This window comes from Phaseolus vulgaris, chromosome 4 (assembly GCF_051622355.1).
Source record: "Phaseolus vulgaris cultivar YP4 chromosome 4, ASM5162235v1, whole genome shotgun sequence".
Lineage (NCBI taxonomy): Eukaryota > Viridiplantae > Streptophyta > Magnoliopsida > Fabales > Fabaceae > Phaseolus > Phaseolus vulgaris.
Window position 1 is genome coordinate 4069548 of NC_143501.1, and position 72089 is coordinate 4141636.

The 72089-nt window shown below is 30.5% G+C and overlaps 6 protein-coding genes across 10 annotated transcripts; 3 read left to right on the forward strand and 3 right to left on the reverse strand.

Annotated features, from left to right (window-relative positions):
- The first annotated feature begins 1995 nt into the window (after positions 1 to 1995).
- Positions 1996 to 3348, forward strand: LOC137836834 (uncharacterized). Of its 2 annotated transcripts, XM_068645591.2 has the most exons (3): positions 1996 to 2118; positions 2298 to 2419; positions 2735 to 3348. In XM_068645591.2, exons 2-3 carry the CDS (start codon positions 2311 to 2313, stop codon positions 2941 to 2943), a joined length of 318 nt encoding a protein of 105 aa, XP_068501692.1. In that variant the 5' UTR covers positions 1996 to 2118; positions 2298 to 2310; the 3' UTR covers positions 2944 to 3348. The 2 variants fall into 2 exon arrangements, with proteins under 2 accessions (XP_068501692.1, XP_068501693.1); XM_068645592.2 differs by lacking the exon at positions 1996 to 2118 and having other exon boundaries at positions 2172 to 2419.
- An 8597-nt stretch (positions 3349 to 11945) lies between these two features.
- On the reverse strand, positions 11946 to 15179 carry LOC137836597 (GDSL esterase/lipase At3g27950). Its single transcript, XM_090301526.1, is given in 6 exon segments — positions 11946 to 12208; positions 12872 to 13142; positions 13287 to 13517; positions 14090 to 14094; positions 14162 to 14362; positions 14918 to 15179. Coding segments are annotated over 6 exon segments (1224 nt in total). The 3' UTR covers positions 11946 to 11954.
- Positions 15180 to 17579: 2400 nt separating this feature from the next.
- Positions 17580 to 29717, reverse strand: LOC137836835 (Major facilitator superfamily protein). Its single transcript, XM_068645593.2, has 5 exons — positions 29510 to 29717; positions 21661 to 22288; positions 20956 to 21173; positions 18903 to 19420; positions 17580 to 18520 (listed from the first exon to the last, which is right to left on the reverse strand). Exons 2-5 carry the CDS (start codon positions 21713 to 21715, stop codon positions 17686 to 17688), a joined length of 1626 nt encoding a protein of 541 aa, XP_068501694.2. The 5' UTR covers positions 21716 to 22288; positions 29510 to 29717; the 3' UTR covers positions 17580 to 17685.
- A 4384-nt stretch (positions 29718 to 34101) lies between these two features.
- On the forward strand, positions 34102 to 39360 carry LOC137836836 (uncharacterized). Of its 3 annotated transcripts, none has more exons than XM_068645594.2 (15): positions 34102 to 34525; positions 34635 to 34732; positions 35392 to 35492; positions 35594 to 35672; positions 35782 to 35842; positions 35921 to 35967; positions 36183 to 36275; positions 36424 to 36514; positions 36939 to 36987; positions 37280 to 37396; positions 37486 to 37633; positions 38222 to 38314; positions 38387 to 38455; positions 38643 to 38685; positions 38968 to 39360. In XM_068645594.2, the coding sequence occupies exons 1-15, from the start codon at positions 34471 to 34473 to the stop codon at positions 39066 to 39068; spliced, it is 1245 nt and encodes a 414-aa protein (XP_068501695.1). In that variant the 5' UTR covers positions 34102 to 34470; the 3' UTR covers positions 39069 to 39360. The 3 variants fall into 3 exon arrangements, 2 of the variants coding, with proteins under 2 accessions (XP_068501695.1, XP_090157367.1); XR_016520382.1 differs by having other exon boundaries at positions 34130 to 34525; positions 36891 to 36987; XM_090301241.1 differs by having other exon boundaries at positions 34183 to 34525; positions 35392 to 35487.
- Positions 39361 to 41517: 2157 nt separating this feature from the next.
- GMII (golgi alpha-mannosidase II) lies at positions 41518 to 48230 on the reverse strand. 2 transcript variants are annotated; one of them, XM_068645596.2, is made up of 4 exons: positions 47316 to 48230; positions 46015 to 46164; positions 45648 to 45680; positions 41518 to 44709 (listed from the first exon to the last, which is right to left on the reverse strand). In XM_068645596.2, the coding sequence occupies exons 1-4, from the start codon at positions 47856 to 47858 to the stop codon at positions 41977 to 41979; spliced, it is 3459 nt and encodes a 1152-aa protein (XP_068501697.2). In that variant the 5' UTR covers positions 47859 to 48230; the 3' UTR covers positions 41518 to 41976. The 2 variants fall into 2 exon arrangements, with proteins under 2 accessions (XP_068501697.2, XP_090157368.1); XM_090301242.1 differs by lacking the exon at positions 47316 to 48230 and adding an exon at positions 46241 to 46369.
- An 8416-nt stretch (positions 48231 to 56646) lies between these two features.
- Positions 56647 to 60617, forward strand: LOC137836840 (seed maturation-like protein). The gene is made up of 5 exons (XM_068645599.2): positions 56647 to 57269; positions 58474 to 58744; positions 59504 to 59602; positions 59754 to 59968; positions 60408 to 60617. Exons 1-5 carry the CDS (start codon positions 56863 to 56865, stop codon positions 60481 to 60483), a joined length of 1068 nt encoding a protein of 355 aa, XP_068501700.1. The 5' UTR covers positions 56647 to 56862; the 3' UTR covers positions 60484 to 60617.
- Positions 60618 to 72089: the final 11472 nt, after the last annotated feature.

Consider the following 72089-nt stretch of genomic DNA (forward strand, 5'->3'; position numbering starts at 1 on the left):
TGACTTCTCAATGGGTTTCTTTTTTATCTTTTTATTTTAAAGTATTTAATTTTAAAATTAATCACTAGTGTATTTGTATTTAGAAAAAAATAAAAATTTAAATTAAATAATTAATAAAAAATTAAAAAATAAGTTTGTTTGTAGTAAAAGTTGGTGACTTAAGTAATTATTTTTTGTATTTTATTTAGAATTATTGAAGACTTAATTTTTTTTAACCTATTTGTTATTCGTAGCATTTATGTCAACGAATTTAAGGAAATTATTTTCATGTTCATAATTTTTTCAGAAAATCTTATAATTAGTATGTGAAAATTGGAAAAAGACAAAGTTTATAGCAAAATTTGATTACTTATTGGATTTTTTTTTTAAATTATAGAAGATTCGAGGGTTTATATATTATTTATTTTCTAGTATTTATGTCATCAAATTTAATAGAACTTATAAATAATAGTAATATGTTATAATTTTCATTTGTAATAGATAATAGTAATTATATATTTAAGAATTATATTTTATTTTATTTTAATAACGATAATTGGATGGTATGATAATAAAAATAATTTTGTTGTTCATTATATTTATTATTATTAGTATTACTCTTATTATTATTTTACTATTGTTTTCTGAAAAAAAAAAGTTATCTACAGACATTTATAAGAGAGAAAAAAATAAAAAATGGAATCAGTTTCTCTGAAAACTAAAATTAATTTTTATATGTATAAAATTTCATATTATTTTCTTAAAAATTTATTTTTAACTTATACTTAGGATATTTTTATTTATAAATAAATCTCTAATTTTTTTATATTTATTTATCAAAACAATTATCCAAACTTACTCAAAGTAACTGACTTATATAAAAGCAAGTTTGTTAATTAGCTTATTTAAAATATCTCATCTCAATGTACACAAAAAGACAAAATGTCACGTAGTTGTTTATGAAAGAAGTTTTATCAAAAAAAGTATTATTATCTTACTTTCTATTAATTTACGTTCATTTATTATATATATATATATATATATATATATATATATATAATATAGTAGTTCCATATTTCATTATCTATCTCTCTTTTCCTTCCATTCAAATTAGAATGTATATTCAACTTTTACTCTTCATTAAACATACAATTTTCTTAATAAAAGTGAATTGTTCATATATTAATTTTTTTTAGTAAAATTTATGTTTCAAATATTAAACCATCTATGACTATAATATGAAAATATTATAATAAATATGTATGCAGAATTGATTAGAAGTAGTTATAATAAACATATACTATAAAAAAAACTCGAAAAAATTATCAATTTTTTAAAACTATTCCAATACAAAAAAATTCATTTCTATACAACAAATATTTAGATAATCTAAAATTTAAAACAGAAACAAAATATATTAAAAAGATAAATATTTAAAAAAAAAATGAAAACAAAAATCTTCAAATAAGATATTCATGTTAAATTTGAATCTAACTTTTCTCCATTCATTTTGTTTGAATCTCTTTTGGATGAAACATTTTGTAACGGATAGCAAATGTTTGGTTTGGTTGATTTGTTTATTCATCCGTTGGACCCAAAAATCACAGAATAAAAATCTCAAAGTGCTGGGACCATCAACATTCACCACATTTAACAGATTCAAAATAATATTCTTATGTATCATAATTTTTTTTATGAATTTTTTTATAGTTACTAAATAAATATAAAAATTAAAAAATGTTCTAAAATCTATATTTCTTTTTAATCTTATTGCTTTTTATTAATACAAAAATCAGGTGTTTTTCATAACACGCGAATGCTTCATTTATGGCAAGAAAAAATCTGTGGGTGGGGCCCGGTCGGAATAATATCGTCACATGGCTGTTCTAAACAAAGGAAACAACCACCAATAGCCGCTCTCCACACACACAAATGTCGCAATCCCAACGAAACACCTCACAGATCAGCAACGGTTCCGGGTCCGCCACGTGGCACACCCACGATGGTTCTGTCGGTTGCAACAGTCGTTGAAAACAGCAGTTTATGAACACAACAAACCGCGTTCGCTTCCTCACAACCTCGTCGCGTTGTCCCTCACCTTCGCCGAGGAACCAAAGACACCACCTCGAAAATTTCTCAGTTAGTGTTTTGTTCCTCTCTGTTTTAACAGATTTCGTGTTCCGTTAATTTTCTTTATCCCTTTGTCAAATGCCACCCTTCTGATCCACAATTCACTTTCCTCCTTTTCGTTTAAAAGGGTAAAGGAATTCACAATCTTTTCCATTTTCATTTTATTTTATTTCTCTTGAATTATATAGCATTGTGAAGATAATGGAGGAGATGAAGGTTTCTCGGCGGGTGAAGTGGTGGCAGAACATGATGTACCCCGTTCGACGGGTTTGGTTTAGCGTCGCCACTCGTCTCAGAATTCGAAAAAATGGTAAAGCTCTCTCATAATTCTAATTTCTTTTCATCAATGTCTGTTTTTGAGGTTTGAATGTGTTGTAATGGTCATATGGTTTTACTTGCTCTGTTTTGGTTGTTTGGTGAGTTTGGTATGAGAAGTATGAATTTTTGTTGGTAGGGAGGAGAAATGGAGGTAGAAATTTTGAGGAATGTGATGTAGGAGAGCAATGTTGTTGTTTTTGTTCATTGATAATTTTAGGGTAAAATGTGTTTTATGGGAAATTGGAGTTGTCAAAAAAACCTGGAAAAGTTGCTTAACTAGATGAATGTTTGGGAAACAAATTTGCAGGGTTACTGAAGCTAAGGCATGATGTGAGGGCATGTGAGTATGAGGACATTCAAGTGATGTGGGAGATGCTGAACAGAAATGAATCTGAGTTTGGTAATTCTTCCAAGAAATCCAACAAAAACAACACCAACAAAAAGAACAAGGGACAATGTTGGAAGTTGCTGAAGTGGGCAAGGTGTGCTCCATATTACTACATGTGCCGTGCCTGATCATGATTGCTGTGTCAGTGTTTTTCTCTTGACAGAAAAATCCAACCTGCGTGTTGGTGTGGCTTTGCCTTCAATCATGAATAAAGGGGGTTGTGCAGAACACACGGTGGTTCTCCACTTCTCTGAATCAACCACCTCAATGAACAACCATTTGTGTGTGTATATATGTAGCAACTGCGTTCACCAAGTCGATGTGACCACCAAAATATCTGTATGTGTAGGTTTGTGTTGTGTTTCATCATGATCTTGGAATGTTTAGCAAGACGTTCATGTATTCCTTTTAGAGAAGATCCATGAATCGTGTGTCTCAGGCTTTCAGCTAGCTTGATTTTGTATCAGAAAAAAAAAACTATCTGCATTCTGCAGAAGGAGGTATAAATATTAATATATAACTTATATTATACATCTCATTAGTAAAATATCATGTAAAGGGTTCTATTAACAAGATGAATTTGTATAAGACATCCAAAGAGGGTTGTTGAAAGCAAGGTGTTAGAAACTTGTTCATATAGAAATTTAAATCAAATGTTAAGTCACATAGATGTAGTTGAAACTATAGAAAGTGCAAGAGATCCCATGATATAAAAAATTGCATCATAGGTGTGGTTATCAAACATTGTTTATCAAGAAGATAATGACTACACATACAAAGGTGTGGGAAACACATTTTAGATTATATTTCATTTTTTTTTCATAGATTTTGAATAGAAAAAGTGGTCAACAATAACATTAAAATAATTATAAACTTTCTACGATTTCAATTTGTTGAAATTTATAAAGGATATAAGTATTTGTGGAAGTTGTATTAGAATGATTGATATGATTAAACATTTACACATTGTTTAGATTAGGGAGTAAAAAATGAAAAATATATAATAAATAAAATTAAAATTATTTAAATTAAAGAAAGAAGAAGAATTGAATGAAAAAGTTATAAATAATTTAACTAGTATAATAAATAAAAAATATGTGATAATTTGATAATTTAAACAATTACTAAAATGCCTTTAAAAAGTAAATTCATCTCAACCATGAATATAAGGGTACATAAGTATACATAAGGGTGCATGCCTTTAACTTACTTCCATTGCAAATAAGAATGGATCCCACGTACATTTCCTTGTTTTTCAACTTCATTGAATATAAGCAAACCTAGATGAAGATGGATTGTAGTAACATGTCCACTTCCTTCATAGTCAATAGTAACCTAAGTTTTGAAAATGGGATGAGCTAAATTAAGTGATTAATGTGATATTAATTATTAGGGTAGTCCTACTTTGTGTAAGTGTTAGCTTCACTAGCAACAACCCAAAAATATACATGAATATATTATCTAATGAATAATTTATGAAAATAATTATTCTTGAAAAAAAAAATTGTATGAATTTATTTTAGTTTCATGTTTGTTTATATTTTTTTTCATTTTTATTCTTTTTCATGTGATAGCATGTGGAGTTTTATATAAAAAAAAATAGAAACTTATAAAAGATTTACACTAACACTTTTTAAAATGGTTGTCTTGATTTTATATGTAAATTACTATATATACTTTAATTATGAATCAAAATATTAGTTTTACATGAACATATTCAATATTTATCTTCTAGAATATTGTTATGGCTTTTCTTATTTATGTGGAAATGAATCTTTAATAAGGTAAGAACTATACATGTAGGACTTTAATAAAACATAAATGTATAATTGTTGTGACCTAGATATATCATGAAATTATTTTTTGTTGTTATAAATTTTAAAAATTATATATTTACATTTGAATGAGTTTTTTTATTAACTTTGTGTTTAGTATATTGTTTTGAAACTGCTAAATCATATTTCCACTCAGAAAAAAAAAATAGTAGTAGAAGTGCAAGACAATTCTCAAGTTTTTGAGTTGTTGTACTTCTATAATTGGATCTTTTTATGTTTTAAAAATATTCTTATGGTTATGTATAAACACAATAGAATTGGCACCAGAGTTCTAGGAAAGAATATTGTATATAGAAACTAAAATTCTGATTGTGAGTTAAACACATTTATATCCAAATTTCTTAAATATTTTTTTTATATAAAAATAGGTTTTTATATAAATAACGTGGGTAATATCGCCTTTATTTAAATTTTTCTAAAAAAATTTAGCTTCTTCAATGAATTTTGTAAGAGAATAAATACTGGTGATAATTTTACAACTTTATAGTTGTATATAATTGTATTTGTGGATAGCAGTTGTCAGTTGAACAATTGATATGATTTTCGTCTATTGATTTTTTTCTTCTCGTATCATATTTGTTTTTTAATTTTCGGTTGAGAGTAAATTCATAAAAAATTCTCCGACCATCAAATAAGTAATTTGTATAAAAATAGATAATATATTGATAAAAATATATTTTATTCTTATATAATCGTACTTATTTATTGTGTTTGTAATTAAGTTATATCGTTTATGAATCATATTTTAATGTGTATCTTTGCTGATATTACCTAATTTATCGTGTATTTTCTTTTATCTTGACGTATTAATTCTAGATGATCAAACGACCTTCAATACTGAATGACATGGTTCGCTTGGTTCCTACCGATATAATAATAATAATGACAAACTAACTTATATCAGTTTTAATAAAACACTAAGAAATAAAAAAAAAATTATATAAATATATAATTATATTTTTAAGTAAAATAAATTGTCGTATTGGTATGCTATTTTTTTTTAAATAAAGTTGTCATATTCTCAAATAATATCGTACTTAATGATCGTATCAATGTACCTACAACATAATCTGGAATCCATTAATTAATAAGTTAGGTTTTATCTCAAATCAAATCTTTGAATGTTAGTTCATGCATAAACTCTTATAACATCTAAACTGGCTTTTGAATAATCTCTTCCACCCCATGATGTTTGTTGCTACATTTAAGTAAAGTTTGTATGACTTCCTAAGAAATTCTGAGAAAAAATATTAAAAACTTATTTTGTTTATTAATTAAAATCAATTTATATATTAGTTAATTTATGAAAATTCTTTTATATATTTTTCCTAATTTTTATTAAAATAATTACATAAATTAATTATTTTTTTTAAAAAAAAATTAATAATAAAAGATAATAAATAAAAACCACTTTAAAAATGATTCAAACTCTTCGTCCGATTTTACCACCGACTAATTAAAAAGTAATTAGTTAGATGTTTGAAAACATTGAGTATGCAGACATCATTGGTGTTAAAAATTAATAATTAGGTGCTTGATGGACCCACAAGGAATTGAAGAAAACAAAGTAAAACCATCAAAGATTGACTTCATTTGGAGAAGATAAAGTTACACGTGATTCATTGTTGCATAATTGAGATTTAAATTTCTAGGTTGTTCAAAACATTAAAGTAATTTTAGTGTCGGCAACAAAGTTACTTTAACTTTTTTTCTTATGTCCACATTTTTGTCTCTTTCCTTTCATTATGAATTTGTTTTGTACCTTATTTCAGTTTTAGGTTAGGGACAATAATTAATACGTTACTACTTTTATATTACAGAAAATAGGTTACTTTACTTTATAGCCAAAGGACTGAAATAGCGACTATAAATTGAAATAAACACTTATTTTAGTAACTTTAATACGAATTTTTATGAAAATACTTCAATCTAGAGGACATGAAAAGTTTATAAAAATAAAATAAACAGTCATTTTAAATAATAATGTGATGATGATATTTTTGTTGGTGTTTTCCTGTTACGACAGAGGAATTTTATAATTTCAAGAAATTTGATATTTGAATTGTTTTAGCATAAATGATCTCTTTCTTAGATATTTTGTTTGAATAAAATGATTTTAAGTTTAATGTAGATGAGGTAATTTAATTTTTATTATATTTATAGTATATTAAAAATTAATATCAAATATTAGTTGAATATTTAATATGAAAGAAGAATCAAATGAGAGAAAATATGAATAATATTAATTTTTTACTTTGTAGATAAAATTTTATAATTTTAAATAATAAAATTATTCTCTTAAAAAAGATTTCTAAGAAAAAAAAAAAGAAACAGTGAGATTTGTTGTAGCACAGTGTTACCATTCCTTTCACGTGTGTAAAAGAGGAAACATGTAAGATATTTATGAGTAGTCATTGAATTGATGGTTGAAAATTAGGTTAACATATTTACAATAATGTCACCTTTTCTATTTGACTTTCTCATTACCTCACTTCTCTTGTCTGTAACGCCTTCTCTCTCCTCACTAGTTAATCTAAACATTTTTTATTAAATAAAACTAATTATTTTTCTCTCATATCTATAAAGTATGGATATTATTATTTGATTAAAAATATATATTATTATTATGAGAAAATTATTAAATAAAAAATAATTTTAAAAATAAAAAATAATTAGTCATTATATTGACTAAATACTAAAAAAAAAAAAATCATTGAATAGAAACTAATTTTAAAGATAAAAATAATTAGTTGTTATAGTGACTAAATTAAAAAACATTTTAGAAACTAAAAAAATTATTGATTTTTAAATTAGTTTCTATTATTGATAAATAGTTTTTACATTGGTATCTAATGGTAGCTAAAATCTAATTGGCAACGACTCTTGCTCGACCGAATCTCGAGTTCCCAGTGGTCTCCCTTTAAGCTCTAGTGATTCAACCTTCGAGAAACGAGAGCGCTCCTTCTGCAATGACACTCTGACGTTCAAGTCACTAAGAACATAAAATATATAATGAGTATAAGATAAAATATGAGTTGAGAGTACTCTTTGTATTATGTATTAAATGATTTTTTCTATCATTTATGTAGAACATAAACTAGTATATATATACACTGAATTGTAACGTTGGATACATAGGTCGAAAAATGACCATAAATAACCAACTATTGGGCAAATCCATAACGTTTGGATAACTAAATAGATATAAATTTAGAAATTTTATTAATAATAGATACTACTTTAGATATTAATAATTTTTTTAATTTTTAAAATAGTATGTAATTTAATTAATACAGTAATTAATTATTTTTGTCTTTAAAATTAAATTTTATTTATTATTTTTGGTCTGTGTCAATTAGTTGGTTGAAGTGATGAGAGGAGGAAAGACATGAAAAAGGACAGATAAGTAAAAACATTCTAACATGGGTGAAGCTAAAAAGTAGGGTTCATTAAGAATGGGGTGAAATTATTGTTGGGGGTTAGGGATAGTAGATGCAAACAAATTACCAAAGTTTAATGTTTCACCAATTCGTCAAGTGTATTCATTGCATTTAAATGGTAGAACTATGTAATTGTGGTGGAGAAAAAAAATATTTAAAATTCTATATAGATTAGAAATATGATTACATATACAAGGAAATCTAAATTTTATCTCATAAATTAATTTTATATAATTAGATTGGGTTCAATATTCAATTTTTAAGTATTACAATGTAAAAGTATATGTTTTATTATATATAATAAAAATGTAATTAATTTATTTTTAGAATTACTCATGACTTTTATGATAATAAATAATTTTAATCGTTTAAAAATGTTACATTTTAGATAATAAATAGCTTATATATATAATTATATTCATATATAAGTTTTAAATGTATTATAAAAAAAAGTTACTCTCATGTAAATGTTAAATAATACAAGATAATAGACCAACATAAATCGATAAAGTTTGAAGACACGTCAAACTTCAAAAAAGTAAAAACAAGTTATACCAAAACTCTCAATGCAACAACATATAAAGATTAAACAAAGTCTCACAAAAGCACTAAATGCAAGTATAAAGAACAAGTGAATTTAAAAAAAATGTTAGATGCAAGCTACTATATCAAGACAATCTTGAATTCATTAGTCGACATACACATGCGCACTTCACTAGATGCTTTTGTCAAAATGCATGGTTGTTTAATCTTAAAAATACCTAAAGAAGATTCTGACACACAATCATACCTAATTTCGAGTTTATATATATGTCAATATTGTGTTTAATATTTTGTTTAACAATGAAATCTCACATAGTGAATGTATTAATTTCTTGTTAGCATTGACGTGCTCACTCAACGGATGCATTGATTTCGCTTAGTAGATAAAATTTCACTCAACGAATCTTAATCCTAAAGAAATTAGGTATTTTTCTAATTACATTCACTCATAAACTACATCTTACTTAACACATCTCTTTAAATGTGATGAGCTGTGTATGCTTGAAAGTATTTATGCATATGATATATATATTATTGAATTAATGTATGTTATATTGGATTGAATTATTTGAAGTCACATACTTCACTGATATGTTTAACTAATATATGATTTGTAATATTAATTACATTGTTGAAAAGAGGTACTCTTGTTTCACTAATGGTTCAAATCATATATATTAAACATTAGATATTATAAAATTAGATGTTACATCATTATTACATATATTTAGTTGTACGATTATTTATACAATAAACTTGATTTATGAATCTGAATTTCTTATCCGTACCAAAAATGTTTATAATTGAATATGAAAACTTTATGTTATGGGACAAAGTTGTAAAATTGAAAATAAATTTATTATTTATTAAGTTTGATAGTAGAAAACGTTAATTGATCTAAAATATATATTTTATTTAATATAATTTATTAATATTTTAAATTAAAAGTAAGTGGTAATATTTGAAAGAAATAAAAATTACAAATTAAATGCTCGATGTTTACTAAAAGACATAAATTTCTTGTTCAAGAAAATGCACTCCTTAAAACAATTATTTTTTAAGACTACATGTTTATGACAAATAACAGAATTTAAAATGATTATAGTTATAAAAAAATTATTGGCTAATAGCTTTTCTTTTTATCTCTTTTTCCAAAAAAATATTTATTCATTCCCCACATATATGTGATGATCTTAATTTTCTTTTTGAAGTTGTTGCTCTGATAATTAGTGAAACACATCAAATTATTTCTTCATGTGCATTTGTTTGAGTTGTTACATCCTCTTTTAAAACATATATGTCCCATTATTTCTTCATCTGCACATGGCTGAGTTGTTGAGCACCCATATTTATTAAACGACACACCATTCTTAGCTAATATTTGTTTGTTGGTACAAAAGTTTTTAGTTTTAAGGTTGTGTACAAGGTTGCATTCACAAATTTTAAGAATCATAAATAATTAAAAAATGAACTTTGGTTTGATTTGAATATTCATGCATGCATAAATATATTGTTGGGTTGATTTGATGTATTTTTATGATTTAGATTGATTGATTTTTTTTTGAAATAGTTGTTTTGGATGAAACATTATATCTACAAAAAAATATCATTATTAAATATTTTAACATAAGATTAAGTTTAATGAATGAAATTTTAGACTGCTAACAAACATATCTAAATAAAAACTAGTCTACCAAACACTTTATAAAGTTAAATAGACCATTTTTTTCATGTTTCCTAAATAATTTAATACAATGAATTAAGTTTTATGTATTGATTTGTTTAATATAGGTGAAATTTATAAATAAAAGCAAATTAAAAAGAATGGCAAATATTTTCACTGTTAATTATAAGTGCTTTATTTTATTAGGTAAAATAAACTAAAGAGATTTTTTTTTTAATTTAGAAGAAAATAATAGAAATAAATTATTTTTGTCATCTATAAACGATGTAAAGTATTTAAAATATTTGTGAATATTATAGTATACCTGTGAATATTTACAATATTCTAGGAATATTTTCACTCACCAATAGTTTTAGACAAATATCCAGTGTTTCAGAGTTAAAGTTATTAAGGAAATTTGTTTATTCCAGTAGCTGATGATTTCTTCTTACATCCAGTATTTTAAAATTATTGAAATTATCTACTTTGAAATCCAGAATATAAATTTTTATTTTGAAATTTTTTATTTTACAATCCAAAATATAAATTTATATTTTAAATTATATAATTCTAATATAAATTTTGTATTTTGAAATGTAAAATATAAAATAAAAAAATTGTATTTTAGAAAATATGCAATTTAGAATATAAATTTTTTATTTTAAATTATATAATTCAAAATATATAGATTATATTTGTATTTTAGATTATAAATTTCAAAAATATAAAAAAATAGGCTTTTGAATTTTATGATCCAAAATGTTGTCTTATTATACATTTAAAATTTAAAAAAACATTCAATAAAATTTTAAGAATAATTTGAGTTTTTTTTTAAAATATGGGAGTGTAGGAAGAAATCTCCGTTACTATTGTGACCCAACCTAGTCCAAAAATTGATGGGCTCAAATAAAAAAATGGACTTGCTTGACAAAAAAAACTAACATTTTTAACCAAGCATTTAATATGTATCAAAGTTATAGTTAAAAAAAATTGTTATGTATTGACTATGGGTTTTCATTATCGTATACTTACAATCTGTAATGTACGTATATAATACAGGTGATAAATTTTTCAATTTTTTTTTTACAATAACTGCGTAATATTTTAACAATATATAACTATTAAATTCAACATAAAATTAGAAATGAATCGATAATCTTTCATCTCAAAAGTAGTGCAATCACCTCAATTTAATACTTCTTAAAAGGTTTTAATGTGTGAGAACTAAACAAAATTCAGAAGAGTTGAAAAATGAAAAATGTTAATTTCAAAATTACATAATTAAAGATACTAGTTACACTTTTTTTTTTTAAAAAAAATCAATTTTCTTATATAGATCTATATTTTAGTAAATTATTTTATTTTATTTTATTTTTTTTAAGTAAGAAACGAATAAATTAAATTTGGTTATTTTATGAATACCTCAACTTTTATATAAAGTCAACCATAATCAATCTTAAAAATCCGAGTGACCATAACACCTAAAACTGAAAATCATAAATGATAAACATAAACAATACACAAATCAACATAAATTCCTACCTTTTTTTAATAAATCTCTTGTATACCAAAAGTTAAGACACTAATCCAAATATTTTTAACCGTAGAACAATTCAATGTTAGATTATCAACTAATCAAAACTCTTCCAAATCATTGTTTAGTTCTGTTTTTGAGCTTTAGAAGCAAGCATCCCTATAGAAAGTGGTGGATGAGAGAAAGAAGCATTCAAAATGAGAGTGGAAAGCCATCGATTTGCTGCTTGAGAGTAGTGCACACCATCCCAACTAATGTACTTTGATGGATGCTTACATTTGTAGTATTCTTCTCTTCCATTTTTCATCTTCTTTTTTCAACAGTCAACATGGATTCCACTGCTTGTTCCACAGCAGAACTTCTTTGGATTAACAAAACCTGCCTCATACAACCACACAATTCAAAGCTACAAGGTTAATACACACTCTTTGCTACACATTATTTACTACAAAAACTTTACTCATTTCAAACTTAGTCTTTTTTTATCAAAAATAATGTTGGAGATCTCACATCAACTAAAGATTAGAGTCTTTCATAGTACATAAGTGGGTGCAAACTAAGTCACCCGCTATCGGACCACCCATATCATATATCTCCACGCACGAGTTGGTAGCATCGACGTGATGGGTGTGTGTTGGAGATCCCACATCGACTAGAGATTATAGTCTTTCATAGTATATAAGTGGGTGCAAACCTCACCTCATTGAGTCGGTTTTATGAGATTGAGTTAGACTTAAAACTCACTTCTTAACAAATAATGAATAAATAAATATGAAACCATTCATAGATGAACCAACCCTTATGGAACTTATAAAAAACAGTTTGTTAACAAAAATCAACTAAAAAACTTTAAAGCCTACTAAACTATACTCTAACAATAATCTCCATAACCATAAACCAAACAAGCTAAAATCAAAACTAAATTGAATTTAGGCAAACTAAATATCAAGACACCAATTTGAATAAGAAAAACAAGCAGATCAAATTTTAGAGGAAATCCAAAACCAAACATTTCAAACTAATTCTCACTGAAATCTTCACCTTGGTTCCTTGCATTTTTTATCAGTTCATATTTGGCTGAGTAGACATCAACATAGGTGAAGATGGCATTGGCTAACTTTGTCCTTAGCTCAAACACAGTGTCCTTAAGTTGCTTGTTAAACTCCTGAGCAATCTCATTCTCATTTTTTCTACATCCAGCAGAATCCAACTCTTCAGGTCTGAGCTTGTTCATCAAGTTCATTCGTGGCAAACACCCAATTGGGCCTGTGTTATGTATCCAGAAGTACCTGGCACCTTCATTGAAAAGTTGCTGAAGCAAAACCAGCACAAGAGTTGGATCAAATTGTGTATTTTGTTTCAGCAAAAAGAGAAGCTAGAATTGTTAAGTTAGGTGTGACAATGTTGAATCAAGAATCTTCATTCAGGCAATGAATTTTGTGCAATAACACATTACCTGCAATCCAAGAGAGAATTGGCTCAGTATATCTGGGATTGCTGATCTGATTGAATTTATATCTGAGCTCATGAAACCAAAGCTTAGATCATTCTGACCAATATCTATGGTGTATAGGGCATTGGAGAAGTTCATGGACTTGGGTAACCTACTTTTGAAAGGTGCATCTACTCCTATTATACAAAATACATCATATACATGCACCAATATGATTAAAAAATGGATGGTTTTCTTCTTACAAAATCAAAAACTAAAATCAATGTGGACTAACTTAGATACACTTTTTAGATTTGTATAAAGAGAGGAAGGATTACTAACTGCACCTCCCTAGTTTCTTCCAACACTCCTACTTCTTAAAATACCAAAATTACACTTTATTTTATTAGTGTATTTTTTTTATTATAAAAATACTTTTCAGATTCTATAATCTCCAACTCATTTCTTTAAAGAAATACATTCTATATTGTAGAATCTGTAATATTTTTTTCTAAATTACATTTCAGATTATAGAATTTGAAATATGTTTCTTAAAAAAATACATCAAGAATTTTAGAATTAAAAAGTATTCCTAAATCTGAAAATACCTTTCAAATTTTATAATCCGTTATGTATTTTTTTTTAAATAATTACATTTCGATTATAGAATTTGAAAGATATTTTCATACATATCTTTTGGATTCTATAATCTAAATTATGTTTCTTAAAAAAATTAATTGTATAATCCAAAATCTATTTCCAATCTAGAAATATCTTCCGGATTCAGACAAAAATATATTTTCTAAGAGTTAAATGAACTTTTTTGCCTGACCTAAGGGATGTCAGAAGAAATTATGGAGTTGCAAAAAGAAAAGTCCAATAGAGGGAGGATTACTAACTGGTGTGAGAGGTTTGATTGTAGAGGGCCATTGTCCTGGACTTGAACTGCATGAATTGAGAAATTTGAAGCCCAAAAGTAATTGAGCTAAAGCCCGTCTGTTTTATGGATGAACCACCCGCTGCAAAGTTTGCACCATAACTGAAATTTGACCCAATGGAGTCCAAATATGCACTCAAGTATGGCATCTTCAACTCTTCACCTAAATATGCACACATTATAAAAGAACATGAATGAAGAGATAAATGGAGAAACCAACCTTTCTTATCAAATTAATCATCACCAGAAAATTTGTGAAACTATGACACACCATGAATCTAATTAGAATGCCAAAACCTAAAAATATTTTGAAGTTTTTATTTCGATATCGTCAATATAGTTTCACATCGCTCAAGAGTCGAAACCAATGACAATTTATATACAGTTTTCTCCTCTAATCTATTGAAGTGTCTTTTAAAAACAAAATCGTGACAGAACACCGACCTCCAAAACATACAATACTTCGAATGCGATAATTTACTATAACGATCGATACTATCTTACTAAATTTACGTCACAACAGTTTCCAAACTGTTTTATACCTATTCATTATATAGAGAAGATCATCAAAATTTTGTGATTTGCTGTCGATCTTATTCCAATTCAATAAAAATTCTCAATATTATATCTTGAAGAGGACTCGATTTTCCACGCTCATTTTTAACTGATAAATATTGTTTTGGAAAAAGATAAAACAGAAAATTTGGTTTGTGCTTACAGATGAAATCAATGATGAGTCGGCCATCACAGTTTCTTGTGGGGAGTTTTTGTGGAAAGTTTTCACCATTGGGAGGAAAAACCAATGCAAATGCTGCAGAAAATGTTCCTGTGTCTGAATTTGAGTCCCCAAAGTTGTAAATTGCTGAGTATTCTTTCCCTCTGTACACAACATCATCACTGTCATCATCTTCTCCCTTTGTTGCTATAATCAATAAACCTACCAAACCAAAAACAAAACATCTCACTCTCTTCAAACCCATGCTTCATCAGACACCAAAAACCACTCAAACAAGTTATTCAATGTTCACATATAAACCGTTCCTTTTTAACTCTCACGTTTCAAAAATTATAAAATATTTGTTACTTTCATCAAATGCATGTTACATTTGTAGATTCTTCATTTCTTTTAGGCTTAAGTGATTAGTTTCTAAGTAACTAACTCACACATTTCATTACCTTTAATGAAGCAAGTTTTAAAATTTTGTGTAATATTAAGTGTTTAAATTTTGTTTATCTTTGTATAAATGTATTTTGCTGTCAACTAAATAGTGTAATTGTTAATTCTATCTTTTAGCTAAAATCTAAAGTAATTAATAATTTATAATTTTTATAAATAATAAAAATTATTTTAGATACTAATAATTTTTTTTATCTAAAAGGTTGGAATACTCCAGTCCCATTAATTTCATTAATTCATTGCTGATAAAAAAAAATTAATATAATTTTTTATCAACAATAAAGATTTAATAAATAGTGGTTCAACAAATCCTAAACCTTAAACCCTATGAAACCCTAAAATCCTAAATTAATTTTATTTTAATTAATACAGTAATTTTTAAAATTAGTTTTTATTTATGATTTTTTAAAAGAAATATTTATTTATTTGTGAAATAGAGAAAGTATGAATATTTTTCTATTAAAGATAAACACAAAATATGCATTTACTTTAATATTTAATATTAAGAGAGTAATAAGAAAAGTGATAGAATCCAAAATTTAAAGGCTTTAAATAATTAATTGTGGAAGCTTTGAAGGAATCCACAACAAAAGAACATGGTCAAACATCCTTGATCAGAGGACATGTGTACTTAAGGAACCTTCCTTTGAATGAATAGTTTATATTATATGCAAATCTTTAGGAACATTGACCAATAAAGAGAATCCTAACTTTGGCCATTATGGACATTGGACAATCCACATTAGGACATTGTGGGGTACATGTCCTCCCACCCACTTACCATTTTTATAATAATAATAATAATATATTATTATTATTATTATTATTATTTTACTTTCAAAACATATCCACACACTATAGTTGTTTCAATCTTGCATGAAATCTAATACAGTAATGGAGAGGTTTGGTAGAGTTTACATGGATCTTAAATTTTAACTTCACATAGTTATTGTACTTAAAAAATCTATGGTAATTTGTAATTTGTTGATAGTAATAATTGGAGACTCTTCTAAAGTAAGAAAAAAAAATACACTAAAATAGGTTTTTTTTTTCATATAAAATCTTTTATGACATATTTTTTTAAAAAATATAATTAAAATATCAATATATTTTTTATTTTTGTTATTAAAGGTGTCATGATATCAATTATGTAATTGTAGTTATGAATGAGTTAACTCTCACAAAATTAAAAAATAAGTGTCAGTAAAAAATTGGCAATTGAATGAATCAGTTAGGTTTCCTCTCTTTTAAAACTTTAATTGTTTTTACTTTTTTATGTTTCAAAGCTTTGTTTTAGAATTTCATTTTTTTAATTATATTATTTTATGTAGTTAAGTAATTGAGAGACTGTATTTTTTTTTTTACTTTGTTAAGAAACTTTTAGTTTAATACTAATGTTATTTTCTAGTGAAAGAATTACCGAAGATTATTCAATAAGAATATAAATGAAGTAGTTGTAAATGGTCTAGAAAATTATGAATAAGAAATATGAATAATGTAGTCCAAATTTGTAAAAAATGAAACATTTTTTTAATTTATGTGAAAAACTTTAAATGATGAAAAAGATAAAATGGTGAAAGTATTATGAAGTGCAAAACTTTTGATAAGTTGATCCACATCTAATGATGAAGTTGTTGCATTTACTATGTCAATAATTATTGATGCGACAAACCATCATAGTTATCAATGACTTCACTTGAGTTTGTCAAAATAAGAACATGCATGTAAATATCATAATTTGGCATTGCATCAAGTTATAATACACATCCATGGTTTATGTTCATGGTCAATAGTTTTTGTACTATTTATCTTGGGTGTTGGACTTCTTGATCATGTAGAACATGATCAATCCAGGTAATTAGGAAGTAAAACCAGATTACACATTAAAATTATAATTAGACGAATATTGGAATTTCGTTAATCCTTTTGCATAAAAAAAATCAAGGTAAAAGGTAATTACTATTTTAGTTTTGAACTTGTAATCCGAATATAATTGTATCTGACTTGAGCGTCAAAGTGTATTAGCAGATATCTTAACCATACGAGAGGACGACAAACCGAAACAAAGGACTGAGTGACCTGAAAATCGAAGAGTTTGATTGGGGATTTTGTAAGGAGAGTTTCTACTTTTCACATTCAAAACTTCAAAAGTTCAGCAAATTTTTTTTATCTTTTTCACTCTTGGTAACAGAAAACACACAGGGATCATAACATTACTGTTATTCAATATGAGGTGAAGTAGTTCAACAAACTATAGCTGAAAAGGAAGATAAGACCTGAAAAGTAAAGAGGAAGGAAAAAAGACCCCCTCAATATTCACTATCTGAATCACTCTTCCTATGGTAATATTTACACAAGAGTAGATACAATAGAAGACTCACTGCACTTAACCATGCTAGAAGCCAATAGTAACTGTCCAAGCGTGCTTCAACCATGTCATCACAGAACCAGCTTGGTATTCCCTTTGAACTTGTATACACTTCTACTGTTGTAATCAACAGTGCACTCACAAAGCTTCCAACCCCAAAAACACTGGTGTACAAGGCAATTCCCATTGTTCTCATTGTCCTGGGAACTTCACCATAAAAGAACTCTTGCATGCCAACAACAGTGAAAATGTCTGAGATGCCAAGAAGAATGTACTGTGGTAGCAGCCAGAAAATGCTTAGAGGCACTGTCTCTGAATGTAATCCTGCACTTCTCATTTGCCTTCCAATCTCAAGCCTTTTCGTCTCAACTACAGCTGCAATAATCATGGCTATGATTGAGAGAACCATTCCAATTCCCATCCTTTGCAACACACTTATACCCTTGTCCTGCCTAGTAATCACCTGAGTCATTGGTATGAATATTTTGTCGTACAATGGCATCAGTAATATTATGGACAATGTTATAGCACTTTGGAGTGTGGCTGGTGGGATCTTGAAATCTGCACCAATGTTCCTCTTCATTGTCATGCCTTGTTTTGTGAAAAATGTTGCAGGCTGCTGGAAAATCACTGCAAACATGAGCAGCATTGTCCATATGGGCAAAAGCCTCACCATAACCTTGGCATTTTTGAGCAAATACATGCCACTTTGAGGACCATTATTCAAATCCTTAAGGCTTTCCAAGTTTTCAGGACAAAGGGGTTTCTCTTGAAGCCTAACACAAGAAAAATAAGTATTCATGTGTAAGCACATTGAGTATGCCACAGTAGTAAATGTAAAGCTTGATTGTACTTCTGCTACTCCTATTATTAATGAAATTCAATTTTTGTCCTTTAGTTCTGCAATTTTAATTCATCAATTAATGTCTAATATTTAGTATAAATGTGCATTGCCACGTCTACATTTCTATAAAATATTGGATCAACCAAAATTGTACCATTAAAAAAGTTAAAGGATGAACCAAAATAGTACCACTAAAACAGTAGATGACCAAATTTGCATCATGAAATAGGTAGATCAAATTGAATTTCAGTGATAACAAGGAACTAACAGTGCAATTAAGTCTAAATGTGACTTTCTGTGAAAGTGGAACTTACTCTAGCTCCACCACTTCAGACTTGTCATTTGGTAGGGTAATTCCACAATGGAAACATCTCAATGCAGAAGCTTTTATGGTTTGAAAAATGCTCATGAGGGGCTTCTTAGCTTGAAGGACGACATCATGATGTTTATATAGATATATAGGGCTTCCACCAGAGAAAATCAAAATGGACATAATCATTGAAATAGCAGGGATGGCAAATCCTAGCACCCATCCAAAGGTGTCTTGGATGTAGGACATGATTGTAACACCCAAAAGGCTTCCAGTGCAAATACCAAAATACCACCACTGGAAGAATAGAGTCTTTTTGTTGTAACTTTTATCATCTTTGCTACAAGGCAATTCTTCCTCATCACCAAGTTGATCTGCTCCAAAGGCTTGCAGAGATGGGTTATATCCACCTTGGCCTAATGAAATTAAGTAGAGAGACAGAGAGAGAAATGAAGAAGACATTGTCCTGTTTCTGTGATGCCATGACCTTGCTAATGCTGTTGTTGTCAATGCTAAAAGTCCCTAAGAAGACAACACAAACCAAAATATAATTAACATAAAGAAGCAAACATTGAAAATTCAAATTTACTAGCAGAAGCATCCACAAAATGCTTCCTATTTCACTATACATGTATATAATAATATAACAAAACCAAACAACACACTAATAATATGAAAAATTGTCAAGCCCTTCAAAATTCACTGTTTACTCTGGTCTTACTTATGCTTTCTGATGAATAAATTACCCTACTGATATGAATTCAAGACATCAAATCAATTCTCCATGGCACTATAATTGGTAAATAACTTTTAAGTTATTTTACCGAGGATTTTTTTCAATAATGATCTCCTTTTAGCTAGTGGTGCTAAAATTCTTAATTTAATAACTTAAAAAAGGAGTAGTGGTATGCTTTTCTCTAAAGCTAAAGTAAGACAAAAATCAGTTATAATAATATAATTATCGTTGCCTTGTGTTAATTGTGTAGTGGAAATTTGGTGACAACTTCACTTAGTTACTTCCATGAAGTTGCATGTCATTGATTCCTATTAGAACAGAAATGAAGGTAGTCCAAAAATGAATAATTATTTTAATTATGGAGATGTCCTCATAAGTCAATAGAGGACATAAAAATGATAACCTTCTAAATAAGAACATACTGTATCAACTTTGAGTTACTACAGTGAAGGTAACATGAATATTATATTTATTTCCCAACAGTGGATGCACACAAAACAAGATTCTGCACGTATACCATTGTTTTGAATTACTATAAATGGACATTTATCAACCACATGTGGCTAAACATATCAAATTCAGTACTTAAGATTGTATGCTGTAGCTTGCAGAGATATACAATTTTGTTCAAGCTAAGGCTTGGAATTTTCCATCAGACATTTTTAGTGTTTGATAATTTATGTCAGGTGTGAATTTTGTTCTACATCAGTTTTCTTTTTTAATCAAAGTTTGAAAAGATATTTTGGTGGGGTGTAGAGAATCAGATTTCAAAGGTAGCAAAAGGTGTGGCACTAAGGTTCACATAGGGTGAAATGTTTATTACTTGAGAAGGGTCCAAAACACTGATAACTTTTCTCAGGCTAATGAACTCTCTAATTGGTCCACAAAACACTGAAGTCATTAGTCTCAAATATCCTTGTGTGACAAGAGTGCTAGTGACTCAGAATCCAATTTACATACTCAATGGATATCCAAATCACATGTTACACAAAGTAGGTCCTCTAAATTACCAGCCACATACATGTTTCATATTTAAATTCCGAAGTGGCCAATAAAGTTAGGAGGCAAAAGAATAAAAAACTAAGGACAAAATAATATGCACACTGTTCTCTACTCAGAATTAAAATTGCACCTCAGTGACTTGTGTTGTTCTTTAATTCAAAACCTTTATTATGCAAACTTTTAAAGTGAAAGTTTAACTGTAATTATAAAACAAACATAAAAGCACCTAGATAATTGCATTTAAGGTTTGTCCTCCTACTAATTTAACAAATGCATAAAAATGTGAAAGGGTGAAGCAAATTTGTGGAGGGTGACTCACCACAAAGTACAGGAAAGATGAGACCATTATGGTGGAATATTTGTGCCAATATGCGTCTGCAATGGGTGCCACCAGCAATGGCATTATGGAAGTAAAGCCTACCCAACTGTTAACCATCTTTGCTGCAGATGAGTTGCTCAAGTTCACAACATCAGTTAGATATGTCACAAGATTGGATGCCACCCCCTTGAATGCAAACCTCTCTATTCCTGCAATGGCTGTCAAAGTGCACCAACAAACATGTCAAAGTTAAATTTTAATCCCAAACAAAAATGGTCTGATAGAAGGTCAGAAAGGGCAAGAACACAAGAGTTATAATATTTGCTGGATTCTTGACTCTGTCTTCTTTCTGATATTTTATAAGATGCTAGAACACAACTCCTTTCCTATGCTTCTAAGTTTTCAAGGGACGTTTTCCCTTTTCACATACCCTTTTATGGGAGAATATAGTATCCCAAGACAAGAATCACAAACCAATCCCTTTAAGTATTAAGGTCCATCTCAGGAAGTTATTCTCAAAAGATGGTAAATAAGACACATTTATTTAGAACAAGAGACAAAGTCATTAGTGGAATTAGGATACTCCCCTCTTCTCATCCAAGCATGATTCTCAACAGCAACTACCATACTTAATCATCTTAAGCAAATTCAAGTGCAATAAGATGGTTGAAAACACCAAAGCAGACACACAAAAAAAGTGCTTACCTATGAGAAGAATGCATGACCTACTGAGCCTCTGCTGTCTCTGTGCACCCGCCATGAGAAAGAGATACACCAAATAATGCACCAACCAACCAAACCTGCTCTCTGAACTTCACCAAAAGAGCCTAAGAGAGCAACAAGAGCACCACAAACCAAAGTGCGTTGTGCTTCCTCATGATCATGTTTTGGCACTCAGTCACAAATCACTGTGCACTCAGCTCAAACCCCCACCACCACACAGCTTTAAACTCCTTTGGAGATTGTATCACACATATTTATACATATATATATAGCAGATGGAGATGGATCATTGTTGTCTTTAGCTCCTTGTAATGGGACACTAGGCTTTTCACTTTGCAGCTACACCTAGCATGCCACACCAAAACGCATGCCACATCAAAACGTTACTTCTTTGTTGATTTGTTCCATGTAGCTGGTTTTTTTAACCGTCATGTACACAGCAGATAAGAAAAAGTTAAAGTTTTTTCAGTTTTGAGAATATGGCGTTATGATTGCTTTAAAGGGTTTGAACCAATCGTGCTTATAATCAGGTGGATTCTTCCAAACACACACTCTTCTCTTCTCTGACACGTGACTGCTGCATGCTTCAACACGTCCAAACCCACTCTTCCTAATCCACGTAACCAAACAATGAAATAGTGTGAAATATTTTATGTTATAACATGTAACAACCTATGATGGTGTCTATTCCACGTGGGAAATGACTTAGAATTAACCATAGTAATCTCTTTGGAATCTATTTTTGTCATCTTCCACAGAATAGTATACTTTTATTTTTCAAGTATTCTAACTACTAATGCAGAATTGTTCAGAATGAGTTTTCGATTTTGATGGCCAAATAAATCTTATATATATGTAGGCATGGAAACAATGAAGAGATGATGGATAATAGATTTAACTTATTTGCTAAATATATAAGACAGCATTTGCTTAGAAAGAATTTTCATATTCATTTTCATTTTGATCTGATTTAGCTTTTATGAGGAATGTAAATTTAAAAGGATTTGTGAAATGCAAAATTTTAGTTAAATATGTTCTTAACAAAACATATTTTTCAAATCGGGTAAAACATACGTGAAAGAACATTTTATTCTTCTTTAGTTTTTATCCTGAATCCAATCAATGTTTGGCCTACCTTTTTTTCTTTATATTTGCTACAATTACATCACTTGAACAAGTATACATATTCAAGGAATGTTAGAGAAATGGCAATGCATGAAAGCATATATTATATTCCGTGTAAACATGCATGTCTCAATCATCACAATCTTATATTAAACAAAAAGAAAGAAAGATTCCTAAATGGTGTGCCTACTTTTTGTGGTATCTAAATTTTCACACTGGATGTCTAATATCGACTAAAAATAAGAACATCTCATAGTATAAATGGATACAAATTGATCTCGTAAAATTGAGTTAGACTTATGATGCATTTCTTAATATGGTATCAGAATTGATCTTGAAGAGAGTTTGTTAGTATTATAAGATGAATCGTTATTGAATCAGAATTTGAATTAAACTTAAAATTCACTTATTAATATTTTTTTTATTTTAATTTTTTTTTTTTTTGAAGTAAATTGCATTCCAAATTATGGTAAGTATCAATTGTGGTTTTTCATTGATTGAATGAATTGTCATTAAACTCATAATTATTGCATTACATTAATTTCTAAAATTTTGAAATACCAGCCAATTCAATTCTATTAAAATTAGAAACAGCACTTCACTTACTAAAATTATTAAATGATGATCATTTTGCTTATTAAAACAAGAACAGAAAACAAAGACTTACTATGATATATAATTTTTTTATAATTTAAGAAAATAAATTCATTTATTCAGATAATACTCATAAATATAAATACTAAGTTTATTTATTATTCATACCAGACCCTAATAAAAATAATCCAACCAATCTTCATTTAATATGTCATTAATACTTTTATCTAATTAATATATATATATATATATATAATGTTATATATAAAAAGTGATTGAATCAGAAAGTTCTAAATTATGTAATAATTACCCTTTATCAAGTAAAAAAATGTTAAGATATCCACACACAATATTCATGAGGGACCAAACAGTACAGGCACCATGATCATATAAGGGGTATTTTCTTATTCCAATATTGCTAGGAAATATTTGACGTAAACATACATTATATTGTTGTGTCTCTTTTTATATTTATCAGTTTCTTAAATTATTAAAGCATTCTTGATTTATTTATTTATTATTTTATTTTTAAAACTTATAATTAAATTTTATTATTATTATTTAAGATCTGTGCAAGAAAAGATATTTTTTAATATTAAATTATTTATAATATCATATTTTTTGTTTGTATTTATATTTGTTTAAAAAAAGTAGGTTAGTGAGAAGTATATCCAAAAGATTTATACATTTAAATAACTAGGCTTTGAAACAGACAGAAGATATAACATGGTCATGCATTCTATCTCTCTTCGTGTCTTTAACGTTGGTGCTTTAGTGAGATGGACACCACTTTGTTTAATTATGATACGAAACTGTAGTGGGGATTGGGCACACACTGTGTGTTTATACCTTCCACCTTCACATGATGCAAGCAAAATGTTTGGTCCAACCAAACTTTGCAAATTAATTCAGTTTTTGAAAAAAAAAACCATAAATCTAAGAGTTAAAGTTTTCATAACTATATTATAAGATATAATTAGTAGTTAAAACTTTTTAAAATTTTAAAATTAGAGAATAACTGTTAAAGATCCCCATAGAGATAAAAAAAATCATAATATATAATTGGATGATAATCTTACTTTATAAACAAATTTTACAAGGTTGAATTATGTTTAAAATTCACTTCTTAATATCAGAGTCATTTTATGTAGGTTGACCTTGACCACTTTCTGTATAAAGGTTTAGACACTCCTGAAGTGTCTCATTTTATTTTATTTATTCTTTACAGATCAAAAAAATATTAGAGGCTTTTAGAGTGTACCCTAGTAAAAGTTTTTTGGACTTATCATGTCACTTTATCGAATCATCCATATAGTCTCACACACAAGTTAGCAGGTTTCGGTCATTTAAAATCTATCCTAGTAAGAGTTTGTTGGGTTTATTAGATCACCGGTTATTGGGTCACTATAAGATCATCCATAATATATAGTGCGTAGGTTTCGGTGTGAAGAAGTATGTTGGGGATTCTACATCGACTAGAGATAATAACTTTTTTATAATATATAAATAGGTGAGAACGTCAATTTAAATAATTTTATAAGGTTGGATTAGTATTAAAGTTTATTTTTTAATAATAATTATTAAAAATTTAAATTTTGTTCTCTCCTTTTTTTTCCTTTTCAAAAATCAATTCTATCAGACTCATACGAAATGAATTTCCATTAAAGGTAAAGTAAGGTTTCTTTTAGTACATCATTGTCTTCACAAGTTGAAAGATTATTGATTGATTTCTACATAACCTTCAAGTCGTTATCCATCTTGTTATGCCAAATTCACCATACTTCAATGAATATATGGACTATAGAAACACACTTTGGGAACTCAGAATTTAGATTATTCTATAGTACTAAGAATATTTCTAACCAAAGTTTATTACTTCAAGGATTCTCAAACTTAAGAACTAATTCTTACAAAATCACAATTTTTCTTTAATTTCTTGTGAAACATATTAAAAAAAATTGTGGAGTATCTTAGTTGTGAAACTCGTGTGAGGATCATAAAGAATTGTTCTAAAGTGAAAAGAAAAACTAAAATTCTTAAAATTGATTTAACATAACTAAACTCGTCAAAAGAAGCTAAACAAAAAACATTAGATGCTCCTAGGGTATTTTAGTGCTATTTGGAGCTTTTATTAATTAAGTTCATTATTTTCCTTGCTAAATTCTATTGCATTAGGATTTTTCTTTAACACCCTAACTAAGTTTTTGCTTTTTTTAGACTTTTTAGATATTTTTTCAAGCTTCAATTTTTTAGAGTTAACCCTTAATCTAGAACTAGCCACATTTAATGCTTGCTATATATCCTTTTCATAGGACATGTTGTATAAAAATCAAAACTTATATTATTTCCATAAACTTAGGGTGTGGTAATCAACTCAGACAAATTGAGTTGGATAAGACAAAATTATAATAATTTCTAAAGCAAAAAAAAGAACAATATATATATATATATATATATGAAATTAATTATACTATTAATCAATTAGTTATTTTGTATAATTGTAGATAGTCTTTATCAAAGTTAATAAATTTATTTTACTCACATATAAGAGTGTATTTAGATATTATTTTTCATAGGAATGACAAGATGGGTTAGGTCAGTATGTTAAATACATTATAAAAAAATTATGAAATAAAAATTAAATTTAAAATTTAAATAATTTGTAGTTAAAATTTTAGTAGTTAATTATATATTAATTTAAAAACTATTTAATAATAATAGAACCTAATTTAAAAAAAAAATTAAAATAGTCTCTAATTTAGTCAATAAAGTAACTAAATATTTTTCATCTCTAAAAATAGTTTCTATCTATTGATTTTCTTACAGTGATAAGTCGAACCAAATGAGAATAACATGTTTAAAAAATTAATCCGTTACGTTGTCAATTTTATTTTTCATAAATATTTTTAAAAATGAAAAATAAATAAATAAAATTTCTGTTTCAACTAAAGTTAGATTAGACGTATATATAAATTAAAATAAAATTGATATGATAGAATTTTTACTCAAAATTTAGAAACCAAATTTTGTTTGACCATGGCACCATGTTTCTGCTACTGTTGTTTGAGCAGAAATTTCTTAGTTGACACCTAGGAAATAAACACTATGTTGCCATGAGTGCGCTTACCCATTTTTTTCCTTCACCAAACTGAAGGCAACAAGATAAAAAAATGCCATTTCTTTTTCTTGCCCAATCAATGATGAGTCTCATTCTTATGTCACTTTATATATCAAAGTTTTAATTTATTGATGAAATTGAGGTTGCAAATTGTGAATATTATACCAAACCATATGCTTCTGCAACTATAGAATTCAAACCACCACTCAGTTTCCCTTTGCTTGTAATGTTTCAGCATATTTTATAATTTTTTAAACACATCACGAGTATATCTTATGAATGTGCCAAGGAATGTTCCTTGAGATTGGTAATGGATAGGATTTATATGTATCAAAAGTACACAAGTTTGAATAGCTTACCTTATGTATATATTTTTTTTTATATAATGAATAAATATGAGTTATTTGAAGAATACTGTAGACCTATTATATATTTGTGTAACTAAAAAAAACAAGAGAATTCTAAAAAACATGTCATAATCATTGTTCTAACTAAAGGTTTGATTATGAGTGAATTACAAAACCTGCAGGTAAGTTTTTCGTATTTTGATTGGTGTCTTGAGTTTTTGATATGCATGAGATCTGTCAGAAAATGTTAGGTGATTTTTCTGATATGTGATGGGGTTTTATAAGGATTCTTTAATGTTATCGGTTTTACTCCTCTATTTTATGTGTTTTGATTTATGTAAAAAGTTAAGGATAAGATTTAGGCTGACTTTGTATAATCACTACAAGAAAATCATCAAATAGAAATCAATTTTTAGAAACCAAAATAATTAGTTGCAATAGTAACTAAATTAGAGATCATTTTAGAAACTAAAACAAAAATTGGTTTCTAAATTAGTTTCTATTATTTTCTATTATGGTTAAATAGTTTCTAAATTGGTATCTAATTAGCAACAAAGGTTTTATGTACCAATTATTTAGTTTCTAAATTTAGTCTCTAAAACCTTGGTTGCTAATTAGAGACCAATTTAGAAACTATTTAACATTAATAGAAAATAATAGAAACTAATTTAGAAACCAATTTTTGTTTTAGTTTCCAAAATGGTCTCTAATTTAGTTACTATTGCAACTAATTATTTTGGTCTCTAAAAATTGATTTCTATTTCATGATTTTCTTGTAGTGAATGGTTGAGATATCTCTAAAATAGCTCCATTATATTTATTCATTTTTTCCCAATCATTCTCCCAAAAGCCACCTTCACCAACATCAAGTAATTGGTAAAATGTAAGACTCGTTTTTTTGTTAGGTTTTTCAGACAAACTCAGCCAGACTTTTTGTACAGAGACACAGAATATGTAAACTATGTATGTGTCTTTTTTATTCTGAGTCAATGAAAAATTCTATAATATCTTTCATGGTCTTTCAATCACAAGAGAAAATGCAACACTAATTGACATATATTACGCAACTGCTCCATTACTTGTATTATTTTCCATAAAGCAAAAGGTGTTGGAAAAACAAAAGAAAAAGCTGCATATAGTCCAAACAAGTTTTCCAAGTATGTTGCATGCACAAACAAATGCTTTATTTCTCTGGTAGATCTAATCTAATCCCTAAGACCAGTGTTATCCACAGAGAAAAACATTCGGAAAAGGAAACACACATACTCTTGATGTCATTGGACATTGTCTGAAGTATTGAACAATGCAAACACTGTGTCGTGAATGAATGAAATTGCTTATGCAGCATGAAAGCCATTGACAGAGCCTTGTACCTCTGCACAAAGAGCAATGAGAGCAGTGCATTGCTTTCTTTTCTGACAAAGCAGACTAGGATGCATGCAACAAGCATGTAATGGAAAGGCTTTTGGGACAGAAAGTGATGCCCTCTTAGGATTTTTTATCAAATAATTGTGAAGGGTGTTATCAAGATATGTTCAAAAAGGTGGTGTTCTAGGCTACACCAACTTTAATTTCCACCAAAAGGGACAATCAATCAAGAGTTCTTTAATTTGGCAATGTGTTCCAAATTAGGGTATTTATGAAATAATCAAAAGGATCAGAATCTCTAGTTGATTCCACTTTGTGTGAGTGAAACCACCCTTCAAAACTAAAGTTACAATCATTTCATTGGTATAATAGACTTCCATTTAATCTGTTTTTATAATTCTTATGAATAGATATAGTCTATCTATGTATCGTTTATGTTAACATATCTAGGTTGATTCCATTTTGTCTAAGTGAAATCAGCATTTATTGGTATAATAGACTTCTATTTAGTCTGTTCTTAGAATTCTTTACGAACATATTGATGGGAAAAACACACGCAGAAGCAACACACAATCACGAATCAATTGTAGAGAAATAAACGATACAAGATTTAACGTGGTTAGGTCGCCAACTGCAACCTACATCCACACGGGCAACTTTTAGGTTTTCATTATGTCTTGTTGCACACCAATTACAAGTATAATGATCTCTTTAAATAGAGATTATAAAAGAGACACAATGATTAAGCCCACTCACTAAACATGGTGTCTAGTCAGCCTAACCTAATTGGTCCTGACTTCATACCCAACACATATATAGTCTATGTATTATTTTTGTTAATATATGAGTTTTGGTCTAGTTTTTCATATTTTTTTAATAATACATTTGTCTTGTGATGACAGATGATTATTGTTACTTAAGGTGTTAACCTAGTTGAAATGTCAAGTTGCATAATAATATCTAAAATGTAAACTTTTATAAAAATAGTTCACTTTTTAATATGAATGTAGATCTCCAACAACTAATTACATCACCACTGTCCTTTCATGAAAAACTAACGCAATTAACTTTCTACATGTCAAATTACTACACATATTGTCGTTTTTTCAATCCTTACAAAGATGGGTTTCATTTGGGGGAGTAAATATCTTACATGTGAAAACATTAACTCCAACAAGAAAACAAAAATGGTGAAACTATTACCTAATGTTGAGTGATTGAACACAGGTAATGAATGACATTGATGAGTGTTTGTTAAAAATGAAGAGATGATTGTTACCTCTAGAGTACTTGAAAGAATGTTCTTCTTTTTGAATCCCCAGAATTATGCTGAGAAATAAAAAAGATCCATGCAAATTCTCCTCTGGTTTCTGCACAAGCACAAACATTCATCATAGAAAATTTTATGATCTTCAACACAAGCTTCTTGGGAATCAATCCTAAAGCATGTCTATGGAATTCAGAGATCTGATTTAACTCTTCTAACTTCAATTTTCCTTTTTTGCTGCTTAATTAATGGTGTACCATACCAGAATACTTCCACAAAAATATAGAAAGAAAAAATAAAATAAAATAAAATAAAATAAAATGTGTTGGCTTATGTCCATAAAAGTTCAACGTGTGATGTGCATATTGCAGGCATTGTAATATTATATATGTAAATACTAGGGAATATTTAAAATGGTGTTACTTATTAATAATTAATTTTACAATTTTTAAGCTTTGGTGTAGCAGAGTAGCCAGGGATGTTATTGGCCCTAATTGACATTAGTTATTAATTCAACCAAAAGAGTTAATTTAATTAAAAAAAATTGTTGGAGTATTGATATATGGAAAGAGTGACAGTTTATTATAATAATGTGCTTTTTTATTTGAATTTGGCAGAAATTCTTAAATTTGTAATTGTTTCAGTAAATTTACAAGATAACATAATGGGGAATAATCACTAAATATTCCTAGTTGCTTGAGATGGTAACTAGTTCTATGCTTTAAAAAATATTTAAAATAGTTGTTTAATAATAACTAAATTATTAATTTTAAAAATAAAAAATAATTAATCATTATATCAATTATATTAATTATCTATAAATTATTAGTATTTAAAGTAATTTCTATTATTAATAGAAATTTATAAAATAATTTTAAAATTAATATCTAATAATTTAGAATTAATTTATATTTTTTATGAATAATAAAATTAATTTAGATATTAATAATTTTTTTAAAATTTGTTGTTATTTAGTGATATTTTTTAATATTTATTTCACTTTTTTATCATTTTTTAATTTTGAATTTACATTTGAAACTTTTAAATGAAATTTCACTTTTTATAGGGAAAGTAAAATTATTATTAGCTAAGAGATGTGCATGCACTCAAGTGTTTTATATGCTTTCATTTGTGCTCATTTAAAAAAAATAATGATTGGTTTATATATTAAAAGAATATACTGAAAGAGGATAATGGTAACAAATGTATAGCAATCACAATATTAGTTTGCGATGATAAAAGTATATCTATACCAATAATAGAGAGGTGATAGTACGAATAATGATAACTATGATAATAATATTAGAAGTCATAATAATGTTCACTAATTAGTAATAGTGTTAGTGACCATGATAAAAAAGGATTAGTGATAAAAATAGTGTTAGTGGTAGGAATAACCCATATAAGATTATACCATTTATTTGAAAATTTGCTATAGAATTACTGATTATGAAAATAATAGAGATAGTGAATAACTACTCATTATTATTATTATTATTGATAAGTGATGATTTATGAGTATACATATATATTATAACGAGGATGTTGTGTTAAATTAAAAAAAAATTATGATATTTTATAACTAAATATCATAATTAATTTTTTGTTAAAAGAGAGCTAAAAATATTTTTTGTCATATCTTATTTAATTCTACTTTATTTTGAAATTAACACTTGAAATAAAAATAAAATGAAAAATTACAATAATCCAACCAAATAATTATATGTACATCATATTTCACACAATTATTTCATGATCGTGTTTTATTTTAACGTATTGTATTTTATTTTATTTAGAATAAGTAATAGCAACTATTCTATTTTTAGAAGTGGTAAAATGGGTAGTTCAAGTCATTTTGGGTAGACTCACTATTGATTTGTCAAAAATAAAGTGGATCAGGTTGGTCTATCTAAGTTATAGAAACTGAAACTGGTAACTTGTCTCGTTATAGGATAGGGGTCAATTCTCTCTGCACCTTCACACCTTCCCCCTGAATCTCTATATTTTTTTTATTCTAACAATACATTTTTAAGTACGATGGAGAATGTGGTGCTTTCTTTCTCATTTTCAAGTTGTTTTCCCTTTTCCTTTAGGACTTCTAAAGGAACAAAACAAAATTGCTTATTTTCTTAAAATCATTTTCTAACATGCAATAGAAAAGATTGATGCAATTTGCTTTAGAATCATTGTGTTCCAAAGTTGTGTGATGATGTTCTTGGTTCAAAAGTATGACAACACTCAATCTCACCTTCCAAAATCACCCATTAACATATCTTTATGCATGTGGGGATAAAAGTTCAATGATTCCTACCCCATTGGTAATAGAACAAAAATCTATCATCTCCTTATTTTTTCTTTGTGTAATTTTATATTATTTATGAACTAAATTTTGGATCAAATAATATACATGTTTGAATTATGATGATGTTATTTATTTTTGAAATATTTCGCAATAACTAACATGAATCATGATTTTAACGTGTATTGAATTTTAACTTTTACTTAGTTGATGATGTAACGGGTATTGGGTGAGTCTTGAGCGAGTTTCTCTTGTGTGATCTTATTTGGACGAGTTTTCAATTTTCCAATTTTGTCTTTTCATCTTATCTTTAACTTGCATATTCACCTTTAGCCATTTTATCTTCGTTCTCCCGTAGAATCTTGTAATTAACACAAATTTGAAAATAAATTGTTCACATTCATCTTATAATAAAAAAATATGTAACGAGATTCAAATTCATAAATTAGGAGTTGAATTATAACTACTATCTTTTTGTATGAAATATTACTCAATTATAACACTTATCAGATCCCAAACCAACCACTATATGTTCAGTATATTTCTTAAACTTTTGACCAATAAAGTATGCGCTTATTAGTCAAATACGAGTTAACTTATTAGCTACTAGTTATAAAATATTTTTTGTGAGATTTTAACCTATTAAAAATGAATGTTAGGGTTTGTTTGGAAAATTTTCAAATTTAAACCTATTAAAAATGATTGGTCAATTAAGATTTTTTAAGACCATAACCTAATCTATTTGAACACAAACTGATTGAGTCATCAAATTGAATATCTAGAAAATATAAATTTTGTTCAAACTCATTTCAAAATTTTGTTAATAACCTTACAACAATTATGATTACTGTGTTAAAAAATTATTTATACAAATTTGTTGTCAATACCCTAATATTAACGTTATTACTAGTGAGTTCTCATTTCAGAATGTTTGGGAAAAAACCATTTCAATGTTATATGTAATTTTTCTCATAAGTGATAAAGAATAATTTTACAAGTAAAAAGTATATTTTTTGTTGATAGATAATATAATGTGAATAAACTAAATGAAAATTGAGAAACGTAATTCTTTTAGATTTGTTCAAATTTTCTAAAAAATAATAGTAGTAAAAATCTTCAAATATATTCGTAAAATAAATTTACGCAACCTAATATCCATCTTTAATTAAATGTATTCTTCACAAATAAGAGCAAGTTGTGATAATTTTACAAATATATAAGAAACTAAAAAAAATAGACATGATTATTATATTTATAAAATAGAAAACTACGTTTATATATAAGTTTCGATTAGATCTTATTAGTTATCAAAATAAAATCTACGATATGATCCAATAAAAAAATTCAGTTTTTCTATTTTCAGTTTATTCAAATTTTAATCAATTTTATATTTCTATTGAATTTAATCAATTTATAACCACTCATAAAAGTTTATGTTTATATTTTTGAATAATTTTATATAAGATAGCTTCATCTATGATTTTCTCCACATTAATGTAAGGAGTGTATTAGTAACAAGGGTAAGTGCAAATAGTAGTTCCCCACATAAGAACTCTGTGAGGGCCTAAGACTTATATTTCTTATTGGGCTGACAGTAGGTTTTGGGCTGGACCAATAGTCAATATTACAAGCCCGATATATTTACACTCTTCTTTTTTCCTTTTTTACAACACTTCATATATTTTTTCCTTTTCTTATATTCATAATTTAATTTTCGAAATGTATTTTAAAATGATTTCTAGAAAATAAAATAAAAAACAAGAAATTAAAAAGAAAATCATTCTTTCGAAATTAAGTGATTGCAACAACATTAATTTTATCCTTGTAAGATTCATCATATCGGATAAACCTTTTAAAAAATAAAAAAGTTATTATTTTTTTTCCTTTTAATATTCAAAACTCATTTTAAGTTAATAGTTAATATAACGAAATCAAAGTTTGAAATTTTAAGAAGTGATTTATTTTTCAGATATTATACTTTATTATGTTATTATAGAAATTATAAATTACAATTAAAACTAATAATAAATATAAACATAAGGATCATTTAAAAAAATATATTACTATTTCAGGCAACAATATTTCACACATTTTACTTTTTTATTTTTATTTTTTCAAGGCATATAATTCGTACTAACTTTATTTCTCTCAACTATCAAATTATTTTTTGTTATCTATATATTTATATTTAATCTTCTTGATTGCTTATCACTTTCAATCTATAATATTTTTTTTATCTCTAAATTGGATTTCAATAGATATCTTTTTAAGAATACATCAATAGTTAAACGCAACTTTGTCTTATAATTTAAATTGTGTAAATTTAAGATATTAAGAATAACAGCAAAGTAACTTCTGAAACATTACTTTTTTTAATTTATATTTTAAAATTTTCCGTGCGTGTTTGTTTTGTCTAGCTCTCAAAATGTTTAACTAAATAACTAAATCAAACCTCAATTTCAATGTATTCATAGTTCAGTTATAATCATAATTCTATGTGGATCTATCTGAGTTCATTCATAGTCAAAAGTCCAAACCATGGAAATTTGAGTCACACAGCACAACCTTGGATCCAACACTGTCACCTGTGTTTCAAATCCCATAATTCAATCTACCCCATTGTTGTTATCAGTCTCAAGCTCGGATTTTGAGTGTAAAGATCTGTGTTTTGACCATGGAGAACTCGGAGAAGGTGGTGGCTGTGATCATGGTGGGTGGGCCCACCAAAGGTATTTGAAATCTTTGCATGTTTTCTGATCAAAGTTAGTGTCTTTTTCCAGTTTGGAATTTTGGGGTTCTCTTCGTTTCTTACATGGCTTTGCTAAATTGTGTCTGCAGGGACCAGATTTCGGCCTCTTTCCTTCAATATTCCCAAACCCCTTTTCCCTCTGGCTGGCCAGCCAATGGTTCACCATCCTATTTCTGCTTGCAAAAGGGTTTGCTTCTTTGCCTCACCTCAATTACCCTTCTCACTGTTTCTCATCAAATTGAGGGGAAAATAAATTAAAAGGACTTCAGTGTCAATGTTGATTTGCATACCTGTTTGTGTGTGTGTGTGAGTGAATACACATGTTCTCCATTAGTTTAAACTCTAAAGTTCAAATGTGTGTATATGGTTTTGGTTGTGTGTGTGTGTATGGTATGCGTTAGTCTAAACTCTAAAATTCGAATTTGATCAAGATGGAAAATAAAAAGAATAAACTTGAAGGAACTTCAATTTCTCTGTGTGTGTGTGCTCACGCACGCCCGTGTATGATCCATGTGGCCAATCGGGCCTAATGAGACAAGACTCTATTGTTGTTATGCTGTCCGTTTGTGTGTACTCAAATTTGATCAAATTGAGAATAAAAAACCACAATGAACTCCAATTTCAATGTGTGTGTTCTCCATTAGTCTAAAAATCAAATTTGATCAAATTGAGGGGAAAAAATCTAGAAGGAACTTCAGTTTCAATGTTGACTTGCATACTCTTTTTTTTGTGTGTATAACTATACATGGTTTCCATTGGTTGAAAATTCTAATCGAAGATCAGCTTAAAAACTGATGAAAAGGAAAGGAGAAGGGACATGTGACTTACTAGTGTTGTCTCCTACAGATACCCAATTTGGCTCAAATATATCTTATTGGATTCTATGAGGAGCGAGAATTCGCTCTATATGTCTCTTCAATCTCGAATGGGCTGAAATTACCAGTAAGGTGACTAGTGCATTTATATGCAGCTTTAATAAGAGAAAGTATGTTTCTTAACTTTGTTAAATTCTGGACCTGATCTTGGTTTGTTACTAATATCAATCTAGATATTTGAAAGAGGATAAACCGCGTGGTTCAGCAGGTGGCCTTTACTACTTCAGAGATATTATCATGGAAGACAGCCCAGTTAGAAACACTGCTCTTCCCTGTTTTTACCATTTTATGTTATATTGTTGATTAACTTTGGAATGATAAATGTATAAATTCTAACAGAGTGGCTACATTTTTATTGCAGTCACATATATTTCTGTTAAACTGTGATGTTTGCTGCAATTTCCCACTACCAGCAATGCTTGGTAAGTATGTTGCTGTTAAACTGATGTAGTTCTTCAGAAGTATGTCGCTACTGAAATATTTCTTTTTTCTTTTTGCAGATGCACATAAAAGATATGGTGGGATGGGGACAATGTTGGTGATCAAGGTTGGTGCATAAGATAATGGGTATAATAGCACTTATTGTTCAAAAAAGTGGTAAAATGTCCCTATCAATAGAGGCAGAGACAGACAAAGGATTTAGAGATCAATGTTTTTTCTATACACACAATATATATATATATATATATAAAGATCATTGCGGTGTTTCTTCACAAAAAACCACTTTCATTCTCTTTTTGGGGTTGTGGATATCTTGTGCAGGTTTCAGCTGAATCTGCTAACCAATTCGGTGAGTTGGTTGCTGATCCAACCACTAATGAGTTGCTGCATTATACTGAGAAACCTGAGACATTTGTGAGTATTCAGTTTGGTTTGTTTCTCTTCATTGTTTTACTAAGAAAAAAAGCACAATCCAATATGGATCTTGATTGGTATAATATATGTGTGTGTGTGTGTTGCTTATAACTGCACCTAAACAAAACTAATCACTGTGTAATTGCAGGTCAGCAATTTGATAAATTGTGGCGTGTACGTTTTCACCCCTGATATTTTTACTGCCATCGACGATGTATATATTAATCGAGAAGGCAGAGGTTGGTCTCTTTCAATCACCTTTTAAATAGTTTTGAATCTTAAAAGACTTGTGTTGCATAAATTGATTCTCTGAAACATAAGATTTAACTGGGCTCAACCTTTAGAATTTTAACTAATGAGTGTTGCATGGAAGTGGTATATATTATGAACCAAGAAGGCATAAGATGATCTCTGTTAATTGCAGTTTAGAAAGCTTCCGTCATAAAAGGCTTGTGTTTCATTAATTGATTCCTGATACAGAAGATTTAACTTGGTGTATTTGTAACTTTACATATTTCTAACATCTATTTATGCCATTCATGCCTTGGAACTTGAAAATCTTGCATGCCTTTTGGTTTTTTCACTATATCTATCAACTTTGTTTGCTATTTGCAGTAAGGCTGCACCATTGGAAATTGACTTGATTTATTGACACCTTTGCAGCTAATCTACGCCGTCTCTCCAGCTTTGATACACTCCAATCTGCGACAAGGTTGATTGATTACCACTATTTGTTGTTTTATTTTGAAAAGAATTCAAAACTATTTTTAATGGGTGCATGGATATTGGTTCAGATGTGAGTTAAATGTGAAAGAGTCTACACTTGACTACAAATTTCTCTTTTAGGGATTATTGCTTAGAGTAATACTAATATCTAACCCTCATTGCTTTTCTTCCTCCACTTATCACATTGGTTCCAAAGGATTCACCCTTTTCGTTGCACATCTTTTCCTCTTTGAAAACTACAATATCTTCAGATGCTCATGGATGCATTTTCCCTTCAGGACTATTCCTGTAGATTTTGTAAGACTGGATCAAGATATATTATCACCTCTAGCTGGGAAGAAGCAATTATATACATATGAGACAATGGATTTCTGGGAGCAAATTAAAACTCCAGGGTAGGGTTGCATTGTATCTTAACACTGTCTCAAGATTTAATATTGGACCATTATTAGGTTTAACTTAAAGTATACGCTTACACGTACAGAATGTCATTGAAATGCTCAGAATTGTATCTTGCCCAATTCCGGTATACTTCACCTGATCTTTTGGCCAGTGGAGATGGTAATAAGAGTGCAACAGTTTCTGGTGATGTATATATTCATCCATCAGCAAAAGTTCATCCTTCTGCAAAGGTAGTTCCATTTCCTTCTCAAAATTGTACATACTTTTACCTTTGTAGACAAAAATTAAATTAGCTCTAGTACCTTTATGCATTTCTGCTGAAAACTCCTAAAGTCTAAAACAGTAGTTACCTGCAAGATAGATCTGTTCTTGAAGGGAAAAACTACTTGACTTGAATTTGTGCAATATTTCCAAGTACTTGTTTTAAGGGTGCATTGATTCCATAATACAAGTTAGGAATTTATTTGTTAGGGTAACTGTTATGCTGGAAAGAATTTTATTCTGACTTTCAATCCAAGATTGAATGAACAGTGCACATTGCATTATTGCAATTATAAAAATGTTAGCTGCAAGTAAAATAAAAACAAAATTGTGGAGAAAACCAAAATTTCTGTTTATATGGACCTGAATAGTGATAAGAACCTTAGGAGAAGGACACCACAAAAGCTAGTAGTACTGTAGCAATAGTTGGAGAACCCCAAAGTCTTATAAAGCCAATACTTTTCTTGTGGGACTTAAGTCTCATACCTTGCAATTGGATCCAGAACAAATACTTGGCATGAAATATAAAGTATGTTTTTGTTCTCTTTCTTGAACAGATTGGTCCCAATGTTTCTATCTCAGCAAATGTTCGTGTAGGTGCTGGCGTCAGGTTAAGCGGTTGTATCATCTTGGATGATGTTGAAATTAAGGTAAGGAACTCAAAGGTTAGATGTGTATAAGTATTTACAGTGTATAAGCAAATGTGTTTGTTCTCCTGACAGGAAAATGCTTTTGTCACAAACTCAATTATTGGATGGAAGTCATCACTTGGAAGATGGTCACATGTGCAGGCAAGTTCAGTACATTTTTAATTAAACTGGTGCAAATGCAAAAGAGCATAAAGCAAAAATATAGAGAATTTTTAAACAAAAGGAAAAGTTTCATTTAAGCCATCAACATGTCTGAGACAATTGAAAATTTAATGATTACACCACTCTTGCTTACTGTGTCTCACCTATAGTGAATTGAATGGTTCAGGCTGATGGTAACTACGATGCAAGACTTGGCACAACCATCCTAGGTACAAGTTCCTGCCTGCTTAATTGCCTTTTGTTTATGAAGAAAAATGATACAGCTATCTTGGTACTTTTGGTGATGTTCTTCAGTTAAACATATAAAACTGAAGTTTTACCTTATTAATCTGTGTTGATCCTAATGAAAACTTCCATTTTGCAAATTATTGAGGTAAAACTCTAACTTGGATTAGAAAACAATGCCAAAAGTATTTAAAGAACTATATCCTATAAACACCATTTCAGTTGTGACCTTTTTCCTTTTCTCCTTTGTGATAATGATCATTTAGGGGAAGCTGTAACTGTTGAAGATGAAGTGGTAGTGTTCAACTGCATTGTTCTTCCCAATAAGACTCTCAATGTGAGTGTGCAAGAAGAAATCATCTTGTAATCTGAAGAAGTGAGTTTTACTGGTTACTCCAAAAAAAAAAAACAGACTTGGAGCATTTTGGTTTTACCATTTCTTTCTCCAATTTGTTTGGTCTAGGAATGCAAATTAAGCTTAGATACAACATACAAGAAGTGTATGGAATTTTGGTTTAATTATGGAGTTATGTACACAAATGGAATATGTGTAAATCACACTTCAAACTAGAATCTTGTAGGAGCAGGTACCACAAAATATCTGAACTACACCAATTTTAGGTGAAATCAAAGCCTAAGGGCTTACACTGTTACATCAATCCATTGCTAAATTAGACTGAAGCAAACAGTTAGTACATGTTTGGCTTAAACTTTACAAAGTTTGGATTAAACTTAAGTTTGTCAAAGCAACTCAAGTTGTTTCTATAAAATTGAGATTTTGAGTAAAACTTTAATGTAGAAATGTAGTTTTGAAGGTAACCAAACATGTCACAAACTGAATTTACTTGGAACACATCAAACAGAATACAAAGCATAGTCTTAACTGGTTTTGTTTCATATCATGATTAAATTTACAGTTATATCTGACAAGTTCACCCAATAGTAATTATCCTTCATTTTGGATTTGAAAATCTGAAATTCAAAAAATACTTTATGATAAAATAAATCTGGAATAGATTATTGTGTTCTGTAAATGAAATTCTGGAATAGAATTCAAAAATTAAAATCTTTCCGTTCTGAAAAGGTAAATATGAAAATGCATGCTAAAGATTTTCAAAATTTAGAAAAGTGTTATGAAAATCCAAATTTGGATGCCTTTTATTATTTGATCAGGTGCAGAAAGTAATTGTCTTTTATTATAGTTCATTGATTGACCCAAACATCTAAAATATAAACAAGAATCTCGTGATATAACAGGATGATAATTGCTTCCTCCACACCCATATTTTCTTTTGTGCACTTTTTTTAGTGTAATGTAAAAGAAATGATTTTTTTTCAAAAGCCTCACTTTCTAGAAAATTATTTCTGAAAATTAAAAAACTTTCAAACAACACCTTTGGGAAACATTCGGAAAAATATATCTTATTGTTGTGGAAATAATTAATGACAGTCACACCCTTTTTTGCATACAATTTTTATTATTCTAATAGTTTTTACTACATGATTTTATAAATGAATGATTTGGGAATTAAACAATACTTATTAATCTCTTAAGTATGAATACCATATAAATAATTAATAGTTTAAGATTTTAAACACAAACAAATATTCTCTCTTATCATCTTTTCTGCCACACTTTTTATATATGTTCTTTTAATCTTAAATAAGTTATAGGTCTCTAATATATTACTCTTTTTTTTTAGTACCTAATAAATTGTTTTTTTTTTCAAATTACGTATCTAATAAATTATTAAATTTGTTTTAGGTTCCTAAAAAATATTTATCTATATTTTGTTTCCATTATTATGTTGTCTCCTTTGAAGTAATCAGTGAAATTTTTGTAATTTTTGGTTTAGTCCCTTAACTTGTTATTTTATAAAAACCGGTATCCATAATTTATTAGGTAGTCAAATCTAAAAGAAAACTATTAGGAACTGAAATTAAAAATCGATTATATATTAGGAACCTTAAACTTATTTAATTCTTTCTTTTCATTTCTTTTATACTTTTGTCTTTTAACTTTTGAAAGATAGATTTATGATGTTCCTATATCTTGGCTAAAATATATGTATCCAAACATGTTGCTACATAAATATTCTAAAAAATATTAGATTTTATCACATTTATGTAGAAATAAAATAAAATAGTACAATGCTATGATTAATTTTAAAAAATACTATTTATCAATAGTTATAGGCTATTATCATATTGGTGAAAACCATATTCAATTATAATTTAATAAATTTTAGAACATAATTAATAGATATTTTCTCAAAAAAATTGGACTTAACCTATCAAGCATGAGAAATGATGCCTTTTGACTCCAAATATACTAAAAAATCAAACTCATTACAATGTCATAAAATACTAATTAAGAACACCCAAATGAAAAAGAAAAACCTAAAAAATATTAGCAAACCCTACCATAATTGTTAATGCAATGTAAGAAAAACTTTATATTATTGATTCCTAGACCAACACCAGATAACAAGACCTAACAAACAAGTACTCATTAGACTTTTAAAATTTGTTCCTTAATGATTATTTCTTTTTCTAATGGTTATTTCTTTTTCTATAGAAACTCTTATGTTAAATATAAAAGCTCTCTTCTTAATCATCATTATGAAACTTAATATCTCAGCTAGGCTCTCATGTTAAACATCATTATGAAACTTGATATCTCAGCTAGGCTGACACTTCAAGTAACAACAATTATCTGTCATAACATGAAAACAATATTATTAAAAAAAAGGAACCTTAATGGTTATTTCATCTTTTCACCAAATTATTTTAATAGTTGTGAAGGACAATAAGTATGTTTTTGCAAATTGTTGAGCTCAACTCCAAAAAAGGTTACACTCTCCCCAACACAGGTATAAATCTGTACATGTACGTAGTCTGTTAGAGACATGTTATACAATAACATAAGTGGACAAAGCAAAACTCATCTTTCAAGTCCATGAAAAAGGTAAACAAATGCTACAGCAAAGCACAAAACAGACAAGGAGCCGCAGATACTACAATCTCTCATTTCATCATGTTATCATAACAGCACTCTACAAAAGTCCACTGTCACGCTTCTTCAACCAATGTAGCTCCTCTTTGCTTGGACATTCTCTTACCTGCACCAGTGAGAAAGCAGTCCAAGAATAATCCATCCCTACCATCAATGGGGCAGTGCAGTTAAAAAACTCAGCATAAATTCGTCTTAAATGAGTCCAAGAATTCCCTGTGGTTCAGCTGAAATCAGAAGTAGCCACTCAGTAATGAGTACTCTATTGTGGCCTCAATTCCAACTTGTAAGCTTGTATTTCCATTGGAGATATGGCCACATGCCCCTCTTGTGCAAGATCTCCAAATTGCTCTGAGAATCCCATTACTTCAGGGTCTTCGTGCAAGAGATTCAAGGAAGTTGCTTTGACTTTTGAGACTGTAAGATCCTGGAACATGCTGAACAGATTCACAGTCACATCACCCAGATTAGTGCATTGTGATCTTCCCTTCCGGCAGTACGAAGAATCCCAATGTCGTCTGTGAAAAATTAGAGCAAATCTAGGACCTTCACCTGGTTGCTGCAAAAACTTTAAAGGCTTGGGAACCTTAAAGTTCACTATGTGCAAGTCACACGGCAAGGGAGCAGCAAGAGGAGAAAAGGATCTAGGTGGTGGCTTTGCAGACTTGTCCTGTGGTTTCTTGGAAATGAATGCATGCAATGGATAGTTCAGATGAGAACCAACACAGTGAGATAAAAGAGAAGGGCTGTAAGCAAATGGGGTGGAAACCAAATTTGATGTGGCAGAAACATTGGTTTCCATGGTTAGGTGGAAGACAACATTCATCACACGGTTATCCATCACTCCTTGTCCCAGACCACGACCATCATCCCTTACCAACCGACGATCGAGCATTATCTCGAGCCATCCATTTTTAAGGCTTGCCACACCTAATGATTGCCTGGAATGGACCAAAAACCGATGACCATTTGATCCCTGTATAAATGCAAGAGAGGGCAGGGGGTAGTAGTTGCCTTGCAGAGGAATCTTATCGTAGGTTTCTCTTCTGCTCATCTGAAATCCATTTAAATCTGAATAAAAAATCTTCTTGTTATCAATATCTGTTTTATATCTAACTATCAATTCCTTATCATTGAAATCATGGCCAAGAAGCTCAACATGGTACTCCTTTTCGATGATAAACCCTTGGACTGTGCTCTCTCCACTATATATTCGGGTGCTATGAGAAATGGGGGCTTTCTCCCAAGTTGTTCTTGGATAAGAGTATACTTCCTGCATCAAAGGGCCCTCTGAGATCAGGAACTGCCCACCTTCTTCAATAAAGGGTTGGGCATCACCATTGGGCTTGAACAAGTATGCCCCACCAGAACTAGAATACAAACCAATTTCCTCTTTTACAGTATTTGGGGAACTATTTTTTGGAATTATCTTCTGTAACAAACCATATTTTACATCAAAAGTTAGTTTTTGATTCTGATTCTCAATTTCAGCCACATCAGACTCTATTTTCACACAAGAATAGGGTGTTGGACAGGCAATCGAGTTAGACTTAGAGAAGATTTTCAACTTTGCAGGCTTGGCCTTTTCACACCCATCAAAACTATTGGAAATATAATAAGTTTCCAATCCCAGAGCAGGAACAGAAACTTCCCAGTAAAGTCGATGCTTCCCAGTGAAGATTTTGCTATTATGATGCTGCAGCTCAGGCAAAATTTGGCTCTGAACACAACTCCAGTTAGAGTCAACAACAGTAACATCAGGACTGTCGACAACCAACATCACAACTTCTTGGCTAGTTTGCTCCAAAGGATTAAAAAAGACCACTGATTGGTAAGAATCGTCGTGAACACCAATCACTTTATGCAATGGTTGAGCATCATATTTGGATCTCACTATTGCTGGCTCAAATTGGGAAGGACTGTGGTCTAATTTATCATAGCGGATTCCAAGAAGAGCCTCAACTGCCTTGGACATAAAAATCTGCAAGTCCAGTAAAGAAGTATGCATGCGCATTCCATAGTCCATAACCACGTGATCTTTTGCAGTACCAGTTACCCCATCATGATGCTGAAAAAGAGCCAAGTTCCTTCTAGCAGCTGTCAACTTATAGGAAAACCCCATTGCAAACTTTTCACAGTGTGATCTCCGACAGCAGCCAAGTATTAGAGCTACCATGATTTCAGTGGCACGGAGCGTCTGTTCTAGTACCCTGTCAACAGCCTTGAAGAAGGGCCGTGAAACATAATAACCACTCCAGTAGTCTTGTTGCCGATCAGAATAAGTGAAAAAGTCACCAGATAGAGAAGGAAAACCTTCAACTAGACCAGATCCTATTTCACCAGGAAATGAGTAATTTATTCTCTCTGCTTCCTCGCGCAGCGTTACAAAGTAGTCTTCCAAAGTACCAAACTTTGCCTCTGCATTCAAACTGGGGTTTGAATTGATATAATCAAACAACATTTGGTAATTTCTGAATTGGGCTTCTGCTTCTTCGACATTAATATACCGAAAATCATCTCCAAGAGGAACAAGAAGTGTATTGGTTCGGTACAAAGTTGACTTTTTCCTGTATTGATCCAGCAATTTAAGAGCTCTTTCCTGAACATTTTCCTGAGTGGTCTCCACAGGATATTGCCCCCATGGGCATTGTTCATAAACAAAACCCTGCATGCGTGCAAAATCAAACTGACAACAAATAGCGGGTTCTGGGCCACATGTATGAGGTATATCATATGAATAAAAGGGCATCATGTGGACAAATATATCGGTGGTTTCATCTGCATCCCAGCTTTGGCGCCAGATGTATTCTAACTTTTTATGCCACGCAAGCTCCTTCTTCACCTCATAATGGGTTCTCTGGATAAGCATATTGTCAAAACCCATGCGACGGAGAAGATATGCCATGGTAGATGAGTAACCAAATGGATCTATAGCCCAAGAATTTTTTGGAACAAAACCAATGGTGTCATTCAACCACATATTTCCCTCTGCTATCTGTTACATAATTGTCCAAAGATTAAGCACAAACACAAAATAATACACAAATCACTAGAGTAAAAAGATCATAGTTTGATATGCACATGAAATCACAATCACAATCACATGGACAAGCGAAACAAGGAAACATAATTTTCTCTTCTAATGAATGAATACCAAGTGCATCACTGCCCAAACTTGAGAATGCAGTCCAATGATAAATAATTAGTTCGGCTGTATTAAGAAAAGGAATGCTCTCTAGCGATTTATAGTATGCAAAGTACCCTAGGCTTTATGTGTTTGTTGAAACTTATTTGACATCACTGTTTGCAAGCACTAACTTGATGCCTGATATAACAATTATAATAATAAACTAAATTCATGAAATATAGCTCATATAACAGAATATTGCACGTAAAAATAAACATGTTTAGTTATATATATGACATACTTTTGCATCAATCTACATGGCACATTACAAGACCGGATTAAGTTACCTACAAAATGAGCAAAACAATGATTTTAAATTTTGATTACCTCTATATTATTAGGTAAATGATAAAATGCATTCCGACAAACTAACTAAAAGTTCTAGTTTTAAAATAATAACATTACAAAATACATACAATCTTTACAAGAACAAATCTACTTTAAGACAAAATACATCACAACTTTACATTCATATAACCAGTCAGTTTTTTAAGTAAATTTACTGATTAACTGAAAAGGCCTAGAAGCATTTACATCCATCAGCATGCCAGCCAAATACCATGCATAATGATGCCCGACAACAGGAAAACCTAAACATAACTGGACTGCCCTTTCATCTTAATTAATTATCAACCACATAAAAATTATAGCAAAACAACTAAGAAATAACTAATATATATATATATATATATATATATATATATATATATACACAATTGCAGAAATAGGCAAAACTTTCGACATACCTGTTCAATTATAGCAAAATAATGGGAATTGGCCTGCAGGAATGAGAAAACCGTAAAAGGTCAATTTTCCATAAACAATAAGGCTACTGGTAATCTTCTCTGTTCACAGGAATTTTCATTTGGACATAATTATTCCATAGACATGTATGTTCCTAGAGCATAAACTTCATTAAAAGGAGAGCAAACATGAAGGTCCTTGAATTCTAAAAACGTAAACAACAAAACAATATGATGAAAAGCATCACAAAACCTACCTTCCACAAATTCTCATGACTTAATAATTACCTCAACAGGAATGAAGTATCAACAACTACATGTATGCTCTTCACTGTAAACAAGAAAAGTGTCGGAATAAATATAACATTACCTCATCATTCATCACCCAGCCGCCTCCAACAATTTCTAACTGTCCATTTTTCACCAAATTGATGAAGGATTCCTTCATCTCATCGGATGCATCCCTCCACCATCTCTCTAAGTACGACATTTCCTCCCATATGAACTTCCGGCGAGAATCCTACATACCCCGATCATCCAGTCAATATCATAGCACAACTTTCTCTAAAACACAAGAATAAAATAAAAAGAGCTACCTATGGAACTGACAGGTTTATAAGCTCCATTTCGTTGAGGCTTATATTCTCCTGCACTACATCCTAATATGCAAATGTTATCAAATTTCAAGGTCTACCACTTTTGTTATCACATGCACCACCCAGTGCATAATCTGCAGTTTCAAAGCAGCAAATTGACTCTTCAATCCACCAACACAAATTTACTCAACTACTCTGTTGTTCATTCTAGCTTAATCACTTGTATCATCTAAATAAACATTTAAATAATAATATTAAAATCTTTAATTTCAACACATACCAAAAATTGTACCATATAACCTCCCCCGGTTTAGCTCACAACATAAGTCACAACCCACTAACACAAAATTCACTCAATCATGGCAAATCACTCAACAAGTAAACTAAAGCTATCCACACATACGCACCTCACTCACATCACTTCTCATGAACCAAACACCAACCTTAACCAACTGCAGTCACCCACATAAAGAGTTTAACAATCATGCTTCTTTAAGGAAAATGTTTTTAAATCGCAAACTAATCAGAAATTATCCTTAGTATGACCTTCAAATTCACTCAGTTATGAAAGTCAACAGACTTGTCAAACATGACAATCTGTAATTGGATCATAATGTATAAAGTGTGAACAAGCTTATTTCCACAGACACTACAATTCACTCTATTATGAAAGTAAACAACCTTGTCACACACAACGATTTGTAATTGAATGACAATGTATACACAGTTAACAAACCTATCATACATGACATGATGATCTCAGTTAAGTGGTCGACATAAAAACTCTTTACACTGTCGCTAAATAGCTTACTCTATTTGTACAAATCAATAAAGCCAGCGTGTAGTTGAAAGACAATGTATGCAGGATCAATACTAATACTCTTGAATTTTAGTCAAATTCCTCTCCACACCCCTCCTTTTTATAACCCAACACAAAACTCTCATGGATTGTTTAAAAAACGTTAAACTTACACCTCTTGATATTTGAAAAACATTGTAACTAAATCAATCATTTATAATTCAAAAAATACAAACTCCAAAGTCCATAAAAAGCAAGGATGAGATATGACTTGACCTTGGTCAGTGTTTGCACAATGGTATCAAGTATGTGTCTTGATTGCCTATCATAGTACTCCTCCACAGTGAGCTTCCACCCAGGATCGTTATGCGAGTGGGGCACCACGAACACCTTCAGCTTCTCCGCGTCCCACTCGTTCCCCCGGTACGTCACGCTCCACCCCTGCTTCCACGCGCCGCCGTCAACATCCAAAAACTCAATCTTGTCGTACAGCGCCTTGGTGGTGATATCAACAGCGCCGGCGCCAGCGAGCGCGCTGGTGTTGAAGACGGTGGGAAGGGGCCTCCGTCCAAAGGACTTCCGGGCGCGTGAGGAGCGCGTGCGGAAGTGCGTCGCAATGGGTTTGGGGACCCCGAATCGGAGGAGGATGAGGAGGAACAAGGAGAGGGAGATAACGAGCCCAATGGAGAAGAAATTCGAAAAGATGAAGTCTTTGAGCACCGTGCGTCGCCTTCCCTTTCTGGGTGCCTTTGATTTGGGGTTGGAAGATGGGAGGATCGAGGAGGCCCAGGCTGCTCCGCGGCGAGAGGAAGAGGGCATGTTTGGTATGCGAAATTGGAAATTGGGTTGTGCAAAAAAGGAGGTTTTGGTTTGGTTTTGGTGGCGATCTGTGAGAAAACAATGAAGGAAGAAGGGTTTGGAACGAAAGGAATTCAAATCATGGGAGTTTTCGACCTGGGAGTATGGTTTTTTGGTCGTGTTTGTGTTGTGGAGTGAAGTGTGCGGAAATGGAAATGGTATTCATTAGAATATTTTGATGGAGGCACTTTGGAATTGTCAATATGTTTTGGTTTTGGAAGGTGCGAATGTTGTGTTATGTTGTGTTCTGCTACTGCAACACTTTGGCAACTTTCCAAAGCTATGCACTCGGCTCGTCAAGACACGAATAATCAAATTTAAGACACCAAATCTAATATTTCGAAAGAAATAAGAGAATAAGAAAACTCTCTCCTTTGAACAAATTATCTCAAATAACTTTTGTTCAAGAATCACAAGTAAAAATAGTTTTGTTTAAGATAATTATTCTAACTTCTGAGGAGACCAGCTTTTAACTTTCTTGTTTTTAAAACAACTTATAAATAAGTAAATTCTATTTTTGTATCCCTGAAATATTTTTTAGTTTTCATTTTTTCAGTTTTTAAAATAATTATATTTTGTTTTTTGTATTTATTTCAAGATAGATATACGATAGTATTTAGAAGTATAGAAAACATTATATAAGTTGTTTATATATATATAACCTTTATCAGCGTGATGAATTTAATTTTGTTTAATGTTTTATTTGACTTCATCTAAGATAAAATTCTTCTTAATTCAAAAATAGAGACTAAAGCTACAAATTTCACAGTATAAAGAAAATGAAAAGGTTATCTAATATCTTATCTTCAATCTTACTTAGATTGGAGTTTAATTGTCTAATTAGCAAGTATTACATAATAAACAATTTATAAATCATGATTAAGAAGATATCAGTGTCTATTTGTCTACTTATGTTTATTTAGGTTAACTCTAATTGTTTATATAGGTAGGAGTTCCAATATAATTGGTATAAATGAATAAACATTCTTTTATAATTAATCTTTCATTATTTTTATATTTTTTTTCATATTGGTTGAGAATTGATTTGAACGTTGAAATTTAATCACATGTATTTTTTTCTGAAAAATGAGAATCAAGACCAAAGATCAACGATGTCAAAGCAGGATGAGAAGGCGAGAGCACATCAACTATAAGGATTTAATCCGACTCTTCAAAAATATTTTACATCCATCGGGAGATTGAAAAAACCTTGCAAAGAAGTTACATGGTTAACACATGAAACGTGATGAACAACAATAAACACATTTAAAAGAGACCTCGAACAATCATGCCTACCAAATGGAATTGATGATGGAGTTGCGAAAGGAACTTTAGATGCTAAAGAGAAAGAATGTCGAAGAGATAAACGCGCTAAGGAGTGAGAACGCCCAAATGAGGTAGGAGCTTGGGGATAGCGAAACTATGCATGTTTGCACGTAATAAGTTTACCAAGACTCGTTGGGGTCGAACCAGAATAATCCACCAAAGATGCAAGAGGTCGACAACTCCCAAAATGCATACTCTAAACCTCCCACATCGGCATACACGTTTGGCACAACATCCCCATCAGCACCACAAAACCCAACGTACATATCAACACCTATATCACACAAGTCAACTTATATATACATCTAAGGACGCAATTTTTGTATGATATTTCCAACCTTGTTGAAAGGGGTCGTCCTGAGCTGGTTTACCTGTCTTCCACGGTACTCAATCAACTATTATGATACCCTGGTCACCAAATCGTAGTTTGTCACTAGCAAACCATATCACCTTACATAAATCGCATAATTCAATACAAGGAAGGAGAAAAAGGAGTTGCTACACACATGCATGGAGCAATTCGGCCAAGTCATCATCAATATTCGTAATCTCAATCCTGAAGTGGTCATTCACCACATGGTCACTACCTTTAAGTCAAGGCCCTTTTTCGGATAACATAGTGTAAGAAACCAATAACAAACCTATTCAAGTTGCAACAACGAGTCACTAAGTTCATGAAACTTGAAGAATTGAAGGAGTTGACACAACCAATGAGAGGTTGGTAAAGAAATGAATTTTTCTTTATAAACTCATCACCTTCACTCAAGCTTGAGGACCAGTGTATTATTTTAAATTTCGACAATCGAGAATGTTGAAAATACCACGTCCACTACAAGAAAACTGATAAATAGTGACACAAAATCAGTCACTAAATGACCAAAGTCATTCACTAATTAAAACAGTAACCAAACAAAATTTGTCACTATTTTCTTAGTCACTGATACATAGTGATCGAATTCAGTGACCGGTTTTATAACCGATTTAGTGGCTGATTTAATGATTGATTTTCTGTGACCGATTTTGTAATCGAATTTTTGTGACTAAAATTGTAGTCACTATTTCGATCATTAAATCATAAAAACAACTTTGGTCACTGATTTGGTCTAGTAGTGGTTATTTCTTGGCACCTTAATATCCCGGTCAAGATACCATAAAATCATATGACATTTAAGATTATGGTTTAATAAAGTGATTAACCGCGATAATTGAAGCTCAACCCTTAAACCATGATTAAAATAATATTTGGGCCTATTTGGGTCTCCCTTAATTATCTGTATAAGTAAAAGTCCAATATAAGTAGTATAAATATGTAAATACCCTAAGATAAACATACATTATTTTATCTCTTCTAGAATAATCTTATCTACAATATACATTTTTCTTTCAAATATTAACTTAAGTGTCAAAGTATCATCGTAGTTACTTTGTGAGACTAATAAATAAGATAAAGAAAACTTAGTATAAGAGTTAAGTAGGTTAATCTGGTTCTCAAACAATATTTCTCCTTTTTTTTTAAATACATACCTATATATATATATATATTACTTAGTTTGCAAAAACATATGTTTAGATAATTATTTTATTTGATGTATGTATATCTATTTATATATAAAGTCATGATAATTTAATTTGATTGTTACATGGTGTATGTAATTCCAAACTAAAAAAATCGTAACTAAAATTGAAACTTTGGACAACATAAGCGAAATATGTTTAGAATTACAATTTACTTTTAATATACAATCTATTAGTTTTTGAAACTTTTAATATGTTTACACAAATTTCTCAAACATAGAAAGGAAAAATAAGAAGAAAAAAATTATTAGTCTTTTAAAATATTTTTGGTTTATTATATTTTCAGAATATCACAATATTTTTTTAAGAAAGGTAACTCGAATACTTGGAATTAGATGCAAAGTCTAGTCAATACAAAGAAAGATAAGATTTAAGAAGAGAGCTTGGTTTACATTCCTTCACATATCACATCCTACTCTTCATGAAGTCTTCTTTTTACACGCACAAACAAATATTTTCATTGAGAAAAATATTTTCCTATTCCAATTTCTCTATCAATACATGAGATATATCTTCATGTAAAACAAAAAGGATTTGTCTTATTTCGAGGATGGAGTTAAAATTACATACAAGGTGAATTCTCACTATATCTAAAGGGTATATTGTTCCAAGTTGTTTTTGCTTTCCTTTATTTTTTTTTGTTTTATACACAATTTTTTTTTTATAAATTTTTTTTCATGTTGAATATCATGAAACTTAACATATAAATTAGGTTATGCAATTTTTTATTTTATTATATAAATATATATTTTTTAAATATTAAAACTATTTATTTATTCTTATAAAACAATAAATAAAGGCTCATGCCTTTTACATATTAAAATTAAATTTATTTTTCCAAATGAAGATAAAAGTGGAATGAAAATTTTAGATGTCTGTTTAGCAAAAGTGAGTGCATTTAGAAAAAGGCCCATAAATTATGACTAGCTTGGGCGAGGCCCACCTAAACATATGAACAACGCAATCAAGTTTGGGCAATTACTTCCTACACCAACAAATTTGAACCTGCATCTTATTATTGAATGAATGAAAATTTTGAAATTTCAAAAGTTAATTAGTTAGAGATTAAAAACTATTGGATGAAGCAATTGCCTCAAGTTTGTGTTATCTTAAAAAGACCATCTAATTTTATTGTCAATTTATCTTAAATCTAAATTAAATCTATTAAATGAAGATTGTGAATGACACTAATACTTAAAAGCTAAAATAAAAGCAGCTTTTTACAGTCTTAATGTGTTTCTCATATAATTTTATTTTGTGAATTTGATAATAAAAAAAGTCCAAATTTCTATTATTTGATCATTGACCACAAATTATATTTTAATCATTACAAATTCAACGGTTAAGAAGAAAATAAAATGTAGACCAGAATGCATAGATAAGAAGATATTTCTTGAATCTATATATTGTTTGTGAAGATATTTCCTTGTATTTTAACTTAAGTTTTTTTTTAGTGTCTTAAATATAGAATAAAACTTACTTTAGTCTTTTAATTTCTACTTTAACCCCTTCTAAAATATAGTTTAATGGATTTTTTTTTTAAGATTTTAAAAATTATTCCAGTCTCAGTGTTTAGAATTTATAGATATAATATTTGTAATTTAAGAAATTAAAAAAACTAGTGATCAAAATTGGTTAAATATATTAAGATTTGTAATTTATTTATTTCTAACCTATTTTATAATTAATTAAATATATGTTTTTTATTATATTATAATAAAAAATTAGTTTTTCCCCTCACTCAAACTTTAAACTATTTATAACAAATTAAATGAGTTTATATATATATATATATATATATATATATATATATATATAATATGATTGTTAGTTTTATTTTTTAAAATTATTAATTTTTTTTAAATTAGTTGTTATTTCGATTAGTAATAATTACTATAATTACTATTGATAAGTAACATTAATTAAATAAATTTTACATATAAAAAAAATTATTTCAATTATTTTTAGATTACAAACACCTAAATAATTTAAAGTTTATATCAGAAATGAAAATCAATTTCATGTTATAGAAAAATATATTTAATTTTTTTATAATTAAATGGTTAGATATAAAATAATTAATCATCCACTAAACTAATAAGCGTCTGCTATCATAGTTATAAAAGATGCCTTAATATAAGAAAGGATGAGAATATATTCCTATAAGCTTCAATCACCCAAAAAAAATATCCACACCATAAAAAATAAAAATAATTTTAATAAAATATCATCTTTTTATCTTATAAAATATTCACAGACAAAACTAAACATTCTCATCCGATCACCCTCTCAATGATTCTATTTGATAATGAAAAGAATAATTAAATCAATCTAAGAAAAAGTAAAGAGGAAACTGAAAATAAAATGATAAAAATTTTAAAACATAGTAATTTTTTTAAATAAATGACTAAATAGTTAATAATTTAATTTATATACTTAATATAAATATATATTCTAAAATAATTTCTATCAAACAAAAACTTTGAGTGTCATAGTAAATACACACAAAAATTATATAAATTTTTTTATATTAAATATTACTATGCAACTTGACATCTAAACTAGACTGACACTTCAACAAACAATCATCGTTCGTCATCCCATAAAAAAAGTATTATTATTATAATATAAGAGAACTATATCAAAATTCACATCTTAACAAAAACGATACATATGTAGAATATACCTATCTATAAAGAATTTTAAGAACAAAATTAATCACTAAAATTTTTGAATTATGTAAAAGTAATTCATTAAAAGATTAGAAATAAAATACTTTGAAGTATTAAATCAAACTTGCACATATTTCAGTCATCTAGTGTACTAATTTTATAATGTTTTAAGGTGATTTAAAGGAACTCAATAATACAGACATTCCACTAATGTATATTAAAATTTTGATCTTTTAATTATCAAATTTATAATTGATAATCAACTACTTACAATTATTTAGTTGAACGCTTTATTATCAACGGTAATACATGAACTTATTGTCCCATCATGTTATTATATTTTATCACAACACTGCTGAATGTGCTAAAATTAAAGTGTAATAGCAACCTTTTAGTGGCCCTAATCACTTGTTGCATTGTCATAAAAATTATAAATACAGCATAAGGAAATATTGATAATGTGATTTGAAGTATGTAAATTATGAAGAAAAAAAGAAAAAAAAACTAATGCAGGTTATGAATTACAAAAGAATTATTTTAAAAATATTTGAGAAGACAACTCAATCTTGTTAAAATCGACTCATAAAATTAGTTTTGCATTCACTTATATATTATGAAATGTTTAACATGTCTTTCATGTCGAGACCTATCAACACTCTTTCACGGTAAAACCTGTCAATCCGTACATGAGACTATATATTTAAATAGTTCGATAACGATTCGATACCAAATGATCTAATAAATTTAACAAACTTTCGCTAAAATAAACAATAAATAATTTTAATATTATATTAAAAGATAACGAAATTTTAAGATGTCTTTATCTTGAATCCACGTGACATCTTTAATAAAAATATTACTTATATAAAAAAGAAGTTTAAAGAAAACCGATGCAATGTTTTCAAGTTTTTTTTATATATTTATATAAATTATTAAGTAAAGGAAGTTGAATACTTATCCAAGTCCACTACATCCAATATGCATGGATATTCATTATTTAAAAATTATAGTTTAATATAGAAAATTTGAGTCTTTAGTTTAAAGATTTTTTCATCAACATTATTTTTAAGAACTTTATTTAGCATAAAAAACAATTATCATCTTTTAGTTTTAAAGATAGAAAAAACACAATTTAAACAACTAATTATCAATTTTATAACATATATATGTATACATTTCATGCTACGGAATTGACCTGTAATTTCTTAGATAGAGAGAAAACAAAAAAACCTTTTTCCAAGCTGCTATGAATCATTAACATTTTTTTTCCTGAAAATTGTCATGTAGGTCAAATAAGTCACTGTAGCAAGTCATGCTTGAAAAATTCAAATTTGTACTGAGAAATTATCACCAATTGAAGAAGAGTCACAAATTAAATTCTAGCACATGAAATTCAACTTTGTTTTTTATTAATTTTTGAATATTTATTTGTTTTTTTATCCTTTGCAAACAAACAACATTTTGATCAATTAAATCTTTGGATTAAAAAATAAATAAAAATGAGAATTTTTATTTTTTTTATCGGTAATAAAAAATGAATAAATATGAATAACTTTAGAGGTGATTAAACCCTTATACATAAACACAACTTTAACCTCTCCCATTAGACATACTCTCATGTATGCATATATAGAACACTCTTAGCTTAACCCATAGAAAGTCACACGAGACAAACAATCATACAACTTAAAAGAATACATCATGAGATCATCCCCATACAGACCATCGGGTCTATGCATCAAACAGAAAAGGAGAAATGCGTAAACAGTGACTTAGATGTAATCAAAGACCAAACCTTTAATTGAACCGATAAGAATGAGAGTTAATTTTAGATTAAAAAACCCTAATAAGTTTTAATAATTTAATTTTAACAAAATGTTAAAACTTTACAAATAAAATTTACTATTTATTCAAAATAAAAATCGTTTTATTTGTGATGTTGAATAAACCCTCATGAAGGTATTTGGTGTTAGCAAGGAATATAAGCCACAATTTTGAGATTTGAAAAGTGGTCCATTTTCAACTATATAATGGGTTTTATTGGTGTTTAGAAATAGAAAAGGACCTACTTTAGATGCTTACTTCTTGTTTCCTTTTAATGTCATTTCATTTTCATTTCATATAAACTCTTTTTGTTTCAATGATTCAATCCTTTGAAATTTGAGATTCCAATTTCATTATGTTATTCTTCTCTTCTGTGTTATCATCATACATAGTTATCTTATAAACTAATAATATTATAAAATATATTATATTCCCTATAAATAAAATCTCAAATTGTATGTTTATAATAACCCTTTTAGGTTTTTGTATAGAGCTTTATATGCCCTTTAATCACAAAGTAACAAGATACTATTTTGTTTCTACTTTTGCAGAAGTTAGCATAATTTTTTTGGGTTAATAATAGTTTATTTCATCTTATTAATTTTAAGTAAGATTTCAATATTGTCATACTATTTAAAAAAAAGGTTTATTTAGTTATTTTTATATTAAATTGATGAAAAAGTTTTGTCAACAATGTATTATTTGAAATCGTGTGACAAAGTTAATCATATTTATCATAATTTCATTTTATTAATAATATTTCGTTAATTTGACAAAATAAATTAAAATAAATTATTATTTTTTAAATGAATATTTAATTTGAAAAATTTGAAAAAACAATTTTATGATATAGACTATTATTTTTTTTTCAATTTCTATGTACTGTTTTAATTGATTTTTGTTGATGTTGTAGTTTGGGGTTGGGAAAGCAAACATCAGAAGATTCTTCTCAAATTCAGAACAATCACTGCAAGGGGGGAATCTGTAATTATGTCAAATGTAAGGGGCACCTTGCAATAATGAAAAAAAAATCATTCAATAATACGACATAGTTTTTATTTTCTCAGAAGCATATCAAATTTGTATTACTAGAATTAAAACTATTTAATTAGAATTAATGAATTAAAATAAACTAATTAAATTACATACTTTACGCGAATTCATACTTTAAGGATTTGCTTTTTCACGTTCAAGATTTATAATTTTTAAAATTATTAATATTTAATTATCTTTTTGATATATTTATATAAGTTAAAGAGTAATGTAAATAATAAATAATTTTGCAAGAGATAATTCGGAAATTAAATTGCTGCTTTACTTTATTAAAATAATTAATGGACGGTTGCAAAGACGCGCAAAGAGTCCGGTTCAGTGTTAGAGCGGTTGAACCGAACTGAACCGAACCCAATCGAACCGAAACGTTTGGTCGAGTTGGCGAGTAATAACAGATCACATAGAGAACAGAAGAAGATGAGTCTGAAAATAAAAACGCAGCGTTTGAAGAAGCAAAGAGAGATGCATAGATAGGAGATAAGCTGGGTTAACCTCACCCACGGTAGCACGATTCCATGGCACTCTCCTTTCGGCCCGTCATCCACCCCCGTGTCACCGACCGGTCACTCTTTCAATTTCTCCCTCCCAAGCCTCCTCCCCTTCCGCCACCCTCCGTTCACCTACTTCCGTTCACGCGCCGCCGCCGTTTCCGCCCATACTGTCTCGTCGACGGCTTCTCTGACGACGCCGTCTCCACTCGCAATTTCGACCGCGGCTTCACCGTTATCGCCGCCATGCTCAGACGCATCGAGCCCCTCGACAACTCCGCCATCTCCAAGGGCGTGTCCCCCGCCGCCCGCGACTCCATGAAGCAGACCATCTCCACCATGCTCGGCCTCCTCCCCTCCGACCACTTCGCAGTCACCGTCACCGTCTCCAAACACCCCCTCCACCGCCTCCTCTTCTCCTCCATCGTCACCGGGTAACGAACAATCCTCTCTAATTAATTTGTTGGAGATTTCTTGTTGTTTCAATTGCTACCTAGTATCAATTTCATGACCATATTTGTGTATAAGATTCTTGTTATCGATGAATTTCTCCCTAAACATTCGTAGAACAGGAAAACAAAAGTTAAAATGAATTGAGCTTCTCTCGTGAGCTAACCAGCTAATATAAACTTATGTTTTCATCTTTCAGAGAAGTTTGATGCGAGAGATTTTGTAATAGACATGTTCATGAATTGATTTTAGGTTATGAGAGCAGCTTAATTCACTTTATGTATTTGATGTTTGAGCACTCGTAAAAGAAGAGAATAAGAAAGTAAGATGAATTGATCTCAAATCAATCTGTGTATGAATTGATTTTAGATTACGAGATAGCTTAATTCATTTATGTATTTCGTCTTTGAGCACTTGTAAGATGAGAAAAATCTTGTAGAAGACAGTTGCACGAATTGATATTAGGTTACAAGAGAACTTAATTCATTTTATGTTCCTCATAAAATAAGAAGGTAACATGAACTGAACTACTTCTCTTTAATCCTAATGAGCTTAATTCATTTATCTCACTAGCTCACTAGCTCACACGAGGTTCAATTCAATTTAGTTTCTTGTGTTTTTTTTTTCTTCTCTAAGTCTTTTCTTCGAAGGAGGAGGGAATGTTAAGGTAAGATGAATTAGATTTGTTTTGTTTTGAAAATTTTCTTTATAAGCACTTATAGAGGAAAAGGAAAAATGAATTGAGTTAAATTTCTTATAAATTGAGTTTCTTGCTTAAGCAAAAATGGAGAAGCTCAATGCATACCTCTTTTTGTTATCCTATAAGTTCTTATGGAGATTTATGCACAATACAAAACTTTAAACTTTTCCAAGAATTTAAAATCAAATTATGCACCTTAACTTTTGAAGAAGTTAGATAAGAGAATTTTTGTGGAAGTTAAAGTGCACGGGAAAAGCTTCATTAATTTTGTTTTGTTCTTCCCCTTGTAAGTGCTTTGTAAGAAGTTTATCTGCTAAGGTCCAAGCCCGTGACAACAAAAAAATGTATGATAAATTTAGTTAATATGTTTTTTAAGATAATAGTGTAGTGAAGTATGTGATTTTGGGGAGGGGCAATCACTGGATAGTTTCTGTGCTTGATTGAAGGATTTTTGTTTTGATTTAATTTTTTTTTCTCTTCTTTGATAGGTACACTCTGTGGAATGCAGAGTACAGGATGTCTCTGACAAGGAATCTGGATATATCCGTTTCCAGGGATGAGGAGTCAGATTGTAGAACATGTTCGGAGGTTTTGGAGGTGAAGGATGGAGCAAAAGCAGAGGGTAATGAGAAAAATGAGGTTGTTAATCATTTCGAAAATTGCAGCGGCAATGGTAGCCTGAAAGAGTTTGGTGATTTGCCTCCTCAAGCTTTGAGTTTCATCCGGAAGTTGCAGTCTGAGTTGACAAGTGTGACGGAGGTAACCTTTTTCTTTTTGTTTAGTCCAATTTTCTAAGCACAATGATTGTTGATTAGCTGCATTTATAAGGGTGTTAAAATATTTGCTTCTTATGTCTGTGCCTGGTAAGTTGGAGTATTTGGAATTTGGAACAAGGGTCTCGTCTTAATGAGTGAATTATTATTTAGAACATGTAAAATGTATTATTTTGTTCTTGCCAAATATATGATTTCTGCTGATAGTCACTTTTGTTTTGGATGGGGGATTCTGGAGGGGAAGGGAAGGAGATAATTTTTCATTTTTAATTTGAGAGAATTATGAAACGATGATTTAAAATGAATAATGGACGATGCTGTTGTTGTTTTCTCATTTTCGATATAAAATTTCGCAATCAAGGAGGATTTTTACATAAAATGAAGAAAAACTTACTCCTTCCTACATCTCTGCTCTAAAATCCTCCATCCAAACTAGCCCAAACTAAGTATAGTGAGACTTGCTTCAAGTAGCTTGTGAGTTATTAAGGTAGACAACATAAAGGAAATTTCTTTCAGCAATCAGCAAGAAAGAAAAGGAATGCTTCTTTTGGCTTTTGAAGGCTTATAATGGCATAATCTAATTAATGGGCAAAGGGGCACCGCTCCCTGTTTGTAGTCTAAGGATTGGCTTTACTTTCACTCTCTCTAGTCTGTGCTCCAAATGGACACAGAAGAAGTGTTTTATAACTCCGGGGTCATTTAAAAGAATGAAAGGTGATGTAGATACTTTGCCTTTTGTTTTCAGGAGCTGAATGCCCAAAAGAAGGAAATGATGCAATTAGAATATGACAAGGGAAACTGGAACAATTTGTTGGAATATCTTCGGTCTCTGGATCCTGATATGGTAATGCCTCTCTGCTTGTATTTAATTTGTATTTCCTTGCAATTGAAAGTTTGGAAGAAGTCCCTTCCCTCCTCTCTCATTCATTTCCATGAATTTAGGTACTGTAACTTGTTTTACTTAATGATTCTTTGTGTTGTGTAACTTGTGGCAGGTGACTGAACTGTCTCGGCCTTCGTCAGTAGAAGTGGAGGATATAATTCACCAACTTGTTCAGAACATATTGAGAAGATTCTTTGAAGATGATGCTAGCTCTAATTTAGCAGAACAATCGTTGGAAGGAAACATGGATAATCACTCAGACAGTGGTGAGGAGTTTAGTAATACAGTAGCCACTTCTCGGGATTACCTGGCAAAGTTACTTTTCTGGTTAGTACATGTTATTTTCATTGCCCTTTTAAACTGTCAGCGTATTATCCATTGAACTGGTGAAAACACCACTTCACATTCACCTTTCAAACAAGAGTCGAACCAATAATAAATGAATGTTTTATTATTGTATGTAGTATTTAGTAATAAACTAATATAAAATTAAGAAAAATATGTTAGATGAAATTTTAAAATAGCATAAAAGGGTTGTATTACTGTTCTACAATTTAAAAATTGTTCAAACCGTTTCTTTTACTGGTTTTTGACCATTGTTTTTGCGTCCTATGAGCTGGTGACTTAAGCCTATGGACCTGTTTGACCCAATTTATGAACCAGATTCTTAAAATTTGACCCAGTTTATGAAGAATGATATACATGATTCTTAAAATTGTTGATACATTTTGTAAGCACATACAGACAAATTTCTTTGTGTTGGCAGGTGTATGTTATTGGGTCACCACTTGAGAGGGTTGGAAAATAGACTGCATCTGAGTTGTGTTGTTGGACTGTTGTAGAGAAGGTGACAGACATGTATATTCTTTTCTTCTTCTTTTTCTTATTTATATCCCATCTCCCTTCTCATAATAAATTTTTTTCCGTTCAGTGTTAAATCTGAGTGTTAAATAAATAATGTCCTTGCTTCTGGCTCTCTTTCTCTTGATTCATCATACCAAGCATTAATTCATGTTTGTGCTTGCATGAATAATGTGGTTTACGAGCAGCAAGCCTCAAGAAACTAGATGGAATGTGAATCATTCTGCTTAAGATGTTATGTAAGGTACTTTTAAGGGTCTTAGTCTATTTGAACAAAAAATTTCATAGGGATTTTCAGGAGAGGAGTACAAGAAAAAATAAAATAAAATGAGAAGTCCTTCTACACATGCCTTAAATCATTTAAAGAATTGTATGTGTGTCTGTCAAATTAACATGGATGAAACTGGTTTCCAACCAAACCCTTGTTCAAGAGACTTCATTGGTGTATATATATAAAACATGAAGAAGAAAAAACAACCAAATCTAGGGGAGGCTCACGCAGGGATTTTTATCTCTTTAATAGTTGTCATTTAGCGATTAAATTAAAATGTTCAGTGCAGACTGTCTAACACAATATTATATCATCTAACACCAAAAATTATAATATAGATAAAGTTTGATGTTTCTAAGTTGTGTCTCAACACGTAGTGGGAAACTTAATCAAATAAGCGTTAATCAAATTTAACATAATCTTGTTTATGGATATATTCATTATTTTACTAATTCCAATGTTTATTCATTTTATATTTATTTTATACTTTTTAAATTAAGCATATAAGAGATTGATTAAGATTAACCTGATTAAATAAAATTTTATTGAAAAAAAGTCAAAATTCATTGGGAAATTATAAGAAAAACAATCCCATTAGTCTTTTATACGGAGGTGCAAAAGATTACAATGAAATAAATAAAAAGCTAAGAAATCTCTAATGTTCTGTTTTTCAAATGCCATGTTAAGTTCTGAAGCTTGTATCTTTTTTATCTCAGAAAAATATTCTGATGTTTCAAACTTTATAGAATTAATAGATTTTTATTCCTATTTAATTGCAAACTCTTTCGAGATGTTTGTAGATTTTATTTTCTAAATTTTTTAACTTAAATTTTATTTTTTGTTTTGATTCATGATTTTTGCATTATTATTCTGTCTAGGGATAGACATTTTCTTCAAATCGTCTAGTCAAATGCTTTTATTAGACTGTTTATTGTTGTGTAACTACTAGATTGTCTCCACTGAATTTGGGACAAAACGCGACGAATTTCAGGTCAAACGGATGAGTATTCACCCACGAAAAAAAATCAAATAGTTTCACACACAAAAGAACATTCCTTTCAACCCTGGCACTGATTGATTAAAAAATTTATTGCCAATCTTGTGGAACGAACATGGGGCTCAAATCTCAGCTAAAACTCAATAGACATAGTGGCGAACGTGTGGTAAAAATTTCAGACCAAAATACCCAAGGAGTAAGGCGTAGTGAGTCACAAACCGAGAGTGAACAAAACTGGTTTTCCGAAAACAAAACGTCCTGACTTTCCTTCCCCGTATCTTCTTTTTGTGATTTGTTTATGGATGTGCCTCCTTACCCGGGTGCAAACAACATATGAAAGTACTTGTGTGAATTTTTTTGGCGCAATACGGACCCAGAATAAAATTGCAGAAATTAGGGCGGGATTTCAAAAGTTTTGGTAGAGGATAGCCTTGGTTTGCACAAAATTTCTGAAAAACTCTCCCGAGATAGTCATTTCTAAAAATTCCATGTAAGAATCTCCACTGAATTTGGGACAAAACGCGACAAATTTCAGGTCAAACGGATGAGTATTCACCCACGAAAAAAATCAAACAGTTTCACACACAAATGAACCTTCCTTTCAGCCCTGGCAGCGATCGATAAAAAAATTATTTCCAATCTTTTCAGACGAATCTAGGGCTCAAATATCATCCAAAACTCAATACACAAAGTGATGAAGGTGTTGTAAAAGTTTCAGACCAAAATACCCAAGGAGTAAGACGTAGTGAGTCCCAGACCGAGAGTGAACAAAAGTGGTTTTACGAAAACAAAACGTCCTTGCTTTTCTTCCTCGTATATTCTTTTTTGTGATTTGTTTATGTTCGTGCCTCCTTACCTGAGTGCAAACAACATATGAAAGTACTTTTGTGAATTTTATCGACGTAATACAGACCCAAAATAAAATTGTAAAAATTAGGGCATAATTTCACAAGTTTTGGTAAAGGATAGTCTTGCTTTGCACAAAATTTATGGAAAACTCTCCCGAGAAATTCATTTCCTGAAATTCCACGTAAGAATCTCCACTGAATTTGGGACAAAACGCGACGAATTTCAAGTGACACGGATGAGTATTCATCAACGAAAAAAAACAAACAGTTTCACACACAAAAAAACCTTCCTTTCAGCCCTGACAGTGATCGATAAAAAATTTATTGCCAATCTTGTGGAACAAATCTGGGGCTCAAATCTCAGCCAAAACTCAATAGACACAGTGACAAACATGTTGTAAAAATTCCAGACCAAAATACCAAAGGAGACAGGCGTAGTGAGTCCAGACTGAGAGTGAACAAAACTGGTTTTACGAAAACAAAACGTCTTGGATTTTCTTCTCCGTATCTTCTTTTTGTGATTTGTTTATGTTCGTGCCTCCTTACCCGGGTGCAAAAAACATATGAAAGTACTTGTGTGAATTTTTTCGGCGCAATACGGACCCAAAATAAAATTGCAGAAAATAGGGTAGAATTACACAAGTTTTGGTAGAGGATAGCCTTGGTTTGCACAAAATTTCTGAAAAATTCTCCAGAAATAGTTCTTTCCTGAAATTCCACGTAAGAATCTCCACTGAATTTGAGACAAAACGCGATAAGTTTTAGGTCAAACGGATGAGTATTCACCCACGAAAAAAATCAAACAGTTTCACACACAAACGAACCTTCCTTTTAGCCCTAACAATGATCGATAAAAAATTTATTTCCAATCTTGTGGGACGAATGTGGGGCTCAAATCTCATCCAAAACTCAATAGACACAGTGACGATCGTGTGGTAAATATTTCAAACCAAAATACTCAAGGAGTAAGGCGTAGTAAGTCCCAGATCGAGAGTGAACAAAACTGGTTTTCCGAAAACAAAATGTCCTGGCTTTTCTTCCCCGTATCTTCTTTCTGTGATTTTTTTATGGACGTGCCTTCTTACCTGGGTGCAAACAACATTCGAAAGTACTTGTGTAAATTTGTTCAGCGCAATACGGACCCGGAAAAAAATTGCAGAAAGTAGGGCGAAATTTCACAAGATTTGCTAGAGGATAGCCTTGGTTTGCACAAAATTTCTGAAAAATTCTCCAGAGATAGTTCTTTCCTAAAATTCCACGTAAGAATCTCCACTGAATTTGAGACAAAACGCGATAAGTTTCAGGTCAAACAGATGAGTATTCACCCACGAAAAAAATCAAACAGTTTCACACACAAATGAACCTTCCTTTTAGCCCTAACAATGATCGATAAAAAATTTATTTCCAATCTTGTGGGACGAATGTGGGGCTCAAATCTCATCCAAAACTCAATAGACACAATGACGATCGTGTGGTAAATATTTCAGACCAAAATACTCAAGGAGTAAGGCGTAGTAAGTCCCAGATCGAGAGTGAACAAAACTGGTTTTCCGAAAACAAAATGTCCTGGCTTTTATTCCCCGTATCTTCTTTCTGTGATTTGTTTATGGACGTGCCTCCTTACCTGGGTGCAAACAACATTCGAAAGTACTTGTGTAAATTTGTTCAGCGCAATACGGACCCGAAAAAAAATTGCAGAAAGTAGGGCGAAATTTCACAAGATTTGCTAAAGGATAGCCTTGGTTTGCACAAAATTTCTGAAAAATTCTCCCGAAATGGTTTTTTCTTGAAAATTCGCGTAAGAATCTCCATTGAATTTGGGACAAAACGCGACAGATTTCAGGTTAAACGGATGAGTATTCACCCAGGAAAAAAATCAAACAGTTTCACACACAAACGAACCTTCCTTTCATCCCGGGCAGTGATGAATAATAAATTTATTGCGAATCTTGTGAGACGAGTCTGGGGTCAAATCTCAGCCAAAACTCAATAGACACAATGACAAATGTCTGGTAAAAATTTCAGACCAACATACCCAAGGAGTAAGGCGCAGTAAGTCCCAGACCGAGAGTGAACAAAACCGGTTTTCCGAAAACAAAACGTCCTGGCTTTTCTTCCCCGTATCTTCTTTCTGTCATTTGTTTATAGACGGTCCTCGTTACCTGGGTGCAAACAACGCATGAAAGTACTTGTGGGAATTTTTTCAGCGCAATTCGGACCCGGAAAAAAATTGCAGAAAGTAGGGCGAAATTTCACAACTTTTGCTAGAGGAGCCTTGGTTGGACAAAATTTCTCAAAAATTCTCCCAAAATGGTTTTTTCCTGAAATTCCGCGTAAGAATCTCCACTGAATTTGGTAGAAAACGCGACAGATTTCAGGTCAAACGAATGAGTATTCACCCAGGAAAAAAATCAAATAGTTTCACACACAAACTAAACTTCCTTTCAGCCCGGACAGTGATGAATAAGAATTTTATTGCGAATCTTGTGGGACGAGTCCGGGGCTCAAATCTCAACCACAACTCAATAGACACAATGACGAATGTCTGGTAAAAATTTCAGACCAACATACTCAAGGAGTAAGAAGCAGTAAGTCCCAGACTGAGAGTGAACAAAACCGGTTATCCGAAAACAAAAAGTCCTGACTTTTCTTTCCCGTATCTTCTTTCTGTGATTTTTTTATGGACGTTCCTCCTTCCCTGGGTGCAAACAACATTCGAAAGTACTTGTGTGAATTTTTTCAGAGCAATACGGACCCGGAAAAAAATTGCAGAAAGTAGGACAAAATTTTACAAGTTTTGATAGAGGATAGGCTTAGTCTGCACAAAATTTCTGAAAAATTCTCCCAAAATGGTTTTTTCCTGAAATTCCACGTACGAATCTCCACTGAATTTGGGACAAAACGCGACAGATTTCAGGTCAAACGAATGAGTATTCATTCAAAAAAAAATCAAACAGTTTCACACACAAACGAACCTTCCTTTCAGTCTGGGCAGTGATGAATAAGAATTTATTGTGAATCTTGTGGGACGAGTCTGGGGCTCAAACCTCAGCCAAAACTCAATAGAAAATATGAAGAATGTCTGGTAAAAATTTCAGACCAAAATACCCAAGTAGTAAGGCGCAGTAAGTCCCAGACCGAGAGTGAACAAAACCGGTTTTCCGAAAACAAAATGTCCTGGCTTTTCTTTCCCGTATCTTCTTTCTGTGATTTGCTTATGGACATGCCTCCTTACCTAGGTGCAAACAACATACGAAAGTACTTGTGTGAATTTTTTCAGCGCAATACGGTCCCGGAAAAAAATTGCAGAAAGTAGTGCGAAATTTCACAAGTTTTGTTAGAAGATATATCCTTGGTTTCCACAAAATTTCTGAAAAATTCTCTCGAAATGGTTTTTTCCTGAAATTCCGTGTAAGAATCTCCACTGAATTTGGGACAAAACGCGATAGATTTCAGGTCAAACGGATGAGTATTCACGCAGGAAAAAAATCAAACAATTTCACACACAAACGAACCTTCCTTTCAGCCCGGGCAGTGATGAATAAGAAATTTATTGTGAATCTTGTGGGACGAGTCTGTGGCTCAAATCTCAGCCAAAATTCAATAGACAAAATGACGAATGTCTGTTAAAAATTTAAGACCAAACTACCCAAGGAGTAAGGCGCAGTATGTCCCAGACCAGGAGTGAACAAAACCGGTTTTCCGAAAACAAAACGTCCTGGCTTTTCTTCCCCGTATCTTCTTTATGTGATTTGTTTATGGACGTGCCTCCTTTCCTGGGTGCAAACAACATTCGAAAGTACTTGTGTGAATTTTTTCAGAGCAATACGGACCCGGAAAAAAATTAAAGAAAGTAAGGCGAAATTTTACAAGTTTTGCTAGAGGATAGCCTTGGTCTGCCCAAAATTTATGAAAAATTATCCCAAAATGGTTTTTTCCTGAAATTCCACGTAAGGATCTCCACTGAATTTGGGACAAAACGCGACAGATTTCAGGTCAAACGGATGACTATTCACTCAGGATAAAAATCAAATAGTTTCACACACAAACGAACCTTCCTTTCAGCCTGGGCAGTGATGAATAAGAAATTTATTGCGAATCTTGTGGGATGAGTCTGGGGCTCAAATCTCAGCCTAAAATCAATAGAAAATATGAAGAATGTCTGGTAAAAATTTCAGACCAAAACACCCAAGGAGTAAGGCGCAGTAAGTCCAGACCGAGAGTGAACAAAACCGGTTTTCCGAAAACAAAACGTCCTGGCTTTTCTTCCCCGTATCTTCTTTCTGTGATTTTTTTATGGTCGTGCCTCCTTACCTGGGTGCAAACAACATACGAAAGTACTTGTGTGAATTTTTTCAGCGCAATATGGACCCTGTAAAAAATTGCAGAAAGTAGGGCCAAATTTCACAAGTTTTGCTTGAGGATAGATAACCTTGGTTTGCACAAAATTTCTAAAAAATTCTCCCGAAATGGTTTTTTCTGAAATTCCGCGTAAGAATCTCCATTGAATTTGAGACAAAACGCGACAGATTTCAGGTCAAACAGATGAGTATTCACCCAGGTAAAAAATCAAACAGTTTCACACACAAACGAACCTTCCTTTCTGCCCGGGCAGTGATGAATAATAGATTTATTGCGAATGTTGTGGGACGATTCTGGGGCTGAAATCTCAGCCAAAACTGAATAGAAACAATGAAGAATGTCTGGTAAAAATTTCAGACGAACATATACCCAAGGAGTAAGGCGCAGTAAGTCCCAGACCGAGAGTGAACAAAACCCGTTTTCCGAAAACAAAACGTCCTGGCTTTTCCTCCTCGTATCTTCTTTCTGTGATTTGTTTATGGACGTGCCTCCTGACCTGGGTGCATACAACATACGAAAGTACTTGTGTGAATTTTTTCAGCGCAATACAGACCCAGAATAAAATTGAAGAAAATAGGGCGAAATTTCACAAGTTTTGCTAGAGGATAGCCTTGGTTTTCACAAAATTTCTGAAAAATTCTCCCGAAATGGTTTTTTCCTGAAATTCTGTGTAAGAATCTCCACTAAATTTGGGACAAAACGCGACAGATTGCAGGTCAAACGGATGAGTATTCACCCAGGAAAAAAATCAAACAGTTTCACACACAAACGAACCTTCCATTCAGCCCGGGCAGTGATGAATAAGAAATTTATTGCGAATCTTGTGGGACGAGTCTTAGGCTCAAATTCACTGCAAGGGCTAAAAGGAAGGTTCGTTTGTGTGTGAAATTTGTCATACGTTTGACCCGAAATTTGACACGTTTTTTCCTAAATTCAGTGGAGATTCTTACGTGGAATTTCAGGACAACAAATATTTGGGGAGAATTTTTCAGAAATTTTGTGCAAACCAAAGCTATCCTCTACCAAAACTTGTGAAATTTCGCCCAACTTTCTGCAATTTTATTTTGTGTCCGTAATGTGCTGAAAAAACTCACACAGGTACTTTCATATGTTGTTTGCACCCAGGTAAGGAGGCACGTCCATAAACAAATCACAAAAAGAAGATACGAGGAAGAAAAGCCTGGAAGTTTTGTTTTCGGAAAACCAGTTTTGTTCACTCTCGGTCTGGGACTTACTACGCCTTACTTCTTGGGTATTTTGGTCTGAAATTTTTACCAGAATTTTGTCATTGTGTCTATTGAGTTTTGGCTGAGATTTGAGAACCAGATTCGTCCCACAAGATTGGAAATAAATATTTTATTGATCACTGTCAGGGCTGCTTAAAGGAAGGTTTGTTTGTGTGTGAAACTGTTTGATTTTTTTCGTGGGTGAATATTCATCCGTTTGACCAGAAATTTGTCGCGTTTTGTCCCAAATTCAGTGGAAATTTTTACGTGGAATTTCAGGAAAAAACTATTTCGGTAGAATTTTTGAGAAATTTTTGTGCAAACAAAGGCTTCCTCTACCAAAATTTGTGAAATTTCACTCCACTTTCTGCAATTTTTATTCTGCGTCCGTATTGCGCTTAAAAAATTCCGCAAGTACTTCCATATTGTGTTTGCAACCACGTAAGGAGGCACGTGCATAAACGAATCACAAAAAGAAGATACGGGGAAGAAAAGCCAGGACATCTTGTTTTCGGAAAAGCAGTTTTGTTCACTCTCGGTGTGGGACTTACTACGCCTTACTCCTTGCGTGTTTTGGTCTGAAATTTCAACCAGACGTTTGTCACTGTGTCTATTGAGTTTTGGCTGAGATTTGAGCCCAAGATTCATCTCACAAGATTGGAAATAAATATTTTATTGATCACTGTCAGGGCTTAAAGGAAGGTTCGTTTGTGTGTGAAACTGTGTGATTTTTTTGGTGGGTGAATACTCATCCGTTCGACCTGAAATTTGTCGCGTTTTGTCCCAAATTCAGTGGAGATTCTTACATGGAATTTCAAGAAAAAACTATTTCGGTAGAATTTTTCAGAAATTTTCGTACAAGCCAAGGCTATCATCTACCAAAACTTGTGAAATTTCGCCCTACTTTCTGCATTTTTTATTCTCGTCCGTATTGCGCTGAAAAAATTCACGCAAGTACTTCCATATATTTTTTTGCACCCAGATAAGGAGGCACGTCCATAAACGAATCACAAAAAGAATATATGGGGAAGAAAAGCCAAGACGTCTTGTTTTCAGAAAACCAATTTTGTTCACTCTCGGTTTGTGACTTACTACACCATACTCCTTGGGTGTTTTGGTCTGAAATTTTTACCAGACGTTCGTCACTGTGTCTATTGAGTTTTGACTAAGATTTGAGCCCCAGATTCGTCCCACAAGTTTGACAATCAATATTTTGATGATCACTGCCAGGGCTGAAAGGAAGTTTTGTTTATGTGTGAAACTGTTTGATTTTTTTCGTGGGTGAATACTCATCCGTTTGACTAGAAATTTGTCGCGTTTTGTCCCAAATTCAGTGGAGATTCTTAAGTGGAATTTCTTGAAAAAAAATATTTCGAGAGAATTTTTCAGAAATTTTGTGCATACCAAGGCTATCATCTACCAAAACTTGTGAAATTTCGCCCTACTTTCTGCAATTTTTATTCTGCGTCCATATTGCGCTGAAAAAATTCACACAAGTACTTCTATATTTTGTTTGCACCCAGATAAGGAGGCACGTCCATAAACGAATCACAAAATGAAGATATGGGTTAGAAAGGCGAGGACGTGTTGTTTTCGGAAAATCAATTTTGTTCACTCTCGGTCTGGGACTTACTACGCCTTACTTCTTGGGTGTTTTGGTCTCAAATTATTACCAGACGATCGTCACTGCGTCTATTGAGTTTTGACTGAGATTTGAGCCCCAGATTCGTCCCACAATTTGGCAATAAATATTTTATTGATCACTGTCAGGGCTGAAAGCAAGGTTCGTCTGTGTGTAAAACTGCTTGATTTTTTTCGTGGGTGCATACTCATCCGTTTTACCTGAAAATTGTCGCGTTTTGTCCCAAATTCAGTGGAGATTCTTACGTGGAGTTTCAGAAAAAAAACTATTTCGGGAGAATTTTTCAGAAATTTTCGTACAAACCAAGCCTATCATCTACCAAACTTGTGAAATTTCGCTCTAATTTTTGCAATTTTTATTCTGTGTCTGTATTGCGCTGAAAAAATTCACACAAGTACTTCCATATTTTTTTTCACCCAGGTAAGGAGGCACGTCCATAAACGAATCACAAAAAGAAGATACAGGGAAGAAAAGCAGGATGTCTTGTTTTCAGAAAACCAGGTTTGTTCACTCTCAGTCTGGGACTTACTACGCCTTACTCCTCGAATGTTTTGGTTTGAATTTTTTACCAGACGTTCTTCATTGTATCTATTGAGTTTTGGCTGAGATTTGAGCCCCAGATTCATCCCACAAGATTGGAAATAAATATTTTATTGATCACTGCCAGGGCTTCAAGGAATGTTCGTTTATGTGTGAAACTGTTTAATTTTTTTCGTGGGTTAATACTCATCCGTTTGTCCTGAAATTTGTTGCGTTTTATCCCAAATCAGTGGAGATTCTTATGTGAAATTTCAGGAAAAAACTATTACGGGATAATTTTTCAGAAATTTTCGTGCAAACCAGGGCTATCCTCTACCAAAACTTGTGAAATTCCGCTCTACTTTCTGCAATTTTTATCCTGCGTCCATATTGTGCTGAAAAAATTCACACAAGTACTTTCAAATTTTGTTTGCACCCAGGTAAGGAGGCACGTCCATAAACGAATCACAAAAAGAAGATACGGGGAAGAAAAGGCAGGACGTCTTGTTTTCGGAAAAGCAGTTTTGTTCAGTCTCGGTCTGGGACTTACTACACCTTACTCCCTCAGTGTTTTGGTATGAAATTTTTACCAGACGTTCGTCATTGTGTCTATTGAGTTTTGACTGAGATTTGAGCCCCAGATTCGTTCCACAAGACGGGAAATAAATATTTTATTGATCATTGTCAGGGCCTAAAGAAAGGTTCGTTTGTGTGTGAAACTGTTTGATTTTTTTCGTGGGTGAATATTCATCCGTTTGACCCAAAATTTGTCGCGTTTTGTCCCAAATTCAGTAGAGATTCTTACGTGTCTTTAACAACTAGTCAGACTCTCTACTGTAATTAAAAATATAAAATTAATAAATAAAAATTAATATTAAAATAACTCTAATTAGGTAAATCTCAATTAAAAATTACATCATTATATTCCAAAAATATATTATTAAAACTTTAAATATAAATAAAATTATGTTCGTCCCATTAAGTTTGTGTGCCATCAAAATGGAATGTTCTGACTACTCTCTTTAATTTTCTTTTCCTTTAATTGAAAAATAAAATAAGCAAATATTTAGAAGCCATTATTGAAGTTGGTTTTCAAGAAAGAACTGGAGCCAGCTTTCTTGACAAATCCCTATGGAGTAGGGATAAAATTCTCTTATTGGAAACATTAACGTCGTCTACAGAGGAAATAAGATTTGTTTGACTAAATAAAATTTATTTACAATTTTTTTAATATTTTTGAAAATTATTTCAATTGATTTTAAAATCATAGTTATATGTTTAATATACTAAATTTATCAACAAAATAATCAAGTTCAGAAATTATTTAACAAATGCACATTCAACAATGGGGGGTAGCAATGGATACTTTAACTCTTAAACATGAATATCTATGTATTTATTTATAACCATGCGTTTTTACATTTTTTTAATTTCAATAACACAACTTAAAAATATATTATTTTTAAAAAAATAATTTAAAACTAAAAATAGAATATATACAATTATTTTAAGTATCGTTAGATAAAATTATCTAATTAAAAAATTGCAAAAAAGATGCGCCTATCTTCATGTGTTTTAACCCTTTTATTACAATGAAAAAAATATGTACTTAAAATATTATTAAAATTATAAATATATATACATAAGTAAAAAATAATTATATTTTATTAACTTTATAATATTTTTTGTTTTTATTATTGTAACTAATAAAATTGATTATAT

Excerpts from the sequence above, each read along its gene's own strand:
- LOC137836834 (XM_068645591.2), top strand. The coding sequence starts at position 2,311 with ATGGAGGAGATGAAGGTTTCTCGGCGGGTGAAGTGGTGGCAGAACATG. Across the intron at positions 2,420-2,734 it reads TCTCAGAATTCGAAAAAATG|GGTTACTGAAGCTAAGGCAT; the intron begins GTAAAGCTCTCT and ends ACAAATTTGCAG.
- GMII (XM_068645596.2), bottom strand. The coding sequence starts at position 47,858 with ATGCCCTCTTCCTCTCGCCGCGGAGCAGCCTGGGCCTCCTCGATCCTC. Across the intron at positions 45,681-46,014 it reads GCTGGGTGATGAATGATGAG|GCCAATTCCCATTATTTTGC; the intron begins GTAATGTTATAT and ends TCATTCCTGCAG. Across the intron at positions 44,710-45,647 it reads ATTTTGCTATAATTGAACAG|ATAGCAGAGGGAAATATGTG; the intron begins GTATGTCGAAAG and ends ATTATGTAACAG.
- LOC137836835 (XM_068645593.2), bottom strand. The coding sequence starts at position 21,715 with ATGGCGGGTGCACAGAGACAGCAGAGGCTCAGTAGGTCATGCATTCTT. Across the intron at positions 19,421-20,955 it reads CATCTTTCCTGTACTTTGTG|GGACTTTTAGCATTGACAAC; the intron begins GTGAGTCACCCT and ends TTGTCTTCTTAG. Across the intron at positions 18,521-18,902 it reads TCTGAAGTGGTGGAGCTAGA|GCTTCAAGAGAAACCCCTTT; the intron begins GTAAGTTCCACT and ends TTCTTGTGTTAG.
- LOC137836836 (XM_068645594.2), top strand. The coding sequence starts at position 34,471 with ATGGAGAACTCGGAGAAGGTGGTGGCTGTGATCATGGTGGGTGGGCCC. Across the intron at positions 35,968-36,182 it reads GGACAATGTTGGTGATCAAG|GTTTCAGCTGAATCTGCTAA; the intron begins GTTGGTGCATAA and ends TATCTTGTGCAG. Across the intron at positions 36,276-36,423 it reads CTGAGAAACCTGAGACATTT|GTCAGCAATTTGATAAATTG; the intron begins GTGAGTATTCAG and ends GTGTAATTGCAG.
- LOC137836840 (XM_068645599.2), top strand. The coding sequence starts at position 56,863 with ATGGCACTCTCCTTTCGGCCCGTCATCCACCCCCGTGTCACCGACCGG. Across the intron at positions 57,270-58,473 it reads TTCTCCTCCATCGTCACCGG|GTACACTCTGTGGAATGCAG; the intron begins GTAACGAACAAT and ends CTTCTTTGATAG. Across the intron at positions 59,603-59,753 it reads GGTCTCTGGATCCTGATATG|GTGACTGAACTGTCTCGGCC; the intron begins GTAATGCCTCTC and ends AACTTGTGGCAG.